The sequence below is a fragment of the Lycium barbarum genome, chromosome 3 (genome assembly GCF_019175385.1).
Source record: "Lycium barbarum isolate Lr01 chromosome 3, ASM1917538v2, whole genome shotgun sequence".
Classification (NCBI taxonomy): Eukaryota; Viridiplantae; Streptophyta; class Magnoliopsida; order Solanales; family Solanaceae; genus Lycium; species Lycium barbarum.
In genome coordinates, this window is record NC_083339.1 from 134,022,327 (window position 1) to 134,086,392 (window position 64,066).

Here is a 64,066-nt window from a genome sequence, read left to right on the forward strand (position 1 = left end):
TATCATATTTACTTCACATAGCTACCATGTTTTTACCACTCATCTGATAACTTCCCACTCCCCTAAATTTAAGCAAAAAAAAAATGTGTCTCTCTCCTACCTCCTAAATAGACGCCATTATTCACCATATCCATTACTTTCATCCAATTTCAAATCAGTTTTTCAATTATTCAACTTCTTTTTTATCTCTAATTAACTACTCATTGATTTCTCTCACGTTTCAAATCTAATTCCCAAAATAAAGTAAGATTCTATACAGATTTTTATTTTTTACCGTGTATTTAACCTATATTTTGGGTGTTTTTTTTTTTCGTTTGAATCAGGAATGCAAGTCTAAGTAATTAACTATCAGTGTTTGTTCTTGGTTGTTTTTTCTTAGATTCAATTGGAATGACTAAGAAAGCTGCTACTCCGATGAGAAATACAGGTATACAACCCGAATGTGGGATTCCTAATTTTTCTTTGGGAATTTCTCAAAATGAAACTGCCATTGCAGGCTCTTATGCTGAGAATCGTTCAAAAAGAATTAACGATCCTAGGCGTTCTAAGGAATATGTTAATTCGAAGAGTAAACAACAAAAAAAATTGAAAAAGGTTTTTCAAATGGAGAAACAAAAGAAGAGAAAGGCTGGTGACAATGTTGTTAATGTTAAGGGCAAAAAAATGCTAAAGCCAAACATAATGTGGATGAGGATGATGATGAAGAGGTATATTTATATTGTATTTTCAGTATATTTAATTCTTTTTTTTAGTTCAGTTATTACATATCTGTGAATTAACCAGATCTATATTATATGTGCATTTTAAGTATATTTTCTGTGTTTTTTTTACACATTTTTCTTCAGTTATTTCGTGTTTATTGTTCTTCACCATAACTGTGATTTTTAAGTACATTCAGTTATTTTGTGTATATTTTGTTGACAGTTATTACAGTGATTTTTAAAAAATTTAAGTACATTCAGTTATTATTTTGTTGACAGTTATTTTGTGTATATTTTTAAGTACATTCAGTCGATATATGTCATCATACGTGTTTTTTGGCATGTTGTTTCAGGTATCTAAATTTTTGGTTACCAAGCACCCTGCTGTGGCACCATCTATGTGTAGATACACGAATGTTAATGTAATGCAAGATATTAGAGGCAAACTAACAGATCCACAGATGGATATGTTTAGGAATTCTTGTTTTGGTAAATATCTTAGAATGCAGCAATTGGATGTACAAGCACAGATTTTTCGGTGCTTTATGGTCAAAGAACTTAGGGGCAGTACATATAGGTGCTTTACATTTGAAATAAATGGTAAAGTTCTGCGTTTTGGCCTTAGAGAATTTACACTGATCACTGGGCTAGATTGTTTATCTGATGAAAATGATTTTGTTTATGATAACTCAAAACCGAATAGGCTTATGGTTGAGTATTTTGGTAGAAATCATGAGAACTAACTGCCAATTAAAAGACACGAGCTTATTGAGTGTTTCAACAAGACTGTCTGGGATGATAAAGGGAATGACGCAGTCAAGATGACAATATTGTATTTCATAAATATGTGGGTACATTGTGGTGAGCCAAACTCAACAAACATACCAAGGATCCATTTTGATGTTGTAGAGGACGGGAGATATAATGAGTATCCTTGGGGTAAAGATTCGTTTAGAGAGTTGGTTGTAAGCATCGGGCAGAAATATGCTGGTTTTAAGAGATATTATAGGATTCATGATTTGCCGCTTGCTATGCTAGTATGGTTGTATGAATGTTGCTCAAAAGTCCCGTCCACCATTGCAGTTAAGACGTGGAATTTAATTCCTAGAATTTTGAACTGGCGGACTACGGAAGGAAAACCAGAATTCAAGAGATTGATGGATGGCATGTTCAGAGACGATAAAAATCCGGTAAAACAGTCTTTTAACAGTTTTGTGTCTTTTACCATTTAACTGTTTTAATATCTTTGTTTTACATGCTATATTTTGATTATATTTTGTCTATATTTATGAAATAAGTCATTTGTGATCAATATATTTTGACTATATTTTCCTCATATTTTTAGTATGTTACCAATGTAGATATATACGGTAATATAGTTTCTAGATTTTGTTGTTCACAGTCTTGTAGATTTGAGGAAGTTGTGCCAACACCCCATGAGTTGGAAACTCTTAAATTGCCTCCTGTTGCACATGACATACCTGACGTCAAACATGGAGTTGATGGTGTACATGGTACTGATTTGGTAGACGATGATTACGATGATTTTAGTACCACACCACCGCATCTGTCCAGTGGCAAACAACAACAAAGGAGTGCCAATTTTGATTCCCCGCGAGGCAAGAAACGAACACAGTTTCCAGTTTCTGTTCCTCCTTCCAGGAAACAACCATCACGGAAGGAATCTGGGATAAAAGGGACAAGGAAACCAGATGCACCTACAGCACCCCGAACAAATGAGTTTAAACTGATAAGGGAAGAGATTCGGATTTTCAAGAAAGAAGTAGGCGTTTTGTTTTCAATATGTTTTTTTTACTTCATATTGCTTGTGTCAAGTAATTAACAATTCTAATTCTATTTTTTGTCTTTCAAAACTGTAGGTGTTTGACTACATGGATAACAACTTCAAAAAGTTGTTAGATGCAATAAAGGGCAATCAAACACCAGATAAGGTAAAAATCAACACTAAAAATGGAAATTATTTACTTTTTAAGTTATTTTGATATATTTATTGGAAGACTTTATATTTTCTTTTGGAAAATTTTAAAGGTCGGAGACACAATGTTGCAAGCTGACTTGCATAGTGATGGTGGGATTTCTCAAGGCAATCAAAGTGGCGGTGCAGTAAAGCTTTCAACTAAAGAGAATCAAGGTGGTGGTGCCACTTCCGCGCAGAGGAGTCATCCAGTGGTACTCATTTTTTCTTTCACTTTTCTATATTTGCAGTATATTTTTCAAAGTGAAAATATTGAATTTTTAGCTGTGTTTAGTATTACCTATAGTGTATTTACATATATAGTTTTCACATGGTGATTTGTTAGTAGTGTTCTTTTTTATGTATCTATTTGTGCTATTTTTTGTTATGATTGTGTTTATATATACTAGCAGTGCTATATTTTTTTTGGATTGATATTTTAATATTAGTTTTTCATATATGTTGTGGTTGTATTTTAATTGTATTTTGATTATTATGTTCAATGTTACTTATTCTGGTTTCTGTTTACTATATTTCAGGCATATTTACCATATATTTTCTCTATATTTATATGAAACTTTTAACTTTTATAGCAGTGCTATATATGTGTATATGTGTATCTGTTTTGCTGATGCCTTTAAATTCATTTGAACCATGTTTTTATTGTTTTAGCTTGAGGGAGTTGGGTTGCCAATTAATGATCCGGTTTATGTTGTTGATGTGGATAAAGAAACCGGAGTTAAAAGTGATGCACTAACAGATGGAGTGCCCATAACACCAATCCATTTAAATTTTGATGTAAGTACTGAAATGTGACTTTTAAGTGCCAATCGCATATCGTTTTGATAAGCAACAATTGACAAACACCAGTCGTTTTTTTCTTGTTTTTTATTTCAGGAATCTCAGCAAATCGGCGATATGGAGAATGCTAATGCTGAATTTACCGCACCAGAGGAAATGGTAGCGGACTTGCTAGTCAACTGCCCTTTAGCATGTGTTATTCCTCTCGGTCCTCCTCCAGTACCACGAGATGATCAAACCGGTTTTTCAAGTTTAAGGACTCCTCAGAATGTGGATAATAACCCGGTAACCATCTCTCAGTGGATGATTCCTGATTCTCAGATACCAATCCAACTTGGAGTACAACCAACAACCGGACAAAGTTCAACTAATGAAACTGAACAGCAAGTTGGAGTACAATCGATCGTTGGCCACAGTTCAAGTGATGAAACTGGACAACAAGTTCCCGTACAACCAAATGCGGGTCAAAGCTCAAGTGGTGAGACTGCACAGTTTTCAAACTCTGAAAAACAGATCATTGTCCATCCAGGTGCTGCCCGAGAAAGAAAACCAAGCAAATACAACTTGTCCCCTTATTGTCTTAATTTCAGCTCAGCGGGTTCTTCTGCCAAAAATATCAGTCCTTGCATTTATCAGAAAAAACACCCATTTGTTGACCACCCTATAAATGCCCCGTTAGATACTTCGTTTCTTCAAGAATATCAAAAGTGGCTTGAGAAGGATCTGTTGAAATCGCATGACAAAAGGTACTTATTGTCACAACTTGTTTTTTTAGTTTTCCAGAATTCAATTATCAATAAACTTAACGTATGTTCTTTCCATTGTTGATATACATGAAGCCAAAGGAAAATCATTACAGAAAGAACAAGGAAGGACTCGATCCTGCGGATGCCGAACTTTGGTTGCATTTAGGCGTTACAGCCGTAGCCGACAAAAACTGGTTCTACTTGTTATCTATGGATGGGCAACTTTGGACTGATGAGGTTTGATATCTTTTCTGCTTGTTATCTAAGTTTTTTATGTTTTATAATAGAATTACAATGTGATGTATCTAGAGTATAGTTTTTAATATATTTGACATATATATATATATATATATATATATATATATATATATATATATATATATATATATATATATATATATATATATATATATATAGTTCACAATTTTGTATTTACATTAAGACTGTATTGTATTTTTAGAATATTGTCATCATTATATTTGCACTATATTTAATATACAGACATTAATTTACTAGTTGAGCATAGTACTGTCCAGGTATACAGAATTGTATTTTTACTATATTTAAGATTATATTTCACTATATTTACTACATATACAACAATATTTTTTTTGAACATAGTATTGATTATAGTCACTGAATTGATGTTTTTACAACATATTGATGTTATTTTCTACTACCTACGCAAGAAGGGGAAGTATCACAATAACAACAATTATAGATTCACCACTGTCAGCTGTATTTTTCACACTTTAGTTGCTGAAATTTACAAATCTTGGGAAAATCCTGATTCATCCACATGTGTCGCCAGTAAGGAAAATGAACTGTGTGAGTACATTAACGGGCACAGGCTGTTGGCTAATGTACCATGGTATACTGTTGACAACGTACTAATTCCTGTCAACATAAAAGAGGAAAATCACTGAATTTTGGTTGTGATATCATTCACTGACAGGTCTGCTCTCATCCAATGAAAAGATCATTCATTTTTCTACAAATTTTATATGTTTGTTTTTTCGTATATTTTGTTTTTACAAACAGGTCCATTTACGTATACAACTCATACCGAGCTGCAGGGCATGATGCTGTCGTTAGAGTCGGAGTGAAAATGTTGGCTACTCTTGTGACACACAGTCTACAAATGACTGATTTCTATGAGAAGAAGGCGGATATAGATTTTGCCACACATCCTTATTACAGAAATAGAGAACAGACCGACAACTTTGACATTGTGAATGTAGACAATCTCCCGCAACAAGCTCCCTCTAGCATGTAAGAATCTCTTACAATAAAAAACACAATAAATACATCTTTTTTTTCGTGGGTTTTGATAAGTAAATTTTTTGATCATTTTTGTTTCAGGGATTGTGGTGTGTATGTGGCAGCCTTCGCTGAATACTTGAGCTCAAGTGCAGTCATCCCAACCGAATTCGATGCAAAATTACTCCGTATGAGATACGGCTCCCTTTTATGCGACTATGCATGGGATAAGTCAAACAACAATGCATCAAGTGATAACGAGCAGCCTCCAAGACCAATTAGACCGGCAGTTGATTACGATGCAGTTGATAAAGAGGATCTTGATTAGGCCACCGATTCATTTGTGTTTTTGATTTTCATGTTGAACAATAGCATAGTTGGTTGCGACTTTTGTTGCTGTTTTTTCATTTTGGACATATTGTTTCATGTGCAGTAATCTTTTTTAGGATGATTAATATTGAACACCACCTTATGGTTTTTATATTGTTGTTTCTTTCAAGTATGTTATTTTTTCAATGCATAAATTCCATTTTTCATTATCTGTGAAATGTATTCATTTAACAAAGTAGTATATATAACCATTTAAATACAGTCGATATATACAGAAAATATAACTCAGATATATTCCATAAGTTCATTTTTTAAATTACAGTTTGTTAAAAAATTTAAAATTTCATCTAAATACACTTCAAATATATGTAAAATATATATCAAATATAGTTAACAGTAAACCAGAATAAGTATTATCTACCAGATCAGACAAAATGCAACTAAAATATAGCCAAAATATATACGAAATACAACTATTAAATCATAAATGCAAAACAAAAGGTCAAATCAGTCAACATAGAGTAGACTTTCCAAATACCATTTAACCACCAATATAGCATTACATTGAAAAACATCGGATGTTCAACCATGTGAAATACAATCATACTAGAATAATATGAATTCATTTTTTATTTTTAACTGAAATTTAAAGTAGAATTGTCTTAACAAATAAAATCAAAATGGACTTATTTATTCTTCTTATTGAGCGGCGGATTATCACACGAATGCCTATTATGACCAAGACGTCCACATTTACCGCAGGAATTGCTGCGTTTACCAATCATCAACTCCTGTAATGGCTTGTCCCTCTTCTTTTTTGGCCTCCCAGGGGGTCTTTTATAGATCGGTGGCATAACAACTTCATCTAATATACTTTTAGGAACATTCCACTCGGTCTCATCGGGAAGAGGATCAACTGGCACATCATATGTGTTCACAACTGTTTCCGGCTTGAATAAATCCGAACAATATACATCAGCAGTCAAATTTTTATTCTTCAATACTGCCCATGCATGAGAACACGGTATCTCGTCCAGTTGGAACATCCTGCAGCTGCAAGTTTTCTTCTTCAAATCTATTATGAAACGCCTCGGTCCATCATTCACTGTGTAAACATATTCAGTTGACGCTTCAACCTGAGAACCATTTAACAAATAAACAAGCATTACCTGAGCAGTTTTACCATATTGGGAATATATATAAATATACATTACATATGGTAAAATATAGATTAAATTTTTGTGTTGCAAACAAAGATACTTTCATTCGTATTGATTTGTACTCGTTGATCGACAACATCTCTTGATGCCGCCTCATCAGTGTTGTGAATGTGTAGGTACCATTTTTTCTATTTGTGCAATTCCATCTACCAAACATCTTCCTCACTTCTTCAAGGAAATCAAAAATATGTAACTCTCTTGCAGCAACCAGTTTTCCATTAATACATTCGGCTATATTCGAAGTCATTGTCCATCCTCTATTAACAGGTGAATAAAGCCTAGACCATTTATCTCTTCCAGCATCTTCTAGGTATCGTTTTACCCGAATATCAACATTTCCAATCTTCTCCATCAATTTATCGAACTCATCCTGGCTGTATGCTTTCGCTAGTGAATAAAATATAGGACTCAGCACCTCACTTTTTGTTGTGTATTGCTTTGTCACATTTTTCCACAAATTCCATATACAAGCCAAATGAGGAACAGTAGGATACACCTTAGAAACTGCGTGTATTATGCTTTCATGTCCGTCGGACACAACTTATTATTCTCAGAATCTATCACACCATACGCTAGTGGTAGGATATTACCTACAAAAATCAGTATATATTTATAATATTTTCAACACATACTTCAACTGAATTTGATCTCACACTGTATTTTTAGCACCATCATTTATAAAACAACAGTATATATTTACAATATATTTACCTCATATTTACAGTGTATTTCAACGTATAATATTCACAAATTAACACCAGCAATACATCCAGAGTATGTTTTTAGCAGCTTTATTTGCAAATCAATAAGCATAATGTTGTATTTATAAAAAAAAAACATTCATAGAATAGAATTACACATACCTGCTCCATCCAAAGTACTTGCCGACACAAATGTACCATTATACGTTGATTTAAGGTGTGCACCATCCACTACAACTATTGGTCTACAACACTCGAATCCCTTTATGAATGCTTTGAGTGCTACAAACAAATACATAAACTCATTTTCTGGTGATTTATGCATTTTAACGAGCGATCCAGGATACGTTTTATCAAGTATGTATATATATGCCGACAACTTCTTGTATGAATCAGCTGGATCACCTCTGAAATCTTTTATAGCCTTCTCTCTAGCTCTCCATGCCATCATATAAGAAACATCTACGCCGAATTCATTCTTAACATCGTCTATTATATCCCCAGGTGTGACCTTCCTTTTATGGTTAGTTATTTTCGCCTTCACAACCGTTTCTCCAATAAACCAACTTATTGCTTGCCTTTGTGAATACACCTTGTCCTTCAACGGACATGTATGTTCGTCATCGAAAGCTCTAACCCTGAACATTTCAGAATCCCCAATTCTCGACGCTCTGAATTTCCATTTACATTCCGACGACCAACATGCCAGAGTGTAGCTACATAATACAATGCAAATAGTACATATTGAATCAATTAAATACAGTATAAATATACAAAAAATATATCAGAATATATTGCATCAAACATTTTTAAAATTAACAGTGTGCTAAATAAGTTAACAAATCATCTTAATACAGTACAAATATAACAAAAATACATCTGCACTTTCTGTTACCAGAATACATTTAGAAAATCATACCTTATAGCATCCGATCTCTCTGTTTTGAAATTGAATCTTTCACGAATTGCGTATTTCGTCATCGCAATTTTCAAAGTTTCCTTATCCTGGTAAATTTGATCGACAAAAACTCCTTTCGCTTCCGGTTTCGAAATTACCAAATTGTTATCATTCCCAAACAAAACAACAGCGTTTACTGTAGAATCACAAACTTTCATATCATCCCGATTCTCGCTATATCCAATTTGCAGCACATCATCTCCAATAATACGATTACCAGTTGCACCATCCTCAACATCCAAATCATGAATACTAACGCACATTGGATACATCCCCAAAACTCTATTTTCTCTCTTAAGCTCAACGTACACACGAACTCCCATATCGTTGTGTATTTCAATTGGTTGAAAATCGCCTTCAACAGTATATTTTATTGAAATAGTTTTCCTAACAGTATCCACGCCTAATTGATTTGTAATCGTACAAACTAACTCATCGTAATTGCAATTATCAATGAATACAACAACATCAATTTTGTAATTCACAAAACAGTTCTGATCGTTCCAAAAACCAGAATGACGGATCAACGCAGTTACGCTTGTCATTATCCTGTTGTTTTCGAATACAACAATGTGTTATATTCAATTTAGCTGAAACAATTTCAGAAAAGACGAACAAAAAAAAAAAGTTTGCAGTGAAAAAATCGTTACCTCAATTATGAACTCAACTTGATGAAATCAAATATATATTCGTCGTGATAATCAAGTTCTGTTCACTGGTTTGATATTGTTATTTTTCAAAGGTTTTTGAACCTTTTTATTTTTGGTTAAAAATATGATTGTAATGTTTGAATTCAATTTTTTTTTTTGAATTTGTTAGCTGTTTGAATGAGATATGGAATCAGATATGGAATGGGAGGATATTTGCATGAATCAGGGAACAATAGAATCGATTCTAATTTAAATTGAAACAAATTTTGTTTTCATAAATATAGCACTGTCAGTTAGACTCGCGTCTGTATTTCCGGCTTTCCGCTATATTTATGCTATATTTTTGTATACCCGACTATTAGATAAATATAGGGTCATCTAGTTACGAATTGTAAATATAGAATATGTAGTTATAGATTGTTAGAAAGAATTAAAAGGTAGCTGTTTATGAAAATTTTACTTTTTTAGAACAGACTTAAAAAAAAAAAAGAATAAACTTTTTGGGACAGAGAGGGAGTAGCTTGCAGCATAAAGTTGTTAGAAATCGGCTCATAAAGGTAGATATCATAGCATGTCTAGGAAAAGAGCAATTTGGGATGCATGTATCTTTGATTCTGTCTCTAAAATTTTATGATTCAGTGTTGTGACTGACTAAAACAGTTCTCCAGTTAGGCGGCATAAAGAGTTATTATGTTTCAACTATAATCCTCTTTGGTGTTTAATATTTTGTATTCCAATAACATCAAGATTAATTATTTCTTTTTTGTCAGACATTGGCACCAATGATTGAGAACTAAATTTGCTGGGAAAAAAAAAAGAAAGAAAGAAAGAAAAGAAGAGTGTCTTTGTTGTCAACCTAGCTAGTAGGATTAAGGTTAAATGTGTAAATATTTCTACGCTGTCATTGTAGGACTTCAATAAGAAGTACGTAAATTACTACCTTTATCAAGTTATTAAATAACATTCATAATAAAAAATTATTGGTAATAGTTTTATATGTGCTATAATAATGTAAATATTCTTTTTCAATTACAATGCATAAAATTTAAACTCGACTTCAGTTAGCCAACCTAGAGGTCAGTGGCGAAGCTAAAAATTTGATGGGGGTGTGCGAATTTTCTTCTCACTCCTGTTAAGGGTGTGCAAAATTAAATATATACTCATAATAGCTAACATTTAACGTATGTACACCGCGTAATTTTCCGTTAAAGGGTGTGCTCCTAACCATCCTTCGCCTAAGGTGGCTCTGCCCATGCTAGAGGTAGATGTGCATCACGAAAACAACCCCGGAGAAAAGAACGGAAACTATTTTTTTCACCACATTTATATAGTGACATATACTCCGAAGCAAAGGTGAATAAGAAATTTAAATTAGATGAATTCAATTTTTAAGATTTTTAATAACACAAACTGCATCATCTAATGGTCCGAAGGTGGCAAAATTTTAGGAAAAGGACAGTAATTGATTTGTTGATTGTTTGGTCAGGCAACAAGAAGTGGTCAAACTGTACTCTTCTGCTCTACCACAAGAAAATAACTGTATTTTAATTCTGATTCTGACATATTAAATCTCTGTTGTTTCGCCGATTTTTCGATTTGCCAGTAAGCATAAGACTAGAATATCCTTTGGTCTTTTAAATATGATAAATAAATAAACGGAGCTTCTGTAATTTGGTTTATTGATTTAGCCTTTGATTCAATCAGTAAGTTTAAAATTTAGAGGCATATGCAAGAACTGATTCCCACGTTACCTATTATTTTGTCGAGGCGAAATCCCTTCTGTAGTAGGTATAATTAGGTAATGCCATGTGACTATATATCAAAATTTCATGTACTGGAGAATATTATTGTCATTTTTTCCTAAAAGAAAATAGTTTTAAATTGTGGGTGCCACATGAACCTGACTAACACTTATTTCGTTCTACCTAACAATTCATATTCCTTTTTAATTCTACCAGGGCAGGTACGCAATTGCAATTAGTTCACTTTTTCATTCATGAGCAAAATCTTACACAATAACAAAATTTCAAATGTGGACCACCATATTTATTTCAGAATTTTGAAAAATATGGATGGAGTGGAAAATAGGTCGGCTCGAGCCCCAAGAACAGGCGTAACACTTATTTCGTTCAAGATTTCAGATATTTGCTTTAATTGTACTAAAGAAATAAAGGCAAAAGAAAAAAACAAATAAGAAGTACTCCCAAGTTCTAACTTATAATATATCCGTTTATTTAATTTTAAAATATTTTAACATAATTAACACCATTTTACTAGTATTATTATTTTATAAAACTTTAAAGATCTTAAACATTCATAATCACTTATTTAAACTTTGATTAACTTTTCTCTAATCAAATTAATTGTTAATCATTAATTTAATATTTTAAAATGTTTCGAAATTAGCACTACATTTTTCTCTTAAAATGGTTCATAGAGCCTGGATGGGCTTATGCCTATAAGCTACAAACAACTTATAAGTTAAAAAAAATAAGTTGGGTAGTCTAACTTTTTTTTTTTTTTGCTTATAAGCTGTTTTCAGCTTATAAGCTGCTTTAGATAAGCTAAGTCAAATGGGCCAAATTATTTTTTTGAGCTTATTTTAAGCACAAAATGACTTTAAGCTAGCCAGCCAAACACTCAAAAAAGTTGAAAACAGCTTATAAGCAATTTATAAGACAATCCAAACGGGCTCATAATGTTCGACTACATTTTATTAGCTATAATATTTACATTTTTTAAAGCTACACTTTGATTGGATGTTCTTATCAAATTAAATCTTATATTCATATCATAGCAATTAAAAGTTATTAATAGTATGTTAAATATTGGCTGGATATAAAGCAGTAGCGGAGTCAGAATTTTTATTAACGGGGTTCAAAAATATAAATAAATAAACACACGGAGAAGCCAAGAGAGTTCAACATCTACTATATATACATAAAAAATAAATTTTATCTCAGTGTAATTTTTCATAAAGTTTTGTAATAAAAGTAATGCTGATGCGAAACCCAAAAAAAAAAGAAAAAGAGAAATAGAAGAAGTCTTGCAATATAAATCAAAATTTAAGTGAGAACAAACTCCCTCTGTTTCAATTTATGTGAGGTTGTTCAGATTTTAAGAGTTAAATAACCTTTTTATAAATCTTTTAAATATTATATTTATTGTCATTTATAATAAATAATTTTTTTTATAATTCTTTTAAATATTATATTTATTGTCATTTATTATAACTTTTATATAATTTTAAAATATATAAATTTCATTTTAAAAAATGTATAAATTTATATATGGATTCAAGATAAAAATTAAGAAATTTAACCGTCTAAAATCTTAAATACGAAACATAAAGAAAAGAAATACAGAAGAACAGATAGTATTTGTAAGTGTTTACCACTCTATCTACCTAGGATTAGTAGTTTTGGTGACACTTCGGTTTTTTATAAAATCCAACTTCTCTACTAAAAAAATCCAATCTTTTTGTTCTTGGTTCCCCTCTTTTCTGCCTAACTTTACCAAATTATGTTGCTTTAGTGAATTCTATTTATGGTGCTACTGATCTGAGACAGTGTTAACAAAGGGGAAACAACTAAGTTTAAGGAAGATGTCTGAGAAGCCTGAAGTGCTAGATGCTGTCTTAAAGGAAACTGTTGATTTGGTAATGTTTTTGAGAATTAATTTTTTTTGGGGGACTTGCTATTTTTGTTTCTTGATGTTTTTTTTTTTATTTTGCAGGAAAATATACCCATTGAGGAAGTTTTTGAGAATTTGAGATGTACCAAAGATGGACTTACTGCTACTGCTGCTCAAGAAAGGTTGGCCATTTTTGGGTACAACAAGCTTGAGGAGAAGAAGGTGTTTACTTATCCTTTGCTAACTTTTCGTCTTTTAACTGCAATTGTGCTCCAACCTTTCATTTTCTTTAGTTATTTCTCCTGAATTTTATTTGTTTGTAATGCTTTCACTGGCAAGTACTGGTCTTTTTTCCTTTGTTTTTCTGTTTGTTCATCAGTTTGTATTAGTTTCACTAAGGCTGAAAAAGAAGTGTATTGATGTCAATTTGCTCATTGATAGCTTTAGTTCCTTATATAGAAAATGGTTTTTGATTTATGGTGTTTGTTACCTACCAAAGCTGGACTGCAGTAAATGCTTACGATGTTGTTTCCTTTGCTTATTGTTAGAGGTAGGGAGTAATTCTTTATTGGTGTATTACAGGAGAGCAAATTCTTGAAATTTTTGGGTTTTATGTGGAACCCTCTCTCATGGGTTATGGAGGCTGCTGCTATCATGGCAATTGCTTTGGCAAATGGAGGAGTAAGAACTCGCATTTTGAATTACAATTCTATTCTTTTTTTTTTTTTTTTTGCTGGTTCCTGTAAACTCAGTGCAAGCACATTTGGACTCTTCTAGGGAAAGCCACCGGATTGGCAGGATTTTGTGGGTATCATCACATTGCTCATAATCAACTCAACAATTAGTTTTATCGAGGAGAACAATGCTGGAAATGCAGCAGCTGCGCTGATGGCTCGGCTTGCTCCAAAAGCCAAGGTACTAGACATAATCTCTTTCTCCTGTTTCCATTTGACTGTAAATAGACCTTGTTGTCTTACAAACAGAAATTCATGAATATATTTAGTTAGAGTTTTTGTTCTGAGTTGTTTGAATGTTTGCACCTGTCTTTGTGGAGGTTCTTCGAGATGGAAAATGGGACGAGGAAGATGCTGCTGTTCTAGTGCCTGGGGACATAATCAGTATTAAACTGGGAGATATCGTTCCAGCTGATGCTCGTCTTCTCGAGGGTGATCCGCTCAAAATTGATCAGGTGATTAAAGTTTATGATCGCATGCAGTATCTGCATTCAATCTACCTTTTTCCTGATAATGCCACTATACTTTTCTCTCAACTTGCAGTCTGCTTTGACTGGCGAATCTCTTCCTGTAACAAAAGGTCCTGGAGATGGTGTCTACTCTGGTTCCACGTGTAAGCAGGGAGAGATAGAAGCTCTTGTGATTGCTACAGGGGTTCATACATTTTTTGGGAAGGCAGCTCACCTTGTTGACAGTACAAACCAAGTGGGACACTTTCAGAAGGCAAGTAGTGTCTTTTCTCTGCTAATCCATGCAAATGATCTTGATTATCTGACTTTTATGAAATCTTACATTACAAATGATGTTTATGGTTATCGTCAGGTTTTGACTGCTATAGGAAACTTCTGCATCTGTTCAATTGCAGTAGGGATGATAATAGAGATTATTGTGATGTACCCTATCCAACACCGCAAATACCGTCCCGGGATAGACAATCTTCTTGTGCTTCTCATTGGTGGGATTCCAATTGCCATGCCAACTGTTCTCTCAGTCACGATGGCAATTGGTTCTCATCGTCTTGCTCAACAGGTTTGTTAATATTACCATCTCTTGAATTTTTGAGCTATTGTTGTGGGGCCCTTCTGCTATGTGAATGCTTATTTGATCAATTTTTAACTATACAGGGGGCCATTACGAAAAGAATGACGGCTATAGAGGAGATGGCTGGCATGGATGTTTTATGCAGTGACAAGACAGGAACCCTAACACTGAACAAGCTGAGTGTTGACAAAGCCCTTATTGAGGTGAGAATTAAAGAGTTTAGTCCAATGCGTGATTGCTCGTGTACTTATTCCACTAGTAGAGCTGTGATTTTCTTTTTGGTTTGTTCTTGTTAATTGTTCAGGTATTTGCCAAAGGTGTTGATGCAGACACTGTAGTTCTAATGGCAGCTCGAGCCTCTCGAATTGAGAACCAGGATGCGATTGATACTGCTATTGTTGGGATGTTGGCTGACCCAAAAGAGGTAACTTTTACCACTGTGTGACCTTATGATTTATGTGTGCACCCCAACCCGGAGATTGCTTTAACAGTTGCCATTAATATAGGCACGTGCTGGCATTCGTGAAATACACTTCCTTCCTTTCAATCCAACTGATAAACGAACAGCACTTACTTATCTTGATGGTGAGGGAAAAATGCATAGGGTCAGCAAAGGTGCACCGGAGCAGGTACTTTAGTTATCACACAATGCAGTCCTTCTTTGCTGTTTTACCTTTGTTTGCATGTTCTAATCCACAGCTGCAATATGTATTCAGATTCTAAATCTTGCACACAACAAGTCAGATATAGAACGTAGAGTTCATGCGGTGATTGATAAGTTTGCCGAGCGGGGCTTGCGTTCGCTTGGTGTGGCATATCAGGTACTTTCATTTTCTTTTATCATCTCCAGATCTCATCACTTCTATATATAAATTGGATAGACCAAATCCACAACTTTGGGTTATAATAACGGAATGCCTCCAGGAGAGGAGACTAGTGATCAATTCTCTTTATGCCCAAGTCCTATGCTTGCTGCGAACAAAAGGTTTTATCTATTTGATTATGCATGTTTTCCAATTTTCCATGCAGGAAGTTCCAGAGGGAAGAAAGGAGAGCGCTGGGGGTCCATGGCAGTTCATTGGTCTCCTACCTTTGTTTGATCCACCTAGGCACGACAGTGCTGAGACTATAAGGAGGGCTTTAAACCTCGGAGTAAATGTCAAAATGATCACAGGTATTATGTGGTTTCTCATATTAGACAATCTCATTCAATGTGTTGTTGGCAATTGGTATTGACGGCTATGGATTCTTACTGCCCCTCCCCTGGGGCTAGAGAGAAAGAGTTAGAGGAAATGGTGTATTATATGAGATGAGATTTCCAAGTTGTGACTAAATTAATATGGTAGTAAACTCTTATACGAATCCTTGGTTGGATAGCATGATTGACAGATTTTGATCTATAGATACTACTCCTGATTCTGCCTTGGGAAAGTTAAATGCTGACTTGCTGTCGTTTTATTTTTCTTTTTATGTTATTTTATTTTGGGTGAGGAGAGAGAACAATGAGTAAGAGTTGGATTGATAGAGTAGGCACTATTTTGTCCTGTGGCTGCTTGAAAGTGTAATGATGCTACCTGTATCTTGCCATTTCATTTTAATATGTCAATAAGAATCTCTTCAATCTCTCATTGTTGAATCTTAAACACTAATAATTTTGACCATCAACTTGTATCTTTTTATATTGCTTTCCATTGTAGAAATGCTGAGATGTAATTAATTGGAAGAGATTGTGCATATTAGTGTTGGTTGGTCACTACCCAGTGTAATCCCACAATAGTGGGGTCTGGGGAGGGTAAGATGTACGCAGCCTTACCCCTACCTGGGTAGGGAGGCTGTTTCCGATTGACCCTCGACTTAAAAAAAAAATTGCACGCTTATTTGATGCTTAATGGCTTAGCGTTTGTACTTTTATAGGGGATCAACTGGCAATTGGAAAAGAAACTGGACGCCGCCTGGGAATGGGTACAAATATGTATCCTTCATCTGCTCTATTGGGACAGACTAAGGATGAATCAATCTCTGCTTTACCAATTGATGAACTTATAGAGAAGGCTGATGGTTTTGCTGGTGTTTTCCCTGGTATTTATTTTTTGAATCACTCTTTTGCATATCTAGTTGTGCTCTTCAGTATAGAACTTTGGTTAAAAAGACGATTGGCCTTCGCTGATACCATGTCTTGGTCATTGCTATAGAGCACAAATATGAGATAGTAAAGCGCTTGCAAGCTAGGAAACATATCTGTGGTATGACTGGTGATGGAGTCAATGATGCGCCTGCTCTTAAAAAAGCTGATATCGGGATTGCTGTTGATGATGCCACTGATGCGGCTCGTAGTGCTTCTGATATTGTCCTTACTGAACCTGGTCTTAGTGTCATCATCAGTGCTGTTTTGACCAGTCGAGCAATCTTTCAAAGGATGAAAAACTACACGGTATTCTTTTTTCATTTTGGGATTGGTTCAGAAATTTAAGATAAAATTGTTAACTAAGGACAATGCCTTGAATTTTGAAATGAGTTAAATGCTCTTAATCTGTCTTTTAGCTATGATATGGATAACTCATGCGATTATGTATTTTTTGCATTGGCAGATATATGCTGTTTCCATCACAATCCGTATTGTGGTAAGTTATTTGCAACTGCTTCATTCTTTTATCTTGTCTATCTTATGTTTCAGGGTCAAATGCGTCTGTACACTTCTGACTCTTTTTGTTAATTCAATGTCACAGCTTGGTTTTATGCTTCTGGCTCTGATCTGGAAGTTTGACTTTCCCCCTTTCATGGTGCTTATCATTGCAATTCTTAATGATGGTTAGTCTTTTTACTATCAGAAATATATCTGATGCTTAAGCCTTTAAAGTTTTTGATATTGACCTCTAATATGGGGTAAGCTTAAACTGAAATATTATTAGCCTAATTTTGTTGTGGTTGTGTCTTTAACTATGTGTAGCACCTCTCTGGTTTAATATCTCATCTGTGTATCACTGTTAGTTTCTGCTCAAGTTTTTACTCAGTGTTGTGGACATCTAACTACCAAACGTTGGAAATATCAGGTACCATTATGACAATATCGAAGGATAGGGTCAAACCATCTCCTCTGCCTGATAGCTGGAAACTGGCTGAGATTTTTACTACTGGAGTTGTTCTTGGTGGCTACTTGGCAATGATGACAGTCATTTTCTTTTGGGCAGCATACAAAACAGATTTCTTCCCGGTGAGCAACCTATATCGTCTACATTAAAATTGTTGTTATGTTATGAGGGATGATGTGATTGCAGGCCTTCCTAATTGTTGACTGCTCCAAATTTAGTTACCCTTCTAATTGTTTTCGAATGGACATTTATATAGCAGATTCAAATGACCTTTCTAGTACATATGAATAGACGATATATCTTCTGTCTAATTTAATTAAGTGTATGGAGGAGAGATTCAAAGCAATATGAAGACATGCAACACACATTTACTGGCTACCTTATCTTATGAACAATTATATAAGTCTCTGTATTTGCTGTTCGGAGTATTTAGATGTTGAAGTATGGTGTTAATGTTGGCCCACTCGTAGTTTTATTTCTGACTTAATTCGGTGAATTTCTAGCGAGTATTTGGGGTATCAACACTTGAGAAAACAGCAACTGATGATTTTAGGAAGCTCGCCTCTGCAATTTACCTTCAAGTAAGCACTATCAGTCAGGCCCTGATATTTGTCACAAGATCTCGAAGTTGGTCGTTCGTGGAGCGCCCTGGGTTGTTGTTAGTGGTCGCTTTTTTGATTGCTCAACTGGTGAGCCATCTGCTGCTTATTTGTTCTCTCAAAGCTTTCTTAACTTCATGGACATCTAATATATGGGAACTAAATATGCACAGGTTGCCACTTTGATTGCTGTTTATGCGAATTGGAGCTTTGCTGCAATTGAAGGAATTGGCTGGGGTTGGGCTGGAGTTATCTGGCTTTACAATATTGTGTTCTATATCCCACTAGATATTATCAAGTTCCTCATCCGTTATGCTCTCAGTGGGAAGGCCTGGGATCTTGTTATTGAGAACAGGGTATGAACTGGGAAGAATAAAGAGATGCTTAAGAGCCATTCCTGTCTCCTATTCCTATTATTATCTTGTTGGTATTTGACGTGTCTCTTTAATTTTTATTTCTCTGCAGATTGCTTTCACCCGGAAGAAGGATTTTGGAAAAGAACAACGCGAGCTTCAATGGGCACATGCACAGCGAACCCTTCATGGGCTCCAAGTTCCAGACCCTAAAATATTTAGCGAAACTACCAATTTCAATGAGCTTAACCAGTTGGCTGAGGAAGCGAAGAAGAGAGCTGAAATTGCAAGGTCAGTTATGGCTTAACTTTTCTCTGCAGTTATTACTTTAACTTTGTTCTATTAAAATTTCTTAGCTATGCTGAGCACTTATTCTACACCTCAAAGCTGAAATTTTCAATTGCAGGCTGCGTGAGTTGCATACACTGAAAGGTCATGTTGAATCAGTGGTGAAGTTGAAGGGTCTTGACATTGAGACAATCCAGCAGGCATACACCGTTTAAAGGGAAAATCTGCTCAGGAGGTGTGTAATTGAACTGGTGTTGTGTTGGGAGTGAAAACATCAAAATGTTATAGTGAGTTACCTTTGAAACAGCATGTTCATAGTAGTGCATTATAGATTAGCAGAGTAATATTATTGATGTTCTTATTTTGCCGTTTCCTGCCTTCATGTCCCATAGCTCCTGTAGATGTTGTAGTGACCCAGAATGATGAACATCAAGTGATGCCAGTATTTGTTGTCTATATTCGTAAAAGTTTTTTTCTAATTATATTTTGTTGTTTCGCATCCACTATATGCTGTACTTGTTTCCCTTCGTTTCTTGGCTTCATATAATAAGCAGAGCATTGTGTCCACTTCTTTTGTTGGCTTTCATTCTTCAGCTTGATAGGTTCTTGGCTAAGTTCTGTTTTCCTTCTCCTTTTTCCTCTTCTTTTTAGTTTTCGCTTAACTTTATTATATGCCCTTAGCCTGTTCCGTTTCTGGAAATCACAGGGGTAGATGCACTGATTTCGTGAGATGAGTTGCTTTCACTCTCTAAGTTAAGAAAATACGTTTGGCTGTTCGAGCCAAGAGAATGTATATGTAAAGTTTTCCATTGAAACTAAAAGTGAAAGTTTTTTTTTTTGTAATTATCAAGCTAGTTGAGGAAAGAAATAAAATTAGTCCACCCTGCAGCTTGACTTGAGTTGTCCATTGAGAAATTCTTTCATAAATAGTTTATCAATTGGAGAATCCAAAGAGGCTGTGGCTAAAAGCTACTACTATTACTATGACAATAAGCTCTTCCACACGCTTCCTCCCATTTAAATTTTATTAGAAGTGATATTAATGGAGGCTATTTTGTTCTTAGCTTTTCTATTACAACTTTCAACCCAAATGGCTGTTAACAATTGGTATAACATGCTATTCAGCTGGTTTTATCCTTAAATTTATGTCATACGAAGTGTTTCTCAACGTTTTTCCTTTCCATTTCCAATGTAATGCTGCTGGTGTCATCACTTCCCTTGTACTTGTACCACCTAGCACATATTATGAAGTAAACAACATTAAGGATCCCCAATGCTGCAATCAAGAAATAGAAGTAATCCAATTTCCCCTTGTTAAGGTCTTCCGGTAGCCAGTTACCGGTTTTCGCCTTTCCTGTTGTGTGGTGCACTATAGAGATCAAGAAACTATTCAAGTAACTGGAAGCAGCCATTCCCAAGAACAAGAAAGCCCCCGCGATACTTCTCATATTTTCTGGAAACTGCTTGTAGTAGAATTCCACTTGTCCAATGGCACAAAATGCCTCTGCAAGTCCTGCTAAGGATAGCTGAGGAACCAACCATAGAGCTGACATGGAAGAAACCAATCCTCTTTCTGAATGTAGCCCTAATGCTGGATTTGTGAAAACCAGTTTTCTCCTTCGTTCCTCGATGAATGCAGATACGAGGGATGATAGAACAGTTAGGAATATACCAAATCCCATTCTTTGAAGGATAGTTATGCCACCTTCTTTTCCAGTGATTCTTCGGAGTAATGGGACGACGATACGGTCATATATGGGTATCCAAAGAGTGAGACTTAACATGGAGAAAATAGTGTAAGTTGCGGCTGGAATTTGGAAGTTGCTGTTGCCAAGGTGTCTGTTTGATTGAAGGGCTTGGTAGACAACAAATTGTTGCTGCTGAATTATTGCAATATGGTATACAATTGCTGCAGCCCAAATAGGAATTATCCTTACAACACATTTAGCTTCTTGCACTTGCTGCATACTGCATAGGTTCCATGGATTGGCTGCTGATCCATCTGATTTTATTTGGTCTTCTGGTGTCACTATTGCAGCCTTGTCAAGAAACCTTAAAACACAGAAAAATTAATTGGTTAAGATCACAATATAGACACAAAAAGTACACAATCTACCATTAGAGATCAAGTTACGTCAACTAATGTGGCTTTTCTAAATAACTACATGTGCTTTGAGAGTTTTGAGTAAATTGATGGTTTTATGAGTATGTTTGTCCATTAAGTTACTTGGGCACCAATATACTTGGCCACCAAGCTGTTATCTTAAATGGCTTGGCCATCAAGCATATATTTTTCCTTATAAATAGTGGCCATATGTAGAATTGAAATAAACAATAGTTTCTCCCTATATACTTCTCTCTGGTGTATTTACTTTATAGTTTTTATTTTATAACACGTTATCAGCACGAGACTGCCATTTTGAGTATTTACTTTAAAAGATTATTACTTATCTTACTACTTGTCAAAGGGTCAAGTATTTTCATTATAATGAGTAGCATAAAGGTTTTCTAGCAACTATTATACGTACCAATTCTTGTTAATCATGGAAATTGTATTACTAGAAATTACCGTAAGTAGTATATGTCCTATGTACATGTGATTATTTCCTTGCAATAGTTGGTTAACATTATGAAATTCCAAGGCTCAGAATCCAACGTACCAAGGAAGTCATTGATCTATACGTAAGGTTGTAGTGATGCAGGTAAGTCTCTGTATTATTTTAAATTCATTTTGGAAGGCTTTGTTATGGCTTATGATAAAGATGGCCTCACAAGGAGTATATATGGCTATCACGAGTTTGCTACTAATTGTACAACTCGTTGAGTTCGTTTGATCCATGGGAACCTAATTAGCTCTGGATTATTTATGCCTTAAATTTATTCCTGGAGAACAATAATGTAAAGAGTCATTATGATGTTAATTTCATATCCCTTAATGGGTAAATGAGAGTTTGCAAGAAATATATGATCACCGGAAGTGATAATATTTTCTATGTATTGTTGTGGCTACAATTGATGATGTGTTTAGAGGAAAATTCTCTACATCATATGAATGCCTCGATTTGCTCCTTAAGTGGCAATATCTTAAAAGAGGTTCTAAGCTATCACGATTTGATATGCTTAAGACACGTTCAAATGATTGTGTTCTATTCTTGAAGAATGAGAACTTTTGATAAAAGCTAAAAATATAGATCCATTCCCTGAAGTGAATGTGATAATATTTAGTAAAGCTTATAACTTCCATTCCCTGAATAGAAGAATGAGAACTTTTGATAAAAGCTAAAAATATAGATCCATTCCTTGAAGTAAATGTGATAATATTTAGTAAAGCTTATAACTACGACGTATGTTTGGTTGTGAAGTTATCACGACTCATTTCCAGAAGAGGTAGAATAATTGAGAAGAAAATATTCTGAATATTGTATCTTTACTCTCGAAGTACTAAACTTTGAACCCTACTCCCGAAGTAGTAGAACTTTGAACTCTACTCCCGAAGTAGTAAACTTTGAGCTCTACTCCCGAAATAGTAAGACTATGAAATCAACTCCCGGAGTAGTAAAAGCTAACTTTACTCCCGAAGCAGTAAAACTTTAAACTTCACTCCTGAAGCAGGAAGAACTGGTACAATATCTGAGAAATATTCTAAAGCAATGTCTTCTTGTGCCCGAGCAAAATAATGAGCTACTGATTAACGTCGTATTGCAAGCACATTTGAATAATCAGGTTTCAAGTGAATGAGAAATACCACGACATATCTCCTAGAGAGATAAAATAACAAAGGATATACACATTATTTTTGTGGTATGAAATTAAGGCATTGCAACACGTACTTGTCGTACGTAGAACATCTAGAATAATTTTATTAAAGTATCATTCTGAGGCAAAAGGGAGCAAAATAGAATACTTTCTATTATAACCACATTGATACATTATGGTTAGTTGTTATTGATTTTCTTGAAGGAATAAACACTAAATGTATCTCTTCCTGAAGGATGTGATTACTATGTGGTTGCCGCTTTTGATACAAAATATTCAAATCTTAATGGTTAATCTCCTTGAAGGAGATATTTGAAATACAAAAGTTTGGAGCTTGACGTTTACTTTCATAATTTACAGTTTAAAATTGTCTTTAAAGTTCCATTTGATTACTGTTTTTCTTCATAACACCAGTAGTGTCTAGCCAAATTTTCTTTCGATATCAGAAGTATCTAAAAAAATATTTGGAAGTGGAAACTAATGATCAAGGGCTCCAGAAGAGCTAATTGTTTATCTATAAGTATCATGACACTAGCAGTGTTCAAATAGTATCTGATTATAAATTAAAGTCTCTCGAAGAGGATATATATGAAGCATCAGTTGTCCTAGATCGTAATCAGTACGATCGGAACACAAATTATAGTAAACTTGAAGTTTACTAGCAATAAAATTGGTTATTATATTGAGACTACAAATGATTGGAATATTGAATATCTTTAAGTTACTACGGGTAAGAAATACGTATATGAAACGTTACTCGAGCATGATAGATCACATGTCACAATAAACCAGAAGTTTATGACAGAAAATCTCATGCAATAATAAACCAGAAGTTTACTAAAATAAATAACACTCGTCATGGTAAACTTGAAGTTTACGGGTACATATAATTTTATCAGTTGACAAGACCATTTTAGTCGTCCTGATTTAAATCTAATGTGCTAATTGAGTATTCAAAATATATTAAAGAACTAGAAGATTCTTCAAGAATTTGATTGTGTTGCTTGTTCTCATGATAAGTTGATTACATCAGCTAATATTGGGACTGAATCCCTAAAATTCTAGAAAATATAAAAGGTGAATATGGGCCCCTTCACCTGCGATGTGATGTCTTAAATAGATGTATCTATGAGACGGTCACATGTACGTTTATTGTCAACTGATAGTTTGACATTTACGAAGTTGCTTGCTCAAAATAATTAAGTTGGAAGGACAATTTTCATATTATGTAATCAAGACAATTCATCTTGATAATGCTGACTTATATGTAAGCTGGTTTGGCATTGGATGCCTCCATAATATAGCTAAACCATTGCTTATGAGAACAGAGCTTCAAATGTTGGTCTGAGATATGATATATTGCATACAACGACACTTGTCTGCTTCAGACCAATAAATTATGATAAATTCTCCCCTCATAATTGGTTCAGAATCAGGAACTAGATATTTCCATCTTATAGCTTTTGATGTGCGGTATATGATTAATTGATATACCATGATACACACAGATGGATTTCCTAAAGAAAATGAGGCTATGTGTTAGTTTTTCTAACATAAGGGGGAGATAATATGAAGCTAAGAAATATGTTGTGAATTATCATCAGTATGATCCTCGATAATTCAAGTCAAATGCTGGAAGCATTTGCTGACCCGACTATTTCATATTTCATTTGCAAAATGCTCCTAATGTCCTTGAAGGACAAAGTCTACAACATGCATGGAGCATGGTAGACCAATCGGTTCCAAATGTAATAACCCTTGAAAAAGGGAAGAGCAAATGATCATAATAAGGAGGCAATGTGCTCTCGAAGAGCTTACGACATAACACTTCATGAAACCTTAGAGAGGTTCAGGTACCTGAAAATAATGAAGTGATGAGATCTCAGTAAGTTATGTCGAATTGCGAACCGATTCAAAATGATATCTTGTGGCCGATATTTTTGATACAATATAGCACCCAATATTGTATAAGATTATGAGGATCTAAAATATGTCTCTTAAAGCATGCTGACGTAGAAATAATTATCAAGTAAAATAATGCACTTGGTAAACGTAAAATTTATTGGACCAGCAGTCCAAACATCAAAAGATGTCACACTATTTATATCGATTGATGCTGTCACAGCATATATGGCTTACTTGATGAAATTTATATTAAAATTTCTGAATGATTTAAAATGCCTGAAGCAATTAGTTCAAAGTCTCGGGAGATGTTTCAATCAGATTACAAAGATCATTATATGGTTTAAAACAATCAGGGCGCATGTGGTATAATCGCCTCAGTGAGTACTTGATAAATGAAGGTTATATAAATGATGTCATTTGTCCATGTGTTTTTATTAAGAAAACAAAATCAGAGTTTGTTATACTTTTGTTTATGTTGATGACATAAACCTAATTGGAACTCCAAAAGAGCTCCAAAAGGCGATTGAATATTTAAAGAAAGAATTTGAGATGAAAGATCTCGGAAAAACAAAACTTTGTCTTGGTTTGCAGGTTAAACATTTAGCAGACAGGATCTTTATCCATCAATCTGCTTATACCGAAAAAGTTTTAAAACAATTTTACATGGACAATGCGCATTCTTTAAGTACTGCAATGGTTGTTCGCTCACTTGAAGTAAGTAAAGATCCGTTCCGATTTCAGGAAGAAAATGAAGAGCTTCTTGGTCCTGAAGTACCTTATCTTAGTGCAATTGGTGTACCTATGTATCTTGCTAACACTACAAGCCCTGACATAGCATTCTCTGTTAATTTGCTAGCAAGATATAGCTCTTCTCCTACACGAAGACTTTGGAACGAAGTTAAGCATATATTGCGATATCTGAAGAGAACTAGCGATATGGGTCTGTTTTATACTAACAATGGTAGTACAGATCTTCTTGGTTATGCAGATGCAGGTTATTTATCTGATCCACATAAAGCTCGATCTCAAGCAGGCTATCTACTTACATGCAGAGGTACTGCTATATCATGGCGATCTATAAAGCATTCCATTGTTGCTACTTATTTGAATCATGCTGAGATAATAGTTATTCATGAAGCAAGTAGAGAATGTGTGTGGTTCAGATCAGCGATACATTTCATCAGAGAAAGATGTGGCTTGAAGTGTGACACAAAAATACCCACAGTATTAAATGAAGACAATGCTGCATGCATAACTTAATTAAAGGAAGGCTTCATAAAAGGAGGTAGAACGAAGCACATTTCACGAAAGTTATTCTTCACACATGATCTCCAGAAGAAAGGTGATATTGATGTGCAACAAATCCGTTCAAGTGACAATCCTGCAGATTTGTTCACCAATCTTTGCCAACTTCAACTCTTGAGAAGATGATATTCAAGATTGGAATGCGAAGACTCCGACATGTGAATTTTGGTCTTCGTCAGGGGGAGTAAATACACGTTGTACTCTTTTTTCCTTAACCATGATTTTGTCCTATTAGATTTTTCCTAGTAAGGTTTTTAATGAGGCAACTCTCAAAGCGTATTACTAGATATGTGTACTCTTTTTCCTTTATTAGGACTTTTTCCTAGAGGGTTTTTCTAATAAGGTTTTAACGAGACACATCATCTAATTAATGAACATCCAAGGGGGAGTGTTATGAGTATGTTTGTCCATTAAGTTACTTGGGTACCAATATACTTGGCCACCAAGACTACGTGACCCCGAAGCTATTATCTTAAATGGCTTGGCCATCAAGCATATATTTTTCCTTATAAATAGTGGTCATATGTAGAATTGAAATATACAATCAGTTTCTCCCTATATACTTCTCTGGTGTATTTACTTTATAGTCTTTATTTTATAAGAGATGGACCAATTTCCTAAAAGACAACTTTCCTCCTAGTGCTTGTACCCAATATCATGAAATATCTTTTAGGCTATGGTCCTTTTTTCTTTTCTGATCTGACACCTGTAAATACAGGGCCCTACCATGTGATGCGTATTGGTTAAGTGACTCTGAGAGTCACAAGATTCTGTTTTAGTTTTGTAGTTAACCCTATGTGAATAATGGATAGTTGAGAAATTGGCACCAACACTACATCATGGTTTTCACACTGAGTCAGCTAAATGGGGATGATAAAGCATCGGAATTTTCACATATTTTGCTGATGACATAATTGATCAAGGCCATTTCTGATGACTGTCTTCGAGAGAGGATAATATAATTTAACCAATTTAATAATATTTCAGTGCCAAATTGAAAGAGATTAAAGTATTCTGTATATGAAAAAGTTGTGGTTTGATGACAAATGATTCTGGTAACTCGTATAAAATGGAACATGAAACTATCTAAAGAAATCAGGTTTAACTAAATGCTGATAACCCATGCTTTTCTGCATTCCATCCTAACATACTAACAGGAAAAAATAAAGTTATTAAACCTCAAAATAAATAAATATATATAGTCGTTATGTTCAATTTTCAGGCCAAGGTCACAGCCTTAAAGGGGATAGGTATATCTAAGATAATCTTAACTGCACTGATACAAATAATTAATCAGACTAGAGTGTCGGTGTCATTTGGCTAGGTATCTGAACCAAATCCATAAGTTTAGTACTAGTAATTAAACTAATGGAGACATACAACAGTCACTATTAAGAGTAGTCATACCTAATGAATACCTAATAAACATGCAATATGCAAAGTACTAACAAGTGACCTGTCGAATATTCAAGACATACTTCATGAGGAATGCCTCTCTGTATCAATCCAATGAGAAATCAAGATGCTGAATCAAATTAATTAACTTGAGGATATAATGTAATGCTCCCTCTGTCACAATCCATGTGATACGTTTCGTTTCTGAGATTCAAACTGCATGAACTTTGACTAACATTTTAAGATGTATTTTTTTCATCAAATTGATATGAGAAAAGTTGCGACTTATAGTACTTTCCATGTAGTTTTCAAATGTATAAATTTTAATATTAAAATATTGAGTTAATCTAATCCAATTTAACTTCAAAGTTTAGTCGAATTGACTCAAGGAAAGTGAAAAGTATCACGTATATTGGGACATAGAGAGTAATAAAATAATATTAAATTTATAATAGATTTGCTCCTATCTGTTACCTGAATTGATGAGTGTAAGGAAGCTTGGAATTGATAGACTTGCGAGGAGTATAATTGAACAGAGATTTCCATGGTTGCTCTGGCAATTTTAGCCTTCTTTTCTTGATAGAAACCACAAGAACCTGGGCTACACTTGTCAATGGGCTGCCCTCTGGTTTCACTTTGACATAAATTTTAGTGCCCCCAAAGAAGAGGAAACATGAAATCAACATGAAGATTGCAGGAATGGCTAATCCTATGGACCAGCTAATGTCGGATTGCACGTAAACCACGAGTGTAACAGACACCATTTGAGCAAATGTTAAGGTGAAAAAGTACCAGTTGAAGAAACTATTAATACCCCTTTTGCCAGATTCTGTCTTGGGATTGAATTGGTCTGCACCAAAAGCTAAGTTACATGGCCTAATCCCAGCTGCACCTATGATCAGTAGCCCAAATCCACTCAACAAGAATGCCATTTGCCACCCTGTTGGTCCTATGCATTGGCTGATATCTTTCGAATCACAGTGAGGAGGATGTAGCTTCTTGAATACTGCTGTTAATGCTATCACAAACAGCCCCTTCAAACAAGAAACAAGTGTATCAGTACTTCAAGATTAATATTTTCTTCCTTCAAAATTTCAAGAAGTGGTGGTATAATTAGTACCAGAAATGAAGTAATGGATGAAAATCCCAGTGTTTTGTAACGACCAAAGTAAGTATCAGAGAGGAAAGCTCCAAGCAAAGTGGCAAAATTGGTGGTTCCATTAAAGACATTGATCAGAGTTGTGGCGGAGATGTGGCTCATGTTGAAAACTGATGTGAGATAAATCAACAGGTTGGAAAGTGTGCCAATTGCTCCAAGTTTTTCAAAGGTTTCATTTCCTGCAAACAACATATGAAGCAACTCATTATCAATTGTTAACTTTGTTTAATGTAGTAACTCACTAACCAAGATAAGAAACAAGCAAAGTTTGCTTACCTATAATAAATGGCATGGCCTTCACTCCTCTGTAGTTAATTTCAGGCTCTTTCTCACTATCATCATCTCTAAAACTTGTTGTTTTCTCATTATTTTCCATGGCGTCTATCTTATTGCTACTCATTTTCACTCCCTCCCTGCTACTTTATATAGTCCTCGGGAAGCTGAAATGTAGCATAAAGTAGCAGCAGATGTGGATAAATAAAAAAGGGAATATTCTATTTAACTAACCACAACTCTAATTTGTTTCTAATACTTCCTTCAGATCTAGCTTTAAAGGCACTCAATGTGTCATATACTGCAAAAGCCTGTTTCTTTTTTTTTTATAGTAACTCATGGACGTAAGGGTGAAACTTGTGGGTTTGTACATAGCACCATAAATCCTAATAAAATAAGTAACAACTATTGTAACTTCCACTAATGATAGATGTATAGTTTAAAGTAATTCAAAGACGTGTAGTCAACCGCAGTGATGTTCTAAAAATAAGGAAAGAAGTGGGGACGATCAGTACCGACGGATACACACTTCATTAAGGGATCTCATCCAACATATTTCTATTCAATTTTGTTTTTTTATGTGTAAATAATTTTTTTTTTCGAAAAGCAAGATGTATATGTATCATTGGTCGATACTACTTAAAAATAAGTTGAATACATCAACTCCTTAAATTGTAAGTAAATGTTATTTATAAACTCAACCAATGCATGACATGTTTCGTTGAGCATCTGAACACATGATAATTGATAAAGGGTTTATATTAGATACTTTCGACTCATATTTTGAAAAAGTTTCTGCATGTGTTCACAAGAATTCATTATGTAAATAAGCTAATACAAAAAATGTGTTTTCTCCTTTAATTATAAACATTAACATCAATTGGGACATGTATGAGGTTTTACAGCTTATTGAGATTAATGCGTATAATTTAAAAAAAGTGACATATTTTAAGTGGTGAACTTATCTACGTAATGGGCATTTGAGAACACCCGCAATTTGTTGCTCCCAAACGCACACGCAAGTATACGTGGTCGTACAAGTAATATAGACTGTTAAGTCCAGATATCGATCCCACAGAGACTTAGATTCTACTGTTAAACTAATTCAAATTCGAATGAAACTATTCAAGAAAGTGAAAATCAAGATGTTTGTTGTACTAAACTAAAACTGAAAAGTAAACAATTTGTGATGGGTGTTTTTGTGACTGGGACTATCTTGACAAAGATTGTAAGAATTTTCAGATGAGAGAAAGATCTAGGGTTATGGCTTTCGACAATCCAGTTGATCTTCAGACAATTGCACCTATTTTATTTCCGGGGTTACTAGTTGACGGGTTGATTATGCTTTATGATATTCTCTCGAACTACTCACAAGCCTGTAGATGTTACCTTAATGCCTATATCTCTATGGTCATCAGATGTAACAAGAACGCCTTTATTCCACCGTATTCAACTAAGTAGGGCTAACGGGTATATCTCTATCCTCAGTAGCAAAACGATTAAATCGAACAAACTCTATTTATTCTTATTACGTACGTGAATTCCCTTTCTCAAGTTCAATCCACGCACCACAGATAGTGTCTAACTATTGGCCAGATAATCAAACAATTAAAACCAAGAATAAATAAGCAACCCACAATATGGAAAATCAATAGATAATAATTGTCATCACATCAACTTTCAAGTCTTTCGCCACAACCCTAGAATTAGGAGATTAGCTACTCATGGTTCGATCATAGACAAAAGAAGCCATGAATAAACTAGGGTTGAAAAAGATGAAAAATAAAATAACTTAGAGAGAGAAAAAGGAGAACGGTGGCTTACAAATCCTTGAATAATCCCAGAATACCGTTCTCAACTATAAAAACGTCTATATATAGGCTAGGGTAAAACTAATAAATAAAGAGTCCAAATCCTAGTCTAATCGGGAAAACATTCGCAGGATCCCGCTTTCCTTCCGCGATGCGGAAGGATCGCGCAATGATCTGCATGCGGATTGATCACGGAATCTGATGACTGAGTTTCTTTGTTCCGCTTTCTTCACGCGATGCAGATCGATGGCCTGATCTTCTGGAGCCTCTCGCGATCCTTCCGCGATGCGGAAGGAAAGCGAGGTCCTTTCAGTGGTTAACTCTTCTTTTTCTTCTTTGTTCGTCCTTTGCGGTCATCGACTCGTTGCCTCAGCCAATCGACATCTGCTACGACTTCCCATCATTTCAAGCACATTCTCCATCGTTTGTCGTCATCGTACCTATACACATGAAAATGTAACGACATAAGTTCAAATACGACGGTTACTTCATGAATTAGGCGATAAAAGTCGTAATAAGAAGTTATAATACGACACAAAACATGATATTTGTGCCAAATATCACAATTTTTTTTTCTTCAAAATTTTAAGTTGAAAATATATAATAGAAATACTTTATCACATGTTCAGATACTCAATAGAAACATGTCGTAATTTGAGTGTCCAAATTAAAATGTACTGATAAGTTTAAGGAGATGTCGTTGTATTGTGCCTAAAAATAAATTAACCCAAAATCAATTACAAGAAGCAAGACTTTAAAACCATTAGCATTCTAAATTCAACAATTCAGTAAGTCGAATCGTGATAATAAATCGACACTGCTGACATAATATCTTGTGTAATCCAGTGTGAACGGAAGAAAAATGATCTTGTGCGTGAAGTGATCGAGAGTTCATAATTTGTTTCAGACTATGACAGACAAAAGGGCTGGAAATCACTATGTGGCAACTATTTCTGGTATCACTAGAGGAGAGCGTTAATTGCTCCAAGAGCAAACGCCAAAATTTGCAAAGTTTAACCTACTACCTTTTTTTTGCGTCTGTTCGTTTTTTTTCATCTAGACAAGTCTTGGATACATGTCGATAGGGTTCTTCCTTTTTTTAAAAAAGTACGTGTAAGTTTGTAGTTGCAATTTTGTCTCTTTTACATTTAAGGATTTAACTTATACAAACTGATAATGTGAAAAGATTCTTAAAGCGTTAGTGTATTTTTAATCTAGTATAGCAAGTCGGTATCATCATAACATTTTTAGGTGACCAAGTTAAAATTATTATAGAGATGAACTAGAGAGTTACTTATTGTTGTAGGTATAACGTAAAATATAGTTCCACGCCACTTCGGAAGTTAAACTATGTTTATTTTGCTTCTTTTATTAAGAGGTTTATGTTGGTGTGAACTCCCAAAATTAACTTACGTGTTTACTCAAAATATCACTGTGACTGAGTATGGACATTTACGTAGAGAGACAAGAAAGTGCATGTGGGTTATAGTTTATACCCACTGATTTAATATAATATACATTTGTAGGTACAAACCATTTGATTATTCTTGGGAGAATAGTAGAAGTTCCATTCATTCAATTAAATAGAGTCCAGTATTTAGTCAACTAAACTGAAAATTGCAAGTAGCACCTTTGATATTCCAAGTAGCAAAGCCAAAAATTGTGGTCCCAATTTGAGATATGTCAGGTTATATCCCAAATTGTTCTAGAACGAAAATTATTCTTTATATTTTTTTAGCACAACCTTTAAACATATTGAGGTCAGTATAATTTAAAAAGCATGCTTTTCTTTTCTTCTACATAAGTTCAAATTCAAGTACCCTGTGAACAAATTAAGCAAAAATATGAACACTAGAATGAAATAACCCTTCATTATTATGAAGTCGCGGATGTTTTAGTTTGCCATACAGCCATAACACGATGGGATCTTTATGCAAATAGCTAGTAGGATTCACTGTTTACTTTTTCTAGTCGATATACATAGATTATACATTCATTATACACATTATATACATATTATACGTGGATATATGCATATATTTTACATTGGTCAGCTATGTTTCGTTTAAGCAATTGGGTAAGCCGATACTTAGGTTAATTCTTCATCATATCATACATTAGGTTAATTCTTCATCATATCATACATAATACATAAAATATGCATATAAAATATTGAAGAATAACAAAAGGGCTGATTAAGTAGGCATTTGGCCATAAGAATTATTCACTTTATTCCGGATTTTTTTTCACTTTTCAGTTTGGCCATAAGAATTCCAAATACAACTTGAAGTTGTATTCCAGAATTCCAAAAACAATAAAAACTTGTTTTTCAAAAAATTCCACTTTTTTCACAACCAAAACAACAACATTTCAACAAAAACTAATTTTTCAAACGTGAGTTCTCTCTCTCTTTGGCGATCGGCGCACGTTAGTCAAACGTACGCCGCTGGTGGCTGCCATGGCCAGAGGACGAGGAAAAGGCCCAGGTCGGCTCCGGAAAGAGCCTATCATCGTGTTTGGGAGCTCGGTGGGAGCTCAAGTGCAAGTGGACACTGTGCAGAAGGGTAGACAAACTGCTCAGATGGAGAACAACGATGGGCAAACAATAGATCTGGCAACCTCCTCTTCGGGACTGAGTGGGATCTCGACGAGGCTAAACCTTACCCCTTCACTAACTTCTACTACTAATATGCCTAGCCATTCTCCTGGGTGTATAAACCCTAGCCTCACTAATATGGTGAATAACCCAGATCCGACTGAAACAAAAATGCAACAAGAAGAGATAATCCAGGAGGGTCACGATGATACTCTGAAGCCAATAGCTACTTGGAATACTCTATTTGCAAAAAGTCGAGCAACAGCTAATGGTATGTCACTTAGTTATATCCCGCCTCAATTAATTGATGGACAACTGGTGGCTCAGCTGGATAAAGGGGAAGTAGATAAAGAAACAGAGAAGTGGAAAAATGCCCTTATTGCATATTTTATTGGGGAAATACCGGGGTACAATGCAATGAGGAGATACATCACCCAGCATTGGAATGGAGTAGGAGAACCAGAGTTATTCTATCATGAGGATGGGTACTATGTCATCAAATTTCACACTGAAGATGATAGGAATGAGGTACTCTACTCTGGACCCTATACCATTAACAATCGTCCTATAATCCTTAAACCTTGGTCCATGGATTTCGACTTCAATGCTGAATTCCCTACACAAATCCCTTTATGGGTGAAGTTCCCTCACTTAACTATGTCATACTGGGGCAAGGACTCACTTAGCAGAGTAGCTAGCTTGATTAGAGTTCCAATTTATGCGGACGAGTGCACAACAAAACAGACCCGTATCACCTATGCTCGAATGTTGATTGAAGTGAATATTACTCAAACTCTCCCGGATGAGGTTATAGTCCTGGGACCAGCAGGTGAGAAGTATAAACAAGCAATGACATACGATTGGAGGCCAAGTTTTTGTGCATCGTGTCAAGTGGTTGGTCACCAATGCCCTCCTAAGGAGAAACAGCAACCTAAAGTGCCTAAAGTGCAGCCTAAACCAAGGCAGGTCCTAAGGAAAATCGGGCAGGAGTGGAAGGGTAAAGATATAGTTCAAATGGCTCCTGGTAATTGGAACAGCTCCAATACCAGTTCAGGTGACTAGAACATTGCTAATCAAGGGCAAGCTAATGCAAGCAAGCAACAACCTAGTGTGGGAACTCAGCAGCCTACTGTCCAGCAGCAAAAAGAGTGTACTAACCAGCAAAAAAAGTGTACTGACCAGCAGAAGACTCAAGCCCAACCTACTGGGATTAATGACAAAAGGGATCAGCCAGGACCTACACTTTGTTATACCCTATTTTAACCTAAGTCAAAATAGTTTACAACATCCCGCTAGTTCCGAGGTTAATTAAAGTTAAGAGTCGCCACCTAATTATTTAAGGTGAATTAGGACACCTAAGTTTAATTAAAGTAATTATCTAAAGTTATTTTAAAGTCTACGAAACCAAAAGATTCTAAGTACGGGTTCAACTAACCTAGAGGGAAGGTATTAGGCATCCTCTAAATTCCATTAATAATGGTTAATCCGACCGAACTCAAATTTAATTAGGCTAAAAATATGCAAATATGTTATCTTAGATATTTGGAAAATAATTGGTAAATATTGCTAAAGTTATAAATAGAAATATAAATATGCCTCTTAAAAATAGGACTTGTAATAAAAATATAATAATTAAAAGAGTTTAATTATACATAAAAGAGTTTAGTTATAAACTGAAAGAGCGCAGGATATGTAGCGTTTTAAACATAGTTGGAAATAACTCAAAAAGGGGAAGTTTTGACTGATTTTGTTTTAAGAGTACGGATAAGATAGGATTTTTCTTTTTCCTTTTTATTAAGTTTACTAACTATGCCTAGCTAAAAATGTACGTGTTTGATTTAAACTCGAAGAGTTGTTTAAAAAATGTATTTGAGTTCATGTTTGTATATCAGTAATACCTTGAGATTCCCAATATAGTAGGAATGAAAATATAATTAAAGATATATGTGTTCATGATTTCACGCCCTTGAAAATCAATTGTTTTAATTATAGATAAATATTATAAGTACTATAGATAATTTAATAAAAAGAAGAAAATGGAACTATGGAATTAAATATTAGTTCTTCCTACCCATTTACTAAAATTAAACCACTAGTTCTACTAAGGTTCATTCTAGCTAAGAAACCCAAAACAAAGTAAAATGTTAGTTGCATAATACAAGTTAGACACACAAAGTAAAATAAAAGGGAGGGAGGCAAATATAATTAATGGGCTCAGCCCATTTGTAGAACTGCTGCTGCGCCACTGTTGGCTATTGGGCTTTGGGTCCAGAAAGTCTTTTTTTTTTTTTTTTATATATATATATATATATATATATATATATATATATATATATTTTGTTGCTGCAGGCTGATCGGACATGAGAGGAGGATTTTGTTGGGCTTTCAGCCCAACACCGAATGCGGGAGGTGTGAATGATGGGGTAGATGCACATTCCAAGCTTTTGCGGGATGACGTCGAGTCTTAAAGTAAGACTCTTCGACTCCGATGTACATGCAAAGAAAAGATAAAGATTAGTGACAAGAAAATTTACCCGAGGATGTTCATGGTTCTAAATTCACGCATAACATGAATGAACACACAGTTACTGATTTATTTTCAGTTAATTCACGTGACACAAAAATGGTATATCTATCTCATACTGAGTATACCTATTTTCTATATACTTATGAGTGTACAGAAATGTGTATACCCCGTATATCATCGGGCAGTCTTTAGAGAACATCAAAGAGTAAAGGGAAGAAACAACTAAATGAATCATGCTAAGAGGGAATTGACACCTAGAAACCACATATAAACGGTACCACAAACAAGGCATACAAGACAAGTATACACAGCATACTAGTACATACCTAGATCAGCTCATAACAGTGGCTTTCACTAATCACATTTAGATAGTATGCAAAGCTAACAGGATCCATATCGTATATAGAGGTAGGCATAAATGGTCATAGCACTGATCCTTTTTGTTTATTATCAAAACACATCAAATACATAAAATTAACAGTAGGCCTTACGGATTCCATCTTATACTCCTAAATCTTTCACGGGACAGTTTGGGGGACAGAAGACGGTGATTCAATACTCCGTGACATATTTATCAAGTATAACGATTTGTTAGCCGCTTAATAATTTGCAAATAACAGGGGACTACTTCAGTTAACGTAGTGACAGCTTCCCGAACAAACAAGAAGAGGAAGGAGACTTTCAACAAATGCAGCGGAAGTCATTTCATGTATACAGGACATTGTGAAAATTCAAGATAACAGTGAATATATCTAAAGAGGCAGCAACCGAGGAACGCTAAGCAAAATAACATAACCGACAAAACAACGCGTCACACTTTAGTATTCCTCAGTCTAGATAGCTACTATGTCTTCATATATACATGCTGGATCCTTTAACAATTAGGCGAATATATTATACTCATCTACCAGTGAGCAGACATGCTAAGGAACACGCAACAAATTGATTTTGGCAAAACAGGGGCATTTAAGGGCATTTGCAAACTCGGATCATTTCCAAAATGTGGTAAAAAAACAGAGAGAAAGAAAAGGAAACAAACTGAAGAGGACAGGTTTAAGCCAAAACAAGAATGTAAAAACTAAAAATGCATATGCATCCGAAGATTTGATCATATTATCTAACAGCCCATACTTTGAGTGTCTTCTTAAACTAAATCGTTTTTTGAACCGATAGAAAGAATACTAAAAGCTGCAAATGATTCATATTTCTCAATTCGCACACCAAATCTGCGTAATACTAAGATGCTTATAGAATCAAATCAATCAAACCATGTTGAACTTTAAACAAGTAGCAAACACGAATCCTATCAAGACTAGATTCACTAACGACTGAACACACATAAACAAACTAACTGACTTAAACGACAGACATGGATGAACACATAAACATTTACCAATTTATCAAAACTGAAATTAAACTAGATATGGAAGGATTGTTTACCTTCTGTTAGTACAGTGAACGGGGTGCGAGGTTCGGATCTGTACTCGACACGACGAACCCCAAACTCGAAGAATCTTGCGAATTTAAAAACCCGACAAAAACCAGAATACCTCTTTTTTAAGAAATGTAGCTTGATTTTCAAACAGTTTCAAGTGAAGGTGAAGGCTCAACGAGAATTTTCTGATGAAACCAAAAAATAGACGTCAGTAACCTTTCCGAATACTAAGAATGGGTTCCCTCTTTCTTGATGAATCAAACCAGATAAAACAGAGAGTAAGGATTTTTTTTTCCGGCTGAGCTCTTAACATGATATTTATAGGTGAAGTGAGTACTAGGGTTCACGATTTGGGCGGGGTTTTGAAATGATATATCCGTTTGAATTTTGAACAAATCTCTGTTTCGTATCAATTGATTTTCAGAATTCGTCTTCTTGTGTTGACTCAGTCGTTGAAGACAGGAGGGAAGTGAATCTTGTATAGAAATGGCAAGGCACAAATCTGCCATGGCCGAAAGTAAAGCTTCTCTTGTTTGGAAGAGGAAAGGAGAGAGGGCAGGGAAAGGACAGAGCGTATTTGCACGAAAATAGGTCTGTTTTTTGATCTGCTATTGTTGAGAAAAGCTGATTTTGGCTTGAAAGGGGAGAGGAGAAGGAAGAGCGTGGGGGGTGCGGCTGAAGGGGTTAGGTTTTTGGTGATGAAAGAGTTTAGGGTTTTAATTTATGTAGTGGGCCGGGTCGGGTAAGATGGAAGAAATGGGCTGGACCGGGCAATTATTTGGTTGGGCCGGGTAGGGATAAAATATGGACTGATTTAGTTTTAATCAGGTGGGCTGGTCTGTTAGGCCATGTATTTGTATTTTGGGCCGTTAATTTGGCTGAAATTGTTGATCCTTCCTCCTCTATTTAACTATTCTTGGGCTTCTAACTAGTATTAGGTGAAGATAATTAATAATTAATATGTAGAAAAATAAGGATTTAACAAAGTGTTGTCTTGTAATTAATTTAACGAGTTCACCCGAAACTGAAACGATGACGAACCATTTAAAATTTGTGATAAAGTAATGCCAGTGTTGATAGTGAAAATAGTGAAAATGAAAGTAACGATATTAATGGTGGTAGCAATAAAAATAATAGTGGAAATAAAGTGTTTAGCTTGTCAATACATTTAGAAGCTCCAGAAAATAAATTAAAATAAAGGAGGGACAAAATTGGGTGTCAACACACTTGACTTGACAAATTTTCCTGAACTAGGAACAGCTGCTGCCAAGAAGAAAAATGGTGGAGTACAATGCGATTCAAGTGGGAATTCCCAGTCCCCTCCAAGCAAAGGGGGTACCTCTAAATCCAATTAATGTATTGGCTTGTATGGAATATTAGAGGTTTGAATATAAGGCACAAGCAAAAAGAGCTTAAGATTTATCTTAGGTCCAAACAAATAAAGCTTGTAGGCCTCGTAGAAACTAGAGTAAAAGAGCACAAAGCAACAAAAGTGGTAGCAAATGTGTTTCCGGGGTGGAACTTCCTAAACAACTACGCCGAAGCACCGAATGGCAGAACTTGAATTGTGTGGGATCCTAATGTCTATAAGGTGGCGTTTATTTGCTCTTCCTCGCAACTAATCCATTTCCACATTGCAGATTATAAAGGGGAACTGAACTGCCTGATCACTATCATATATGGGTTCAACTCTCTCGATGGAAGAAAACAACTCTGGGAGAAATTGCAAGATATTGGGCAAAGTATAAATCAACCTTGGATCCTAGGAGGTGATTTCAACCCTGTTCTTCATCCATCTGATAGATTATTTGGTGCACCAATTACGGCTACTGAACTGAAGGATTTTAACGACTGTGTTCAACAATTGAACATTACCGAATTGTCATGGAGAGGGGAATACTACACTTGGTCAAACAAACAGTTGGGTACTGATCGAATATGTAGCAGAATTGATAGGCTTTTTGGTAATGTTGATTGGATGATGAAATGGGGTCATGTAACCACAGATTATGATTTACCTCATGTCTCTGACCACATTCCAATGCTGCTAAATATACAAGAAGTCCAGTGGAGTATTAAAACTCCATTTAGATTTTTCAATATATGGGCAGGTCATGACTCCTTTCTCCGCATAGTAAAAATAGTATGGGACAAAAAGTTAGACTCGAATAAGATGGGCAATATATGGAAGAAGCTTAAAACTCTAAGAGGAGAACTGAGGAAGCTGAATGAGCAGGAATTCAAATTTCTCTCTAAAAAAATTGCTCACACCAGAATGGAGTTACTATCTATACAAGACCAGATCAATAATCAGTGCAATGATACCCTCCTGGCCAAAGAAAAACAGTATCTACATGATCTGGAACGATGGCCTCTCATCGAAGAGAGTGCATTACAACAAAAAGCTAGAGCCCATTGGATCAAATTGGGAGATGGAAATAATAAATATTTTTCAGCTATGATAAAGGAAATGACTCACAAAAAACAGCTCCTAGAATTAACCTCCTTATCAGGCATCAAATTGACTACACCCGCAGCTATAAAGAAGGAGATAACAGAGTTCTATAAGTCCCTCATGGGCACTGCCAGCCAAGCCCTTCCTACAGTAAATATAGAGACAATGAGGAAAGGCCCAGTCTTGTCACATGCCTAGGGAATTGAGTTATGTAAAGAGATCACTGAGGTAGAAATCTGGACAGCACTACAATCCATAAATGATGACAAATCTCCAGGAGTAGATGGATACAATGCATTCTTTTTCAAGAAGTCTTGGAATATAATAAAAACAGAAATAGTTGCTGCCATTAGTGATTTTTTTCGCATTGGACAGATGCATAGAGCTATTAATTGTACCCTTCTCACCCTTGTTCCAAAAACTCCTAACCCCGCGAACATCAAGGAATATAGACCTATTGCCTGTTGCTCTGTTTTGTATAAGATTATTGCTAAGATCCTGGCTTCTAGGCTGCAGAAGGTCATGACTACAATCATCAATGAAGCCCAATCTGGTTTTATCCCCGGAAGAAAGATAGCTGATAATATTATCCTAGCCAACGAACTGGTAAGAGCTTATTCTAGGAAACATATCTCAGCAAGGTGCATGATAAAAATTGATTTACAAAAGGCGTATGACTCGGTAGAATGGGGATACTTAAAACAGGTGCTCGAAGCTTTATGTTTCCCTATCAAATTTGTTCAATGGATCATGGAGTGCATCTACACTTTAACTATTCTATCATGATAAATAGGGAACCCTCAGAACCATGGGATGATGCTAGAGGAGTACGACAGGGGGATCCTATATCCCCCTACCTATTTGCAATCTCCATGGAGTACTTGAGTCGATGCTTGGGGGAATTGAAGGAATGCAAGAATTTCAAATTTCATCCTAAATGTGCAAGAAATGGAATTACACACTTATGTTTCGCTGATGATCTTTTATTGTTTACAAGGGGGGATCTAGCCCCTGTCTCTGCTATTGTTGACAAATTCCAAAGCTTCTCACTAGCTTCAGGATTACAAGCAAACAGAGGCAAAAGTAGTTTGTATTTTGGAGGGGTAACAGAGGTGGTGAAGAATGCAATCAAACAGCAACTTGGCTTTGGTGTTGGTGAACTACCTTTTAAATATTTCGGTATCCCTCTTTCCACAAAAAAATTATCTACACTCCAGTGGTCCCCACTTATCGATAAGATGGTAGCTAGAATCTCTTCTTGGACAGCGAAGAAACTTTCTTATGCTGGTCGGGTTCAATTAGTCCAATCAGTATTGTTTGGTATCCAATCTTACTAGTCTCAGATGTTTGTGATTCCTTCAAAGGTCCTTAAAGTCATTGATGTTTTTTGTCGGAGTTCATATGGTTAGGCACTAACACTATCACAAAGCGAGCTTTAATAGCTTGGGACAGGATGTGCTTACCTATCTCTGCTGGTGGCCTCAATCTCATCAATGTACAGATTTGGAATAAGGCAGCAATTGCAAAAACCTATTGGGACTTGGCTCGCAAATCTGACAAGCTTTGGATCCGGTGGATTCATAGCTATTACCTCAAGGGAGAACAGCTAGCTACTGCCCTCATTCCTAAGAAGACTTCGTGGATGGTACGGAAGATCATAGACTCAAGAAGCATATTGGAGCAACATCTCGTAATGGATGAACAGAACTTGACCATTAGAAAGTTATATTTAGCTATGGTAGGAGGCAGGCCAAGAATGGAATGGAAAGACCTGATGTTTAATAATGGTGCTCGACCTAAAGAAAAATTTACCCTCTGGTTGCAACTACAAAACAGGCTGCCCACTACAGATAGACTGCAAAAATGGGGACTGGCCGTCGATTTGAAGTGTAAACTCTGTAATGTCTACATCGAAACGCAGGATCATTTATATGTTCAGTGTGATTACTCAAGAACCATATGGATAAAACTTCTCCGGTAGGTTCACATGGACTATTATGTTGCTGCTAACTGGGGAAATCACCTGCAATGGGTCCGAAGCAAGGCAAAAGGTAAATCGCAAGCAGCACAGACCCTCAAGTTGATATATACTGAATTCGTATACGCGGTGTGGATGGAAAGAAACCAAAGAACGTTTGAAGATAAAAGGAGATCATGGCAGGCGGTAGCAAGAGAGATTGCCTATGTGTGTTGTGTGAGAGCTCCTGCATGCATTAGAACTAGAATGCAACAGCTGGTTTACTAGACTAATTCATCACTGCTGTACTTATTTGAGTTTATTTGCTGAGATAGCAACCTGCGTTAGGGATGCTATAGGCTTGTAATTATTCACATTGGTGATTAATAAAAAGTTAGTTACCAAAAAAAAAAAACAACAACATTTCAACAAAAAATACAATTTCAAAAACTATGGCCAAACACAACTCCAACTCCAAAATTCCAAAAAAAAATTATGGACAAATCGGCCCTAAGAGCCCGTTTGGATTGGATTATAAGTTGCTTATAAGCTGTTTTCAGTTTTTTTGAGTGTTTGGCTGGCCAGCTTAAAGTCATTTTGTGCTTAAAATAAGCTCAAAAAAATAATTGGGCCCATTTGACTTAGCTTATCTAAAGCAGCTTATAAGCAAAAAAAAATAAGTTAGACTACTCCAACTTATTTTTTTTAGCTTATAAGCTGCAAACAGCTTATAGGCATAAGCCCATCCAAACAGGCTCTAAGTAGAACTTCTAAAAGTAGAAATTTTTTGAAGCCAAATCACTTAAAAGTACTGCTGAAATGTGACTAGCTTAACTATTGGGCCTGGATTCTTCGGACCTTGGCTCATTGGGCCCTAGCTTCTGTATTTGTTCATGGACCATGGTGAGCTTCAGCTTTTGCTATTGCATATCTTGAAGAGCTAAGAACCCTCTTCAATTATGCCAGTGGAATAATAGTATACAATTTGATTTACTATTAGCAATTTTATTTTGAAACGGACGACTACAAAGGAAATATGTTCATATAAATTGAAAAGGAAGAAGTAATAACTAAGAAAATGCTGATATAATCCTGGTCATGATAAATAACTTTGTGTCACTTTTGTATTTTATTGTTTTTTACTTTATGTCACAGTATTACAAATTTCATACTTCTAGATTTATACGACAAAAAAAATCCAAATGCATGAAATTTATATAATGCAATCGATTAGTTCTATCACACAATTAACTTGTTTTTGTCCCTTCAATTCTCCTTTCATTGATTTATCTATTTTTACATTTATTTATCTAACATTCTACATTTGATAAAATATTCTACTAATATATTGATAACCAAATATTGTAACTATTAGGCATTGCCATTTCTAGTCTAATGGTGTGATTGGGTGTAACATGAATCAAATATACATTGCCCAGGCGGCTGAAATTTTATGTATTTGTATTTAAATGATGAAGAAGAAGAACATGAGGAAGTGTTTAATCAAACTAGAGGTTTTGTGGGTTCTAATTTATTCATGGAGACTTCAAGATTGTGATCATTTTGTGTTCCTTTGTACTTGTACCACGTGGCACATATTAGAAAGTATCCAAAATCTAAAACCTCCAATGCAGCAACTAAGTAGTAAAAATAATCCAATTTACCCTTGTTTAGATCCTCTGCTAACCAATTCTCTGTATCTGATGTTTTTGTTGTCCTGTGTACTATTGATATCAACAAGCTACTCTTGTAACTAGCCAATGCAAATCCACAAAACAAGAATGACCCTGCCAAGCTCCTCATGTTTTCTGGGAATTGCTTGTAAAAAAAACTCATCTTGTGCTATGACAGTGAGTGATTCAGAAAGACCTGCAAGAGCTAGTTGAGGTATCAACCAATTAGCAGACATGGCTGAAATTTCGCCTCGTCTTGGTTCAATGCCCAGTGTTGGATGCCTAAGCGCTGTGTTCCTTCTTCACGTTTCCACTACAGCTGATACTAACATGGTGAAAACTGCAATAACCAAACCGATTCCCATTTTTTGAAGGACTGTTATGCCAGCTTCTTTCTTGGTGATTTTTCGTAGAAATGGGACGATTAATCTATCATAAATAGGTATCCAAATAGACATGCTCAACATGGAGAAGACCGCGTAAGATGCAGTTGGGATCTTGAAATTACTAGCGTTGTAAAGGCGCTTGTCGCTTTGCAGAGTTTGAAAGACAACATAAGTCAGCATTTGCACTAGCACAATGTAGTATACCAAGCCTGCTATCCATATCGGAAATACTCTTACAAAACATTTCACTTCTTCCCCTTGTTGTATGTTGCAAAGTCTCCATGCGTTGGCTGCTGATCCATCTTCTTTTATTTGGTCTTGTGGGCTTAAAATAGATGCTTTGTTCAAGAACCTGTATAACCATAAATTTATACATAGGGGGTTCAAACTGTAATATAGTCACGGAAATTAAATAATAATGGTAAAGTAAAACTGGCTGTTGAATTAAAAGGTCTATGAGAGTAGTTCATTATTACCTAAATTGATCTGTGTAAGGAAGTTCAGAGTTGATAGTCTTGATAGAAACATGATTGAACGGGGTATTTTGCGGTCGTTCTGGTAACTTGAAGCGCCTTTTCTTTATTGCAGCTACAAGCACTTGGCACCATACCGGCAATTGGAAAAGAAACTGGTCGCCGCCTGGGAATGGTTACAAATATGTATCCTTCATCTGCTCTATTAGGACAGACTAAGGATGAATCAATCTCTGCTTTGCCAATTGATGAACTTATAGAGAAGGCTGATGGTTTTGCTGGTGTTTTCCCTGGTATTTATTATTGGAATGACTCTTTTGCTTATCAAGTTGTGCTTTTCAGTATAGAACTGCTGCAATTGAAGGAATTCGATGGTCCCTTTAAATTTTATTTCTTTGCAGATTGCTTTCACCCGGAAGAAGGATTTTGGAAAAGAACAACGCGAACTTCAATGGGCACATGCACAGAGAACCCTTCACGGGCTCCAAGTTCCAGACCCCAAAAGATTTAGCGAAACTACCAATTTCAATGAGCTTAATCAGTTGGCTGAGGATGCGAAGAGGAGAGCTGAAATTGCTAGGTCAGTTATTGCGTAGCTTTGTTCTATTAAATTTGCGCTGCAGTTATTGCTTAACTTTGTTCTATTAGATTTTCTTAGGCTGAACACATGGGTATCTAAACCTCAAAGCTAAAATTTTCAATTTCAGGCTGCGTGAGTTGCATACACTGAAAGGTCATGTTGAATCAGTGGTGAAGTTGAAGGGTCTTGACATTGAGACAATTCAGCAGGCATACACCGTTTAAAGAGAAGTCTGTTTGGGAGGTTTAATTTATCTGTTGTGATAGTCATCAGAATGTTATAGTGAGTTACCTTTGAAACAGCATGTTCTTAATAGTGCCTTATAGATTAGCGGAGTACTATTTTTGAAGTTGTTATTTGCCTTTTCCTGCCTTGATGTCCCGTAGCTCCTGTAGATGTTGTATTGACCCAGAATGATGAACATCAAGTGATGCCAGCATTCGTTGTCTATATTCGTAAAAGCTTTTTTCTAATTATATTTCCTTGTTTCGCATCCACTATATGTTGTACTTGTTTCACTTCATTTCTTGGCTTCATATAATAAGCAGAGCATTGTGTCCACTTCTTTTGTTGGCTTTCATTCTTCAGCTTGATGCTAGGTTCTGTTTTCCTTCTCCTTTTTCCTCTTCTTTTTAGTTTTCACTTTACTTTATTGTATGCCCTTACCTTATTCCGTCCCTGGAAATCACAGTGGTAGATGCAATGATTTCGTGAGATGAGTTGCTTTCACTCTCTAAGTTAAGAAAATATGTTGGCTGTCCGAGCCAAGAGAATGTATATGTGCACACGTGTGTGAGACTTCTTTTTCCATTGAAACTGAAAGTGAGATTTTTTCGTAGCTATCAAGCGATGTTTAGGAAAGAAATAAAATTAGTCCACCCTGCAGCTTGACTTGAGTTGTTCATTGAGGAATTCTTTCATAAATAGTTTATCAATTGGAGAATTTCCAAAGAGACTGGCTAAAAGCTACTACTACTATGGCAATAAGCTCTTCCACACGCTTCTTCCAATTTCAACTTTGAAATAATTACTAGATGTAGCTTCTTATAACACCTATTTATTGATAATAACTATCCTTTTAGTTATTTATATTTAGTAACTAATTTACTTTTTTAATTTACCATCCATAGCTATATCAGTAACTATACAAATATATGGTTAAACAAATCCCTTAATAATAGGCATTGATTATTATTAAAATTGATTCCATAATTTTAGCTTCTCTTTTCTTCTTCAACCATATTCCTTTTCCTTCTTCCACTAAATCATAAACCCTAACTTCTTCTTAACAACGACTATCATTGTTAACTTCTTCTTTTCCATTAAATCCTAAACTCTTAATTATTTTTATTTTCATTAATTAATATGTATGTAATTTGTGTATTTGAACCAGTGATGCATATGTTTGCATGTTTTTGTGTATTTGAACCAGTGATTAACTGTTTATCGAATACATATACATTCAATTTTGTATATGAATGTTTTATGTACGGGTGTATTTGAACCAATGAGTGACGTATTTTGTTGCGTGTATTTATGTATTTGAAATAATGATCAACTGCGAATAAAATACACAGTCATTTAAATTCATTTATGAATGTTTGTATGTATTTGTGTATTTGAACTAGTGATACATATGTTTGCATGTTTTTGTGTATTTGAACCAATGAGTGACGTATTTTGTTTGTATGTATTTGTGTATTTGAAATAGTGATGAACTGCGAATCAAATATACAGTCATTTAAATTCATTTATGAATGTTTGAATGTATTTATGTATTTGAACTTTTCAATAAAAACTTAAATACAATTGTTTTTTAAGTGTTTTGAAGTTACAAATGATGTATTTTTCAATTATCGGTTGAATGATCGTAGTCTTTGTTTTTGGGTTTCCTTATATTATTAATGTTTTTGAATTTTGAATTTAGTTACAAAAAGAAGGGAAGAGAGAAGGAAAATCATGGTTGGAGAAAGAAATGGAAGCTAATGTCACGACCCAACCCCGTAGGCCGTGACTAGTGCCCGATCTGGGCACCCGAACCCCTCTATCAAATATTATCTCAAATTCTATCAACTCATTCTAGTATATGGCGGAAGCCGACAAGGCTTTATTTCAAATTTAGGTAATTTCCAGAAAAATTTCGGCAGAGTTTCCTTTATTTTACGGACTATCCAATATACCCTGCACCCAGAAAATACCAACAAAAGCCACACAGGGCTAACCAAGCAATATATAAACATATGCGGACCGGCCGCCTCGGCGTATAGGATCGCCCAAACAACATGTACATACATCCATACAGAAAGACCCTAACCCACAAACATGTCCACAGACCTCTAAACAGACCGACAGAATCATATGACGGGACAGGGCCCCCGCCGTACCCATGAACGAATATATACAAATGCACTAATAAAAATATATATACCAAAAGTATAAGCTCCGGAAAGAGAGGAGCACTCCGAATAGCAGAAAGGGTGTCCTAAACAGGTGGATCACCAGGCTGTGCGTCTGTACCTGCGGGCATGAAACGCAGCCCCCGGAGAAGGGGGTCAGTACGAAATATGTACTGAGTATGCAAAACAGAAGGTACAGAAATAAATCTGAATAATAATCGAATCAGATATATAGAAAATAATACATATCAAAATGTTTATTTCCAAAGTATAAATTATGCATAGGGCACTGGAAAATGTGGTCGCCCGCCTGTCGATGGCGCCACAACACAGCATAACACCAGAAAGTTTCAAATCTCCGAATCCCCGTCACACATCACAACACAGCATAACGCCAAACATAAGTGGAACCCGGCCCTCGAGCGAGGAGCACGGTGAACCATAAACACAGCATAACACCGGAATGTATCAAAAAGCGCACGACAACAGAACCGGCCCGGGAACCGGCGAACGATATCATAGTAGGCACGAGCGGAGTAGTGAGGAATCATATGCATAAAATCATTATTATAAATCCGAAGGATAAGTAAAATAGTCATATTCGAAATCGGAGTAATAATTATCACTTTTTGATTCAAAGTTGTCGAATTTACATAAAGGGCGTCGCGGGACCCACGGACGAGTATAGACCCGAACTGAGCCCGCCTATGAAAAACATACCCATTATACATCAAGCAAACTCCTATAAAAATTATTGGAGCGATCCGAGCCTCTATGCGAAAAATATGGCATTCAGAGATTACAAAATTTCTTAAAGTGAACATTTTCTATGCGAATTTCGGAAAGCGATTACTTCAAATACATTTTCTATGCGAACCTTCTTTTCCAGTGATTCTTCGGAGTAATGGGACGACGATACGATCATATATGGGTATCCAAAGAGTGAGACTTAACATGGAGAAAATAGTGTAAGTTGCGGCTGGAATTTGGAAGTTGCTGTTGCCAAGATGTCTGTTTGATTGAAGGGCTTGGTAGACAACAAATTGTTGCTGCTGAGTTATTGCAATATGGTATACAATTGCTGCAGCCCAAATAGGAATTACCCTTACAACACATTTAGCTTCTTGCACTTGCTGCACACTGCATAGGTTCCATGGATTGGCTGCTGATCCATCTGATTTGATTTGGTCTTCTGGTGTTACTATTGCAGACTTGTCAAGAAACCTTATAGCACAGTAAATTTAAATGATTATTTGATCCTTTACATAAAAAATAATAATTAATGTTATGACCCTTATACAAGAGATTTTCAGTTTTTACACATAAAAAATAAAAAAATAAAACACATAAGAGATTTAAAAAAGTTATTCTTTTTCTTTTCAAATTATAAAAGGCCAAGAGATCTTATTTCCTCTCTTGTAAATAACTTGACATGTGCTTTGAGTATATTGATGGACCAATTTCCTAATGACATAACTTTCTTCCCAGTGCTTGTACCCAATATCATGAAATAATTTGTTTCTAATACTTCCTTCAGATCTAGCTCTAAAGGTACTCAATGTGTCATACTGCAAAAGCCTGTTTCTTTTTTTATAGTAACTCATGGACATAAGGGTGAAACTTGGGGGTTTGTACATAGCACCATAAATCCTAATAAAATAAGTAACAACTATTGTAACTTCCACTAATGATAGATGTATAGTTTAAAGTAATTCAAAGACGTATAGTCAACCGCAGTGATGTTCTAAAAATAAGGAAAGAAGTGGGGACGATCAGTACCGACGGATACACACTTCATTAAGGGATCTCATCCAACATATTTCTATTCAATTTTGTTTTTTTATGTGTACATAATTTTTTTTTCGAAAAGCAAGATGTATATGTATCATAGGTCGATACTACTTAAAAATAAGTTGAATACATCAACTCCTTAAATTGTAAGTAAATGTTATTTATAAACTCAACCAATGCAGGACATGTTTCATTGAACATCTGAACACATGATAATTGATAAAGGGCTTATATTAGATACTTTCGACTCATATTTTGAAAAGGTTTCTGCATGTGTTCACAAGAATTCATTATGTAAATAAGCTAATACAAAAAATGTGTTTTCTCCTTTAATTATAAACATTAACATCAATTGGGACATGTATGAGGTTTTACAGCTTATTGAGATTAATGCGTATAATTAAAAAAAAGTGACATATTTTAAGTGGTGAACTTATTTACGTAATGGGCATTTAAATTCATTTATGAATATTTCTATGTATTTGTGTATTTGAACCAGTGATGCATATGCTTGCATGTTTTTGTGTATTTGAACCAATGAGTGACGTATTTTGTTTGTATCTATTTGTGTATTTGAAATAGTGATGAACTGCGAATCAAATACACAGTCATTTAAATTCATTTATGAATGTTTGAATGCATTTATGTATTTGAACTTTTCAATAAAAACTTAAATACAATTGTTTATTAAGTGTTTTGAAGTTACAAATCATGTATTTTTCAGTTATTGGTTGAATGATCGTAGTCTCTGTTTTTGGGTTTCCTTCTATTATTAATGTTTTTGAATTTTGAATTTAGTTACAAAAGAAGGGAAGAGAGAAGGAAAATCATGATTGGAGAAAGAAATGGAAGCTAAAATTATGGAACAAAATTTACCTTACCAAAAGAAGGGAAGAGAAAAAGATATTAAAAAAAGATATTATTCTGTCTATTAATAAACACCACCGTTAATGCCTAATGAAATGGTAACTACATATAGTAATATTGAAATGGGTAGCTACTAATGGTAAGAACCTATAATAAGGTAGTTATTTCTGTAAGTTTACCTTAAATTTCATTAGAAATCAGATTAATGGGACTGCAAGGGTGGCTCAGTTGGTTGAGCATGAGGTTTTCATAATGGAGGTCTCGGGTTCGAAACTCTCTGCCTACGACAAAATGGGATTTGCCTTCTTGATTGAGCTGATCGCACGGAACTTGCCAAGTGCGGATTATCTCTCCTGTGTGGTTTGCGAGCTATTGCATAGGAGCTGCGTTTACTCTGTGGCCACCCGAAGAGTAGCGGCTGCGGGTTCCCATGTTATACTAAAAAATAAAATAAAGGAGTGAGATTAATGGAGGCTATTTTGTTCTTAGCTTTTCTATTACAACTTCTTTCAACCCAAATGGCTGCTAACAATTGGCATAACATACTATTCATTTAGTTTTATCCTTAAATTAATGTCATACGAAGTGTTTCTCAACATTTTTTCTTTCCATTTCCAATGTAACGCTGCTGGTGTCATCACTTCCCTTGTACTTGTACCACCTAGCACATATTATGAAGTAAACAACATTAAGGATCCCCAACGCTGTAATCAAGAAATAGAAGTAATCCAATCTCCCCTTGTTAAGGTCTTCCGGTAGCCAGTTACCGGTTTTCGCCTTTCCTGTTGTCTGGTGCACTATAGAGATCAAGAAACTGTTCAAGTAACTTGAAGCAGCCATTCCCAAGAAGAAAAAAGACCCTGCTATACTTCTCATGTTTTCTGGGAACTGCTTGTAGTAGAATTCCACTTGTCCAATGGCACAAAATGCCTCTGCAAGTCCTGCTAAGGATAGCTGAGGAACCAACCATAGAGCTGACATGGAAGAAACCAATCCTCTTTCTGAATGTTGCCCTAATGCTGGATTTGTGAAAACCAGTTTTCTCCTTCGTTCCTCGATGAATGCAGATACAAGGGATGATAGAACAGTTAGGAATATACCAAATCCCATTCTTTGAAGGATAGTTATACCACCTTCTTTTCCAGTGATTCTTCGGAGTAATGGGACGACGATACGATCATATATGGGTATCCAAAGAGTGAGACTTAACATGGAGAAAATAGTGTAAGTTGCTGCTGGAATTTGGAAGTTGCTGTTGCCAAGATGTCTGTTTGATTGAAGGGCTTGGTAGACAACAAATTGTTGCTGCTGAGTTATTGCAATATGGTATACAATTGCTGCAGCCCAAATAGGAATTACCCTTACAACACATTTAGCTTCTTGCACTTGCTGCACACTGCATAGGTTCCATGGATTGGCTGCTGATCCATCTGATTTGATTTGGTCTTCTGGTGTTACTATTGCAGACTTGTCAAGAAACCTTATAGCACAGTAAATTTAAATGATTATTTGATCCTTTACATAAAAAATAATAATTTTATGACCCTTATTTTTCAGTTTTTACACATAAAAGATCTAAAAAAAAAAAAAATATAAGAGATTTAAAAAAGTTATTTTTTTCTTTTCAAATTATAAAAGGCCAAGAGATCTTATTTCCTCTCTTCTAAATAACTTGACATGTGCTTTGAGTATATTGATGGATCAATTTCCTAAATGACATAACTTTCTTCCCAGTGCTTGTATCCAATATCATGAAATATCTTTTTGGCGATGGTCCTTTTTTCTTTTCTGATCGGACACCTGTAAATACAGGGCCCTACCATGTGATGCGTATTGGTTAAGAGCCCGTTTAGATTGGCTTATAAGTTGCCTATAAGCTGTTTTCAGTTTTTTTGAGTATTTGATTGGTCAACTTAAAGTCATTTTGTACTTAAAATAAATCTAAAAAATTAATTGGACCAGTTTGGCTTAGCTTATCTAAAGCAGCTTATAAGCTGCTTTTTTTAAGCCCATCCAAACAGGCTCTAAGTGACTCTAAGGACCCGTTTGGCCATAAGAATTATTCACTTTTTTTCGTAATTTTTTTTCATTTTTTTCTAAAATTAGTGTTTGGTCATGAAAATTGCAAATACAACTTGAAGTTGTATTTAGAATTTGAAAAACAGGAAAAACTTATTTTTCACAACCAAAACCTTATTGAAAAAGTACATTTCAACAAAAAAAATACTATTTACAAAAATTATAGCCAAACATAACTCCAACTCCAAAATTTAAAAAAAAAGTGATTTTTTCCTTTTTGTTTTTATGGCCAAACGCCTACTAAGAATCACAAGATTCTGTTTCTTAGTTTTGTAGTTAACCTTATGTGAACAATGGATAGTTTAGAAATTGGCCATAATGGTTTTCACACTGAGTCAGCTAAATGGGGATGACAAAGCATCTGAATTTTCACATATTTTGCTGATGACATAATTGATCAAGGCCATTTCTGATGACTTTCTTCGAGAGAGGATAATATAATTTAACCAATTTAATAATATTTCAGTGCCAAATGGAAAGAGATTAAAGTATTCTGTAAATGAAAAAGTTGTGGTTTGAAACTTTGAATGACAATTGATCCTGGTAAGTCATGTAAAATGGAACATGATCTAAACAAATCAGGTCTAACTAAATGCTGATAACCCATGCTTTTCTGCATTCCATCCTAACATACTAACAGGAATAAATAAAATTATTAAACCTCAACAATATATATATATACAACATCAACAACAACCCAGTGAAATCCCACAACGTGGAGTCTGAGGAGGGTAGAGTGTACGCAGACCTTACTCCTACCAAGGTAGGACGGCTGTTTCCGAAAGACCCTCGGCTCAATATATATATATATATATTCGTTATGTTCAATTTTCAGGCCAAGATCACAGCCTTAAAGGGGATAGGTATATCTAGGATAATCTTAACTGCACTGATACAAATAATTAATCAGACTAGATTGTCGGTGTCATTTAGCTAGGTATCTGAACCAAATCCATAAGTTTAGTACTAGTAGTTAAACTAATGGAGACATACAACAGTCACTATTAAGAGTAGTTATACCTAATGAATACCTAATAAACATGCAACATGCAAAGTACTAACAAGTGGACCTGTCGAATATTCAAGACATACTTCATGAGGAATGACACTCTGTATCAATCCAAAGAGAAATCAAGATATTGAATCAAATTAATTTACTTGAGGATATAAACTAATACTCCTTTTGTCCCGGTTCATGTGATACTTTTCGTTTTCGAGATTCAAACCGCATGAACTTTGACCAACATTTTAAGATGTATTTTTTCACCAAATTGATATGAGAAAAGTTGCAACTTATAGCACCTTTCATGTAGTTTTTAAATGTATAAATTTTAATCTTAAAATATTGAGTTAATCTAATCCAATTTAATTTCAAACTTTAGTTGAATTGACTCCCGAAAAGCAAAAAGTATATAAATTGGGACGGAGGGAGTAATAATAATAATAATAAATTTATCATAGATTTGCTCCTTTCTGTTACCTGAATTGATGAGTGTATGGAAGCTTGGAATTGATAGACTTGAGAGAAGTGTAATTGAAAAGAGATTTCCAGGGTTGCTCTGGCAATTTTAGCCTTCTTTTCTTGATAGAAACCACAAGAACCTGGGCTACACTTGTCAATGGGCTGCCCTCTGGTTTCACTTTGACATAAATTTTAGTGCCCCCAAAGAAGAGGAAGCATGAAATCAACATGAATATTGCAGGAATGGCTAGTCCTATGGACCAGCTAATGTCCGATTGCACGTAAACCACGAGTGTAACAGACACCATTTGAGCAAATGTTAAGGTGAAAAAGTACCAGTTGAAGAAACTATTAATACCCCTTTTACCAGATTCTGTATTGGGATTGAATTGGTCTGCACCAAAAGCTAAGTTACATGGCCTAATCCCTGCTGCACCTATGATCAGTAGCCCAAATCCACTCAACAAGAATGCCATTTGCCCCCCTGTTGGTCCTATGCATTGGCTGATATCTTTCGAATCACAGTGTGGAGGATGTAGCTTCTTGAATACTGCTGTTAATGCTATCACAAACAACCCCTTCAAACAAGAAACAAGTGTATCAGTACTTCAAGATTAATATTTTCTTCCTTCAAAATTTCAAGAAGTGGTATAAATAGTACCAGAAATGAAGTAATGGATGAAAATCCTAGTGTTTTGTAACGACCAAAGTAAGTATCAGAGAGGAAAGCTCCAAGCAAAGTGGCAAAATTGGTGGTTCCATTAAAGACATTGATCAGAGTTGCGGCGGAGATGTGGCTCATGTTGAAAACTTTTGTGAGATAAATCAACAGGTTGGAAAGTGTGCCAATTGCTCCAAGTTTCTCAAAGGTTTCATTTCCTGCAAACAACATATGAAGCAACTCATGATATCAATTGTTAACTTTGTTTAATTTAGTAACTGATTAAAACAAGCAAATTGCTAAGCTTTACCTATTATAAATGGCATGGCTTTCACTCCTCTGTAATTAATTTCAGGCTCTTTCTCACTATCATCATCTCTAAAACTTGTTGTTTTCTCATTATTTTCCATGGCGTCTATCTTATTGCTACTCATTTTCACTCTCTCCCTGCTACTTTATATACTCCTCGGGAAGCTGAAATGTAGCATAAAGTAGCAGCAGATGTGGATAAATAAAAAAAGGGAATATTCTATTTAACTAACCACAACTCTAATTTGTTTCTAATACTTCCTTCAGATCTAGCTCTAAAGGCACTCAATGTCTCATACTGCAAAAGCCTGTTTCTTTTTTATAGTAACTCATGGAGATAAGGGTAAAACTTGTGGGTATAAAGTAACAACTACAGTAACTACCACTAATGATAGATGTATAGTTTAAAGTAATTCAAAGACGTGTAGTCAACCGCAATATTTCTAATGATAAGGAAAGAAGTGGGTACGATCGGATACACACTTTGTTATGGGATGTCACCCAACATATGTCTATTCAATTTTGTTTTTTTATGTGTAAATTTTTATTTTTATTTTTGAGAAAAGAAATCATTTCTTTCTAAATTTGAAAGCACAACTCATTTTAGTAATTTAATTTAATGAATGTTTATTTACCTCCTAAATAACTTTTAAATTAATTAAATATCACCTTATACGTGCAATATCAATTTCATAATTGAAAAGTGCTATACATGCTCATTACATAAGCGTCACCTCAACGTCATCAGATAGTCTCTCTTTTCTTTTCTTTTTCTTTCTCCACCTTTCTTCTTCCATCAACAACAATGACTATCTTTCTTCTTCCATCAACAACAATGGAACTCCAAAAATCCGAAAAAATAAAACTAAATCACTCAACAATTATGACAATTTTCGCCATAACCAATCCCAGATAGAAGGAGATTTTGCACTAAAAACAAAAAGTGAAACTGGGTTCAGAGATTTTGCTCCAAATAATGAATTTAGTATTCCCCAAATTTGTTCCCTCTCCTTGAAATTATACCAATTTTCTTTTGACACAAATAAAATTTGTGGGTCCCGTTTTTTTTTTTTTTTTTCTCTTTATTTGGTTGCCTTTGCTAATAATACCATCTTCTCCACTGTCACAACATGGAGAGCTCGGATAACAATGTCACAAAAGGAGGATTAAACGCTTCCTGGAGCTCCCACAAGTGTTTCAATCTCTATGGCTTCCACTTTTGCACAAACAAACAACTTCAAACAATTTTCATTAGTGTTGATGATTAAAATACATATTTAGCACAAACAAACTTTAGCACAACAATACAGATCCGAGATTTTCACTTTAGAACTTGTTTCAGATCAATCAGCATACAACTTCGAATCCCACCTCCAAATAATCAGTAACCACTTGCTTTTGAAAAATTCAGAGTCAAAATACGACTTCAAAACTTGAATAGAAGATGAATTCTTTTTGGACTTCGGTGTTTTATTTGGGAATGGGTCGGGTTGGGAAAATTGGGAAGAAAGGGAGGGCGTAGTGGGGGCGAAGAGGAAAGGGATTAGGAAAAGATTAGAGATTAATTAGTGTATAAAAATATATGTAAGCACAAGGAAAAATAATGAATAAATGAAAAGAAATTAAATAGATTCTGACGTGTCACTTTTTTAAATATTTACGCGCTTTGATTTTTTTTTTGCCACGTCAGCATGGGAGGTGATAGAGTCTGGAACCAAAATGCCCAAAAAAAAAAACATTTTGAACCAAAATACCCCAACAAAAAAAAGTTACCAAAGTACCTTTAGCGCAGTATTTTACTGCGCTATAGCACTTTACGGAGACGGAGCCGTTAAGTGCTATAACGCAGTATTTTACTGCGCTATACAAAACTTTCTCTCACCTATAACGCAGTAAAATATTGCGTTATAGGAGTTTGTCTCTCACCTATAGCGCAGTAAAATACTGCGCTATATCACTCCACTAAAACCCGATCGGGTTCCACCACTGGTCCCTCCAGTGGCAAAAAAATAATTGAAAACGCCATCGGAGGCGAGCCAAGGTGGTCCCCACATCCAAAAAAACGTCGTTTTCTATTAAATTTCGTCCGGAAAGTTTAGATTCTCGGTACATTCAAGTCAAGGAGCAAGATTCTAAGTTCGAATTTTGAGAAAAAGCGGCGTACGACTCGATTAAAATAACTCTACAAAAAATCTTCGATTAAGGTTTTCTACTATGAACTTTTGTTATTATTTTGTTATATACATTATATTGCATGCATGTTTAACATTTAATCGTCGTTAATTTCCAAAAAAAAAAAAACAAATTTCGTTTTTTTTTTTTGTTTGATCGGGCTGGGCAGTGGCTTATGCCACTGTTCCGTTTTTTTTTTTTTTGTTTGTTTAATTCATTATTTGTTAAATGTTTATGAATTGTTAATTTGTTAAATGTTTATGAATTGTTAATTTGTTATATGTTTATGAGTTGTTAATTTGGTTAATTATTTATGAATTGTTAATGAATTATTATTTTGTTAATTGAGTATTTGTTAAATATTCTTTATGAATTGAAAGAAGTTGATTGGTAATGAATTATTATGTTGTTAACACTTTGTTTGGATGATTGTTATGTATTGTTTTGACATTTATCGTATTGTGTTGTATTGTATAGGATCAAATCAGTGGTTACATAAAATAGAACCTTTCATCGTTACATAACAATAAAATTAAAGTAGCAATCAAAGCAAACATTTTATTTAAACTAGCAACATAATATAATACAATAGGTAACAACCATCTAAACAAGTTGTAAACGATTATGAAATGTTAATCTATATAATTTTAAAAGCGTGAATATATATGTTAAATAAAAAAAGATTATCTTAAAAAAAATAGTTAAAGTTCTTCTTTTCATAAATACATAAGCTAATGAAAAAAATGTAAAGTTTATAGGAAAATATGTGGTCGACGAATATTGTCACGACCCAACCCCGTGGGCCGTAACTAGTGCTCGAGCTGGGCACCCGTACACACTCACTAACCAGAATCGGCATACAAATGGCTTATCCAGATACGAAGGTCAGACATCGTCTCAAGCGGTCGCATATAAACAAATGAATCACATAGAAGCCGACAAGGTTGTCGTAAAACACATCACCTCCAAAAATATATACATAAAGGATTACTTATAAGCCGTTAAGGCTGTCACAGCAAATGGGACCGCTTAAGACATAAATCACACAGACATAACCGAACAATAACGACTCATGACCCACATACATGTCTACAGGCCTCTAAGAATAACAACAGAAGCATATGACGGGACAGGGCCCCGCCGTACCCCTAACTAGTCATATACACATAAATATGTACAACAGAAAGATCTGTACCAAAAGTATGGGCTCCGGATCAAGGGAGCACTCCAAAGTAGCAGAATGGGTATCCTAGGCTGGCGGATTACCACAATGAGCGTCTGTACCTGCGGGCATGAAACGCAGCCCCCGAAGAAAGGGGGTCAGTACGAAATAGGTACTGAGTATATAAAGCATGAAAGACAATAATCAGAACCATAACTGAAATAAAAAGTATGGAAAAACAGGTATAAAAATCAGTATACCAAAAGCTTGTTGTTGAAACACAAATAATGCATATAAAAATCATTCAAGGTGGGGGTTAGGTCTACGTACACTCTACCCTCTCCAGACCCCGCATGGTGGGATTATACTGGGCTTGTTGTTGTTGTTGTTGTTGCTTACAGTTATGGGCGTTGGAGAGGATGCTGCCTTTTCAGCCCGTACCTAGGCATCACCTCGAGATTGACATGCCTTATGCGAGGAGGTGGACAACGGGTTTTGATCGGGATGTCGATACGCACCACAGTATTCTTCTATTCCGGGACCAGCTTGATTACATGACGGACGATGCGGAAAAACTATTTAAATTTGCATTAATAATTTAATTAAACGTCTTTTCTACTTGGTGATCACTGATTTGTATTTATATGTTATGCAGCTATTTATATGGACGTCGTACGTTGCTATATTAGATGGTTTGCCCCCTTATGTAGGTCAGGGGGTTTGGAGGTCGCGGTGTCCATTGATACACCTGGACATCGTAGAGGATCACATGCCCGAGCGTGTCTTACGACAGTTTGGGCATACACATAGTATACCCCCTGATGTCCGTCATGAGCTCCGACACTACTAGCGGGACGATCGGGCTGCCGTTGATGATGATTTTTTGGCTTTCATGGATGTCCAGCTCCACCGTTGGGAGAACAGGTTGGGCACTTTAGCGGTGGTCGGCCATTTGACTCCCATTGAGCATTACATGCGCTGGTATCATCAGATCACACGCCGATTGATCGGCAACCCAGCTTTGCGTCCCCCTAGGGATGTACGAAACTTAGCACTCGCGGGGCAGTACGAGGCATTGGTAAGTTTATCGTATTTAGATTTATCTAATTTCATTAATTGTTACGTTTTAAAAATAAACGTTTTTTGTTTCTGTTAAACACAAATGCAGCTGGTGGTCGTACAGCGTTTACGCATCTTAGGGTTAGAGCATATGCCTTACCCTAGGCTTGCGGGGCTTGCCACGGAGATGGTTAGGATTTTCGAGAATGGTATCCAGCAGGCAGGCGAGATTAGGCACATGGCGGATCCTGTTCCGGAGGCTGAGTATCAGGCAGCACCGGGTGCTCCCAGAGGAGGAGGCCGTGCTGGCAGAGAACACCGTGCTGCCGGAGGATGCCGTGCGTGTAGAGGACGCGGCGCTGCTGCTAGAGGACCTGGTGGAGGAGGAAACCATTTGGTAGATGAGGCGGATGAGGCCAATCCCATTCTAGAGGGCGTTCACGGTCTAGGTCGTCCGCAGCCGTTCCAGGCCGGTGGCAGCTCACCTAGGGACTCATCTACGTTTACGGGGCGCTCTTACTTGATGAGATACCCGAGTCTTCATCACAGCCGAGCCAGAATGCATACATGGAGGAGCGTGATAACGTTGATTGGGCGGCGTTACGCGCTTCATTTGCTGATGAGAGGCCTGTGAGGAATTTAGAGGGAGCCCGGATTCTTGACTTCGATGAGTTTTTGATCCCGGTTAGTATTTAAAATACTTATTTGTTCATTTAAATTATTTATTTTAAATATATATATGTTACTCATTATTTAGTACTATTTTATATTTTAGGATCGGCGCCAGCGGGTCCACCAGAGCCACCCACTCAGGCATTTTCTAATGGGCCTGCCGAGCTAGCGATGTCTTCCCATGTGACTGTCGAGCCACATGTAAGTTTTTAATTAAAATTAGTTTTATTCAATATAAGGTCAATATTTAATATACATATTTGATAATTTAAAGTACTTATTATTTCATTTTTTTCATATTTTAGGATTCGGCGCCAGTGGGTCCACAGGAGCTGCCCATTCCGGAGCATTCTCATCAGCCTGCCGAGACAGAGGTGTCTTCTCATGATACTACCGAGGCGTATGTAAGTTTTTTACTTAAAACTAATTTTATTCAATATAAGGTAAATATTTATTTAATTTTTATAACCTTTACTTGGACTTCGAACAGCATGTCGTCCAGGAGACTACCTCATATTCACCACCACACCCATCTCAGGAGCCTACAGACCCATCTCAGGAGCCTACTCAGGCGCCCGTTGACACACAGGTTTGATTAAATAAATAACGTTAATGTATTCAATATAAATAAGAAATGATACTAATATTTATATACTTTTCAGGTTCATCCTTCGGCGCCTGCAGTGGCGACTCCCGACGAGGAAGAGGTCGAGTTTCCAGACCCAGCTCAGCCTGAGGTTCTGAGCGAGCCAGCGGGACTAGATCCCAAGAAGAAGCACGTTCTAGTTAAGGGTGCAAGGGCTAGGGGAAGAGGAGATGATCATGACTTGGAGCGCTCGGTTATTAAGAGGAAAAAGGGCGATGGAGACGATGGCGAGGGCGGTGGGGATGGTATGAGCCTTAGGCCTAGGGATAGTCTCCAGCATACTACATGTGGGACCCATCCTCAATAGTGTATATACATTAGTGTTGTACAATTTATCGTAAATATTATCTATTTTTTGCATATTTATAAATATTATCTTAGTCTTTATTATTGTTTATAGTTTCACATCCTAAATTGATAATAAAAAAAACGTGACACATTCGAAATAAAGTTAAGCATTAATTTAAAACTGAGACGAAACCCTAAAAGATAAATAACTTAAAGCTAATGACTATAAGTCTTCAAATAAAAAAGAACTTCGAGCACTTTTCAACCACTAAAATGACAATCCAAAGTATTGCGTATTCTTGATGTGTTGAGCCTGTTTTATAAATTGTACAAATATAACTAGAGTTCTATATAAAATATTAAAGTTCCGGAATCTCAAAGCATGATTAATATACGGCTAAACTACATAAAAAAAGATAAACTACGTAAAGAGGAGCGAAAATGTGATGTTATTGAAAATGGCGGACTCCTATAACGCAGTATTTTACTGCGTTATAGGTGAGAGAAAGTTTTGTATAGCGCAGTAAAATACTGCGTTATAGCACTTAACGGCTCCGTCTCCGTGAAGTGCTATCGCGCAGTAAAATACTACGCTAAAGGTACTTTGGTAACTTTTTTTTTTTTGTTGGGGTATTTTGGTTCAAAATGTTTTTTTTTTGGGGCATTTTGGTTCCGGACTCGAGGTGGTATTAATTTCACTTCATACTAGATAAGGGGTATATAATTACAAGTTAAGTTTAGTTGTTAAAGTGAGTTGTGCGGTCAAATTTAGGGGGCAACGATGTATTTTCTCTTCTTTTTTTTTCGAAAAGCAAGATGTATATGTACCATAGGTCGATACTACTTAAAAATAAGTTGAAAAAATCAACTCCTTAAATTTGTAAGTAAATGTTATTTATAAAACTCGAACTATGACATGTTCCATTGAGCATTTAAACACATGATAAAGTATTCATATTAGACACTTTCGACTCATAAGTTGGGAAAGTTTTTGCATGTGTTCACAAGCATTCAAACTTTTGACCTAAATAATTCAATATTTAAAACATATAACGAAAATAACACTGTTTTATGAATTTTTACTAAAATAGAATAAACATATTTCTCAATAACATTTTATGAATTATTTTATTTAAAAATTCTAACAGCAGAAAACCGCAGTGGACGGCGTTTGAAAAATATTTTATGTAATCATCAGCTACGACATATGGTTAATAGTCACGTTGTAGTTTATTCAATTAATTTTTTTTTTCTGGGTAACGACAACTGTTCAGCTGTCCCCATCACTTGATTAGTTAAATGACATGCCTGTTCTCAATGACATCATTTTCTGGGCAGCCACAAGAGTTGAAGAACCAAACATATGTTTTATGTTTTGTGGCCGGAAAATGCCATCTCCGCCTATCCTAGATCTCCTTTCTCAAGTTACAGCTGTAATATATCTTTTTTTGGTTTTTCATCCGGTGTACGGTACTCACATTGGGGTCTGATTAATTCGGATTCGTGCCGGATAGTCCCAAATTGGGGAGGCAAAGCATTCCCTAACAAGGGTGACTTCATACCCCGGGGGCTTCAACTCGAAACCTCTCGATTAAGGATGGAGTAGTACTAGTCACTACACCACTAACCCTTATTGGTTTCAGTTGTAATACACCAAAAAGTGTAATTTGAGTGAGATCTTGCTGCCAATGGAGTGAAAAATCTGGACATTGTTTCGATTTCTCAAATCTCACTTGCTGCGACGAACCCACGAGATAGTGCCATAGATTGAAAAAAATGGTGAGGAATTCTTTGTTTAAAAAAGTGATCCTCTTGTCATGTATTATCGGTTAGTGCAAAGATTAAACATCGCTACAACAAATTTGATTATCAGTGACGAACTATTTTGTCACTTAAAATTCACATTTCGTCATAAAAAACATTTTGTGACCAAAAAAAAAAAAAATCGTCAAATGTTCGTCCCTAAACATGGGTCGCTAAAAGTATACAAAGACAATTTAGTGTTTTGTTGCTAAATAAAGTTTAATAGCTACAAAAAATAATTTTGTCCTTAAATGCATACTATTTATGACGAACTTGTTCGTCAAAAAAAGTATAAAAAATTGTGATTGATAGTGTACTAGTTAATTAATCCGCGCTTCGCGCGGTCGTGTAAAAATTCAAAATATCACTAAATAATTGTATTGCTGCAATGATCTTTTGCAAAGTAATAATATAAGTAGCCTAAAGATAGAAATAGACTTGTAAAGTCAAGTCTAGAGATAACTCATGTAGTAAATAGAGAAAAAAATATCAAAATTTTATGCATCATTTGTTTTTAACATTTATAAATTGAACACCGCATACAACAACTAGCAATTTAGCAACATTGAACACATTTGATAAAATGAAAATTCACATTTAGAATAAAAATTCGTAAGTTTAAAACCCATGATAACACCTTTAATGTGTATTCTTGCCACTAAATAAAAGGACTCTCACCAAACAAACGTATAAATGCTCAATTATTTTATGATTGATGGATATAGGTCACAAAAACCTATTTATTGCACAATAACACAAATTTTAGAATGAAAAGAAAAGATAGAAATGGAACATTTGTGTGTATCAAAAGTACATAAGAGATAAAAAACTAAAATCTAAATAGAACCTAAGAAAGCAAGTGAATGTATAAAATAATCTAAAATTTCAAATAACTAAGTCCGAATGATGAAAACAAAAGCAAGAGTTCGATCCTACCCTTCGCTAAATTCTTTGGTAAAGTGTGAAGGATATAATGCTTGATATCACCATTACAATAATTTTAGAAGACTTCAATTACTTGACACTCAAAAGCCTAGGCTCTTTCATATTACTTCCTTAAATTATCTCAATAGTGAATAGCCTCTATTATTCCCTCATCCGTTTGTATATACTTCTAATTTCCTCAACTTAATTGTTAAAGCTTTTGGAGCTTCCTTACTATCTCAACTATGATCCTATACAGGTAAGAGAAGAGAAAAAGAACCAACTTTTTAATAAAATAAGATGAATCAGCAAGAAAATTTGTAAAAGGTGGAATAAAAGAAAATTAACTTACCCTTCAATTACATGGTTTCAGCAATAATGTAAGAGGCAATTGGAGGCAACACTATAAATAGTCGGATTGTTGCACTATCTAGTATTAAATTAAGGAAACGTGTCTATTAAGTGCAATGAAAATCAGAAACAGTTTCAAGGAAACGGCTTATGAGGGAAGAGAAACCAATGTCTAATATTAAATTTAATATACATGACTGTAAACTCAATAGATACAATTGTAACACCCCGTACCTTTAACTTAAACTTTGATCATGATCTTAGGCTTAGAAAATCAGATAAAGAATGCGAGAGTTAGAATTTCTCTGTTCAGTTGTAAGATGGTGGTTTACGCCCATGAACAGTGACCGTATTTCAGTTTACGCCCATGAACAGTGATCGTAAACTGAAACCAAGAATTTCTGAACATTCTGGAATTTGACATTTTGATGTCACATGGTTAAATACGGACTGTATTTCGATTTACGGCCCGTATTTCAAAACTTATTTGGAATTTGGGAAAACTTCCTTGATGAAAGTTGTAGAGCTTTGAAATATCTTTCCAACGGTATATTATGGGGGTCAAACGGACACCTGTGCAAAGAGTTATGGCCATTTTACTGAAGAGACGCAGTGCAGTCCGTATTGCAAAATACGGACCGTATTTCAGTTTACGACCC

General features: G+C 35.4%; 4 protein-coding genes and 1 pseudogene across 5 annotated transcripts; 2 read left to right on the forward strand and 3 right to left on the reverse strand.

The window, feature by feature from the left end:
* The first annotated feature begins 12,735 nt into the window (after positions 1-12,735).
* On the forward strand, positions 12,736-19,646 carry LOC132632689 (plasma membrane ATPase 1). Its single transcript, XM_060348729.1, has 21 exons — positions 12,736-13,000; positions 13,078-13,197; positions 13,558-13,656; positions 13,753-13,890; positions 14,030-14,164; positions 14,253-14,432; positions 14,532-14,738; positions 14,834-14,953; positions 15,055-15,174; positions 15,257-15,379; positions 15,467-15,571; positions 15,780-15,924; positions 16,665-16,829; positions 16,943-17,181; positions 17,339-17,371; positions 17,477-17,558; positions 17,801-17,961; positions 18,343-18,528; positions 18,612-18,794; positions 18,904-19,082; positions 19,198-19,646. The coding sequence occupies exons 1-21, from the start codon at positions 12,947-12,949 to the stop codon at positions 19,292-19,294; spliced, it is 2,871 nt and encodes a 956-aa protein (XP_060204712.1). The 5' UTR covers positions 12,736-12,946; the 3' UTR covers positions 19,295-19,646.
* A 430-nt stretch (positions 19,647-20,076) lies between these two features.
* Positions 20,077-29,219, reverse strand: LOC132632690 (protein NRT1/ PTR FAMILY 2.11-like). The gene is made up of 4 exons (XM_060348730.1): positions 28,876-29,219; positions 28,561-28,778; positions 27,915-28,474; positions 20,077-21,131 (listed from the first exon to the last, which is right to left on the reverse strand). The coding sequence occupies exons 1-4, from the start codon at positions 28,997-28,999 to the stop codon at positions 20,228-20,230; spliced, it is 1,806 nt and encodes a 601-aa protein (XP_060204713.1). The 5' UTR covers positions 29,000-29,219; the 3' UTR covers positions 20,077-20,227.
* A 13,890-nt stretch (positions 29,220-43,109) lies between these two features.
* On the reverse strand, positions 43,110-44,482 carry LOC132631404 (protein NRT1/ PTR FAMILY 2.10-like; annotated as a pseudogene).
* LOC132632691 (plasma membrane ATPase 2-like) lies at positions 44,463-45,690 on the forward strand. Its single transcript, XM_060348731.1, has 2 exons — positions 44,463-44,765; positions 44,893-45,690. The coding sequence occupies exons 1-2, from the start codon at positions 44,557-44,559 to the stop codon at positions 44,987-44,989; spliced, it is 306 nt and encodes a 101-aa protein (XP_060204714.1). The 5' UTR covers positions 44,463-44,556; the 3' UTR covers positions 44,990-45,690.
* Positions 45,691-50,278: 4,588 nt separating this feature from the next.
* On the reverse strand, positions 50,279-55,873 carry LOC132632692 (protein NRT1/ PTR FAMILY 2.11-like). 2 transcript variants are annotated; one of them, XM_060348733.1, is made up of 4 exons: positions 55,065-55,873; positions 54,022-54,239; positions 53,379-53,938; positions 50,279-51,299 (listed from the first exon to the last, which is right to left on the reverse strand). In XM_060348733.1, exons 2-4 carry the CDS (start codon positions 54,160-54,162, stop codon positions 50,396-50,398), a joined length of 1,605 nt encoding a protein of 534 aa, XP_060204716.1. In that variant the 5' UTR covers positions 54,163-54,239; positions 55,065-55,873; the 3' UTR covers positions 50,279-50,395. The 2 variants fall into 2 exon arrangements, with proteins under 2 accessions (XP_060204716.1, XP_060204715.1); XM_060348732.1 differs by lacking the exon at positions 55,065-55,873 and adding an exon at positions 54,332-54,970.
* Positions 55,874-64,066: the final 8,193 nt, after the last annotated feature.

What these genes read in the sequence shown, in the direction of transcription:
- LOC132632689 (XM_060348729.1), top strand. Translation starts at nt 12,947, where the DNA reads ATGTCTGAGAAGCCTGAAGTGCTAGATGCTGTCTTAAAGGAAACTGTT. An exon ending in CTCATCGTCTTGCTCAACAG is followed by an intron (nt 14,739 to 14,833) that starts GTTTGTTAATAT and finishes TTAACTATACAG; the next exon opens with GGGGCCATTACGAAAAGAAT. An exon ending in CATTGCAATTCTTAATGATG is followed by an intron (nt 17,559 to 17,800) that starts GTTAGTCTTTTT and finishes TGGAAATATCAG; the next exon opens with GTACCATTATGACAATATCG.
- LOC132632690 (XM_060348730.1), bottom strand. Translation starts at nt 28,999, where the DNA reads ATGAGTAGCAATAAGATAGACGCCATGGAAAATAATGAGAAAACAACA. An exon ending in CATCCATTACTTCATTTCTG is followed by an intron (nt 28,475 to 28,560) that starts GTACTAATTATA and finishes TCTTGTTTGAAG; the next exon opens with GGGCTGTTTGTGATAGCATT. An exon ending in CCTTACACTCATCAATTCAG is followed by an intron (nt 21,132 to 27,914) that starts GTAACAGATAGG and finishes CTGTGTTTTAAG; the next exon opens with GTTTCTTGACAAGGCTGCAA.
- LOC132632691 (XM_060348731.1), top strand. Translation starts at nt 44,557, where the DNA reads ATGGTCCCTTTAAATTTTATTTCTTTGCAGATTGCTTTCACCCGGAAG. An exon ending in AGGAGAGCTGAAATTGCTAG is followed by an intron (nt 44,766 to 44,892) that starts GTCAGTTATTGC and finishes TTTCAATTTCAG; the next exon opens with GCTGCGTGAGTTGCATACAC.
- LOC132632692 (XM_060348732.1), bottom strand. Translation starts at nt 54,455, where the DNA reads ATGAGTAGCAATAAGATAGACGCCATGGAAAATAATGAGAAAACAACA. An exon ending in AGCCATGCCATTTATAATAG is followed by an intron (nt 54,240 to 54,331) that starts GTAAAGCTTAGC and finishes TGTTGTTTGCAG; the next exon opens with GAAATGAAACCTTTGAGAAA. An exon ending in CATCCATTACTTCATTTCTG is followed by an intron (nt 53,939 to 54,021) that starts GTACTATTTATA and finishes TCTTGTTTGAAG; the next exon opens with GGGTTGTTTGTGATAGCATT.